The sequence below is a fragment of the Somniosus microcephalus genome, chromosome 8, assembly GCF_052327205.1.
Source record: "Somniosus microcephalus isolate GS21.2 chromosome 8, FLI_Smic_1.0, whole genome shotgun sequence".
Taxonomy (NCBI): domain Eukaryota; kingdom Metazoa; phylum Chordata; class Chondrichthyes; order Squaliformes; family Somniosidae; genus Somniosus; species Somniosus microcephalus.
The window spans coordinates 168,292,459-168,364,547 of record NC_140994.1 but is presented as its reverse complement, the minus strand read 5'-3'; positions in this window follow the sequence as shown (position 1 = coordinate 168,364,547).

Below are 72,089 nucleotides of genomic sequence, written 5' to 3'. Positions count from 1 at the left end.
CCGTCGGCAAGCTTAGCTTTTATCGCACCTGGAGGTGATTGGAGCGCTAAATCAGACGCTTCACACCTGTCTTAAGGCACAAAGGCCGAGGAGCGAGGCGCTACCTCAGAGCGCTGGCGAAGCTCATGTGATGTCAGTCAGCAATGGAACACCAACACACTGGCTCCGGACAGTTCTTAAAAGGGAGTTCTGACGAAATGTCATCGACCTGAAACATTAACTCTGTTTCTCTCTTCACAGATGCTGCTTGACCTGCTGAGTTTCTCCAGCATTTTTCTGTTTTTATCTTAAAGGGGAGGGTTGATTTTGCACTCCATCCGCATCCTGCTCATTGCAGCCTTGAATCTCGGCCTGGAGAGACCTGTACATCAAATCAGCTGGAAAGAACAATGGAGAGACCCAGGGAAAGAGCTCAGAGTGCAGCCCCCACAGTCTCTTCTAAATAGATACAAGGAAGGGCAAATCAAAATGAACCTGCAAAGTGCTGCTCAGTATGCAAAACTCCTTCACACAGCGTTGAATCTCTCCAGAAGTCTCTCTCTCTCTCTCTCTCTCTCTCTCAGAATGTGTGGTTCAAAAATGTCACCAACAAAAAAAGGCAGGAAGCGGTCGCCTTTAAATAGCGCTCCCCCAGTCCCTTCCTGACTGCAAAACGCTCCCCTCAACCTGTTGTTGCTAGCGGCAGGCATTAAGGCAGGGGGCGCCACTCAATATCCGGTCCGGGGCGCTACCGGGGCGTTGCGCACTCGACTGATGTCACGATCTGCCGGCGCAGGAGATCCTGGCGGTAGTGTTTAGCGCCGCCGCAACATGTCTAGTTAATTTCGCGAGCGGCGCAAACATCGCCGCGCCCGGGCACTAGTTGTTTTGCGCCCCATTAGCGCCCTCTTAAGGCGCTAACGGGAGGCGCAAACAACTGAATTTTTCCCCCAATGGATCCAGGTCACTGGGAAGATGATGCTAACAATGGAGGGAATGTATGGAACAGGAGCCATTGGGTATGTGTTCAGCACTGGGTTGTAATCCTGTTAAGTAGCTATGTTTCAAGTGTAATCAATAAACCTTACCAACAGAATCTATGGCTCTCTGGAGACAGACACTATTACCACTGTTGCTATGCATTAAATGGACATGGCTGACAGATTTAGGAGGTGATTCATTCATGCTGGGTGTAGTGTATGTACCTTGAAGAAGGAACTATATTCTGCAGCCCCTGTATACTGCAGTACCAGTAGTGACCACCCCTGTATATAAGCCTGTGTAGTAACTTTGTATAGCAGTTCCAGTTTTGTCTCCATTCAGTAAACACCTGTTACAACCAACTTCTGCAGTCCGTGTCTCAATTACACATGGGCGTTACACTGGCAACGAACAGATCCGAACTTACCTACAGTTCTGCACCACCTCACGGGGATCCATCCCTGAAGCGAAGTTGTTAGAGGTCGAGGGCAGAAGGAAGAAATCCAAAAAGAAAAAAATACAAACAGAAGAAATGGGCGTCGACCGTGGGCAACCGCCCTCTGATTCATCGAATTCGAAGATTGCAGGAGAGGCTGTCGAGAGCTGGGCTTGGTTATCCAGTCTATGGTGTTCCAGCTAATCGGGCTGGTGGCAAGTAGTACACTGATCCTTCCTGGGCTGCGGCGGGCTAGAGCTCGATCGGGTGGCTTTTCAACGGGGCCGAGCAGCGTTGTTGGGAAGAGGAGAGAGAGAGAGAGGGTGGAGCACACAGGGCGCGGCCGGTGCTACGAAGCCGGGCAGCGTACAAACCCGAGAAGAGGGAGGAAAGTGTCCCATAGGGTCTGCTCTGACGACGGGAACAGTACTTAAAATAAAAGAAATTAGAAGCGCAGAAAGCCGCGAGGAGCTGCAGTTTGCTACGGGGACCACGGAGAGCGGCATTGGTAGCAGCGCAAGGGGGAAGTGTGCGGAGACCATAGGGCGTCGCCATCAAGGCATAAAAACGCCAGCAACAGCGCTAGCAGCAGCGGAAAAGACAGAAAGCGCGGGAGGCGCCATCTTAATCCAGCGGGGAAGAAAGCAAAGCGCGGGAGGCGCCATTTTGTTCAATCGGGGAAGAAGGCAAAGCTCGGGAGGTGCCATCTTAGATCTCCAAGATGCCGAAGACTGGCAATATCACTGCCTTCGATAATGCAATAGAAGACTGGACCACGTATGTGGAAAGAGTCGAAGTATATTGCAAGGCAAATGAAGTAGCCGATGAGAAAAAGGCATCGGTACTACTAAACTTAATGGGCGCAAGAACGCACGGCCTATTGCGGAACCTGATCACTCCAGTCAAACCGATGGCGAAGAGTTTTAACGAAATTGTTGATATCCTACAGGAACACCTAAATCCTACACCGCTGCTGATAGCAGAAACATTTAAATTCCACAAGAGAAATCAGCATAAAGATGAGAGCAATGCTGATTACCTTACGGAACTACGCAAGCTATCAAAGCACTGCCAGTTTGGAGCAGGACTGGCAGATACCTTACGGGACAAATTTGTCTGTGGACTCCTGAGTGAAGGAACCCAGAAGATGTTACTCTCAGAGAAAGAGCTGACACTAGATAAGGCTTTCAGTGTGGCAGTATCGTACGAAGCAGCAGCAAGGGGAGCTGCAGAAATACAGCAAAAGCCACAGGAATACGGCACCCATGAAATGACACGGGGATTTGAAAAATGTTATCGCTGCAGCAGAACAACCCATGACCAGAAGGACTGCTGGTCCAAGGACAAAACATGCAGGCAATGCGGAAAGATGGGACACATTGCACGAGTTTGCAGGTTCGGGAAGAAGACTAACGACAACAAAAAGACTACTAAGGAAAAGTACAGGAAAGTACAAAAGATGACGGACAGTAGTTCCGAAGACAAGAAGAGCGAAAGTGAATCCGGGAACAAGAGACTAAGCTGTCTCAAACTACACAACGTAATCACAAAAGAGGATCACCGAACCATTTGGGTCACCCTCACGATAGCAGGGTCCCAAATCAAAATGGAATTGGATACAGGATCAGCCCTGACCGTCATGAATCGACGAGACTACGAGCGGCTATTCTCACACATACCCTTGAAAGATACATCCATTGTCTTGAAGACATATATGGGCAGAAAGTATACCCCAGAGGGAAAATAAGGGTGCCTGTCGAATACAACGGCAAGGAAATACAGAAATTGTATCTGTACATACTGCAAGATGGTGGACCACCGTTCTTGGAACGTGAATGGATCAGAAAGATAAGTTTAGACTGGCACTCCATTCAGGCACTGACGGTGGCTGGTAAAAAGGATGACAACGTCACACCTGGACGATTGTCAAAAATCTTGGCTAACGCTAAAGAGGTATTTCAACAAGAACTGGGAACTCTTAAAGGCGTAACCGCCTTGATAAAAATAGAAGAGAATGCAATTCCCAAGTTTTTCAAAGCAAGACCGGTACCGTATGCAATTCGCCCAGCCGTCGAGGCAGAGCTGGAGAATCTGGAGAATGCAGGCATGTTATCTAAGGTAGACTGGAGTGAGTGGGCGACACCCATCGTTCCTGTCATGAAGAAAACGTTAAACAGTAAGTCTGAGGAGCCAAGGAAGGTTCGCATCTGTGGGGACTTCAAGGTGACGGTGAACCCAGTCCTTCACACAGTACAGTATCCTCTTCCGAGGATAGAAGATATTTTCGCCTCACTATCTGGAGGAAAACGTTTTACAAAAATTGACCTAGCGCAAGCATATTTGCAGATGGAGGTTGAAGAATCCTCTAGGAAATATCTCACGATAAACACTCACAAAGGTCTTTACCAGTATAATCGACTGGTATTCGGAGTTGCATCAGCTCCGGCTATATGGCAAAGAGCGATGGAACAAGTCCTGCAAGGGATTCCGGGGACTCAGTGTTACTTGGACAACATCCTAGTGACGGGTGAAAATGACAGTGAACACCTTGCCAACCTAGAGCAGGTGCTCACTAGACTAAGAGAACATGGGCTACGAGCCAATCGCCCCAAGTGTGAGTTTTTTAAGAAACAAATATCGTATTGTGGCCACGTGATTGATGAAGAGGGGTTACATAAGTCCCCTGACAAAATTGAAGCGGTAGTTAAGGCTCCAGCACCTGAAAATGTGTCGCAACTGAGGTCATTCCTCAGATTGGTGAAATACTACCATAAGCTTTGCCGAATTTGTCCACAATTCTGCACCCACTGAACGCCCTGCTACAAACTGGAGTAGCATGGAAATGGAACGATGAATGTAAGCGGGCCTTTCAGAAGTGTAAAGGCCTGATCACTTCAAGAGAAGTATTGGCTCACTACAACCCATCACTACCGATAAGACTGGCGTGTGATACATCTCCCTACGGCGTTGGAGCGGTACTTTCACATAAATCCCATGATGGTTCAGTGAGGCTGATAGCTTTTGCGTCACGCTCGTTAACTGCAGCCGAGCGTAACTATGCCCAGATTGACAGAGAGGCCCTCAGCCTGGTGTGGGGGGCAAAGAAGTTCAATCACTACCTGCACGGACAGAAATTTACTCTACTAACTGATCATCAACCTCTTGTCTCCATTTTCAACCCTAAGAAGGGCGTCCCGATAATGACAGCACAACGGCTACAGAGGTGGTCCCTTTTCCTAGGGGCACACCAATATGACATCGAGTACAAAGGAACTAAACAGCATGGGAATGCTGATGGATTGTCGCGCCTACCGTTGCCGATGGTGGAAGAAGCACCTGCAGCGGATCCAGTGGAGATATTCCACTCGACCATAGTCGAATGTCTACCTGTGACGAATGCAAACATAGAAAAGGAAACATGAAATGACCCGACACTCTCTAGGGTCTATGATTTAACGGTGAAAGGATGGCCAGCACATGGCGAACCACTGTTGCCAGCATTCTCGCCGAGAAGAGAACAGCTGTCAGTGTGCCGAGGAACATTGATGTGTGGATCCAGAGTAGTAATTCCACCCAAATTGAAGGATAGAGTGCTCAATGAGCTTCATGAGGGTCATCTGGGAGGGGTAAAAATGAAGAACTTAGCCAGAGCGTTTGTGTGGTGGCCGGGAATCGATAGAGAAATCGAAGAGATGACCAAGAGCTGTACAGGATGCCAGAAGGTCCAAAACGCCCCACCACAAGCCCCTTTACATCCATGGGAGTGGCCCTCATCTCCATGGCAAAGGGTACACATTGATTTTGCTGGTCCATTTACGGACTCGATGTTTTTAATTGTGGTGGATGCACATTCAAAGTGGCCAGAGGTAATAAAAATGTCCTCAACCACCACAGAAAAAACTATCACAGTCTTACGAACCATATTCGCCAGAAATGGGCTGCCTGAACAGATTTGCTCCGACAATGGACCACAGATTGTGTCTGAAGAGTTCCGGAGGTTCTTAAAGAACAATGGTGTTAAGCATTACACCTCCGCCCCATATCATCCAGCCACCAATGGATTGGCTGAGAGGTTTGTTCAAACATTCAAGAAGGCTATCAAGGCAATGTGTAATGAAGACATACCCCTACAACACAAGGTGGATAACTTCTTGTTTGCCTACCGGAATGCGACACATGCGGTTACCAACCAAACTCCAGCCATGGTGTTCTTCAATCGAAGACTAAGATGCCGCTTGGATTTGGTTAAGCCAAACATCAGAAGAGATGTGGAGAACAGGCAGTTTCAGAATATGAATGAAAGGCCAACCAGGAGTTTTAAGATAGGTCAACCAGTTTTGGCCCGGGACTACCGCACAGAGAAATGGCAGCCAGGAACGATCTGCACACGGCAAGGACCTCTAATGTATACCGTGGACGTTGGAGAGAGCATTGTAAGACGCCATGCTGACCAGATTCTAGAGTCACTGGAAAACGTCAAATCTACACCACGATCCTCTACACCTGGTGATGAAACCGAAGTACCAATTGCATCTACCTCAGAATCGGTGATATTGGAAGCAGACGAACCAAACAACGACGTTGATCCCGAATCAACTTTGCCAGAAGAACCTGATACCCCAAAGAGGCGTTATCTGGACAGAATCAGGAAGCCTCCTCAAAGACTGAATTTATAATTGATTAACTTCAGCTAATGTATATAGCAACTGTAATTGTAAATATGTTATTTAATTATTAATCGAATGTTATGTACTGTTTAGCTAAAAGGGGAGGAATTGTAGTGTATGTACCTTGAAGAAGGAATTATATTCTGCAGCCCCTGTATACTGCAGTACCAGTAGTGACCACCCCTGTATATAACCCTGTGCAGTAACTTTGTATAGTAGTTCCAGTTTTGTCTCCATTCAGTAAACACCTGTTATAACAAACTTCTGCAGTCCGTGTCTCAATTACACACGGACGTTACACTGGGGACCACGAGAAAGAAATCCATGAGAACTGTAAATTACTATAGTAAGTAACTGATCTAACCTTAAATCCTACAAAACTAATGTGAAAACACTAAACTTTTAAACATACCAAAAATAATATCGAGCCATGTCAACATTTGAGAAATTGTCCTAATTTCAATAAATGTATTTTTTAAATGATTTCAGAGCCTAAACATATCACAGACATTCTCCTCATTTCTATATATATGAAGATAATTACAATCAAGGGTTACTTATTTAAAGTAAATTGACAGTCTGCTAGATTTGCCGAGACAATTTGTAAAGAGTGAGTGAATTTGAAAACCAAATGGTTCCAATCAGCACAATGCTATGATTACCATTGCAGGATATTGTTAAAGCTGAAAATGCCACTCTACAGGACCAGATGGTACTAAATGATTCAAATGCCTGTTTTTGCAACACTGCTGCAAACAAATTCTGATATCCTTGTGAATTTTTTTTTTGAATTACACTGTGCTTCAGTTTGAATAAATATCATCTAGCACAGGATGGTGAGAAATTGATCAAATTGCTGCTTGAGAACTGTAGGGGGTTTCTCTTGCTCGTTCTGGTCTCCTGCCAGGCTTTGTGCAATAATTACCCTTGAGTGGTTCGACCCACTCTCCCCTACGGTTCTAGACCTTGGACTTAGATGCAGAGAACTGTAGTGCAGAGAAAGGACTCAATAGACCAGGTTGAATAGCACGAAATGGATGCTTTTATTTTTAAACAGTTTGAAGCATTACAAAATACATGTCATAGGCACAGATTAAAATAACTACAATCATGCACAAATTTATGAACTTGACTCTATGGAAATGGGGAACACACGGCACGTCGTAAAAGGGGAAACACATTACGATTTAACCTTACTCCCTCCCCTAATACCTAAACTAAGTTTTGACTTGAGGAACTCGGGATCATGCTCACCACTATCAGAATTGCAAAAGGAGGGGTTCGCAGCCTTTCTGGCACAGCTTTCCGTCGTCACGTGGATTTGGAAACTTCTGGCGCAGCTTGTTTTTCTCTCTCTCTCAGGCGATGAGGCAGTGGACACAGCCTCGGTGAGCGCTCGTCATGGCTGAAATCCACCAAGTCTGTTGTGGATTTGGGTTCATGGAACAGAACAACACCTCGATGGGATGTTGAGGCACGGAAGTGCTAGGCCCGGAGTGTCCTTTTCTCCGGCCTGGATCATCGTTTTCCCGAGGGTGTCTTCTCCTTCGGCCTGGGTCGTCGATGATCTCCCGACAACAGCACCCGGGCCACCCTCATCGTCTTCCCGTCGTGGCCGAGCCTTGTCTGGCTGAACACCGACCACGTTGTCTTTTCACCGCAATTGTCCGTCTGAAGCGTCTTTAATGATTCCGAAGCTACCGAGGTGGAAGAGAGGGCAGGGCAGGGGCTGATGGGCTTTTCAAAATCCATATTTATACCCTTTTGGGCCAGCCTTATCTCCCACCAGATCATAGTCCAGTCTTTGTAATATTTTGGCGGGCAGAAATCTCTGCAGGGGCGCTTTGTCTTGTAACGGGAGCCGGTGATAACTTAACTGGCCTTCCTGGCCGATAATGTCTTTCAATGTCTTTTACATTGTCACCGTGACTCGGTTCGCATATTGATCGGTCTGGAGATTTTCCTTGATGGCTGTTAAACGGTTTCTCCTTTGTACATTAAATGGGTTTAAGTGTTCATGCATTGTCCGCCCATATCTTGATGGGCCCCATCCTGTTTGCCTGAAACTGTCCTGTACTTAGAATCCATTGAATATGTATGCTGTTTCCCTGAGTTTCGGTTTCCCGATACTGGCTTTCGCGGGCTTACTGTCTTCAATCCACAAGCCTGTCTGGCTTGCAGTAACAGAAATCAAATGGTCCAGAAACTGATCACGAGGCCCGGCGGCCATTTTGAATGCCCTTTTATCAAAGGTTTTTCTGTGCAAGCTTACTTTGGTCAATAAACTGTCTTATTTTATCCTGTTTTCTTGCGTGATTATTGCTGAAAATTTTGAATCTTACAGGCCCCCCTGTGATACTGATAGCTTGCTAGAGGTATCAATGATCCTTGGTGAGCAAATTTTCCCTGATTCCCCACATCCAAACATTCCTGGCACTTAACTATCTATGACCCTCACGACACATGCAGTTCCCATTTCCGAAAAAAACGAAAATTACCTTGTGCACATTTGGACAATCATAGGCAGCACTTCTTAAACTATAACACATTCATCTGTCAGATGTGCAGGGGTTGATACCCTCTTGCACCACCTGCATACACCTTTTATTAATCCCAAAACTTAACAACGACAAATAACATGACAATATTCATATAAAAAAACGCGCAAATGGCCAACATCTAAAAATGGAGGGACACCTAACTTTCAATACTAGCAGCTTAAAGTGGGGTGTCTTCTTCCCCCATTCGCACATAGCGTTCTCTCCATTCTCCTGTGCTCTCGTGCATCTGGAGGCGTTTGCCTCTTTTGCAATGCACGAATAGCAAAAATATCACAATTAAAACCTGACACATTACTAGGATGTGGGATGCTATTCTAATCCAGGCCGGGACCTCTATGTTAGTGAACAAGTCCCACCATGGTGGGATGACTATGTCCAATATGTCTTTTCCTATCTCTAAAGTCTTCTGCTCCAGTGTGTAAAAATGTTTCTGTGAAACGATAACGGCTTTTAAAATCTTGGTGAGGTGTTCGGGAGGAGGGGGAATGACATAACCAAAATGCACGACGAATCGTTGAAAGTCCGTGAAATTCTCTTTGACAGTGAGGTGAACGGTGGAGGGTGCAGGAATGGGGACAATTCGTTGTTGTGCCACTTGAACCTCAGCCCTGGGTTTGAAACAGAAACTGCTATCACTGATCGAACACCACTCGTGTTGTCCGTAGCGGTAGTGAGGCGCTGCAGTGGTGACGCAGTATGTCCCACCCCCGATATATTCTACCTGCGGGGGCACATAGTCCTCTGCCATTGCCTCCATGGTGCAATTTATCGGCTTCGCGCTAGCGGTTCTGAACCCGCACTGTGGTTTCAAAAAGGCATTCAAGTGCTGGGGACACAGGATGATGTGTGCTCCCCGGCTCCGACACCCCGAGAGGTCGGTGCCTGTCATCGTACGCTCCCATCTGATGACGTAAGGCGGGAGCACTGCGTAACGAATGTGTGCGCCCCCCTGAATGACTCCAATGTTCTCCACCCTGTATACCGGGGTGGGCTTTGCTGCGGGACCCAACACCGGCATTCTTACTGTGATGAAATATTCCATTCACCACTGCCTGTGACTGAGATCGGTTTCAGTGTCATTTCCCTTCCCCCAGACCTCATTGTATTGTGTACTGGAATGTGCTGTATTGTATACTGGAATGTGCTGGAATGTGCTGTGTGTAGGGCTCCGCCCATACCTGGCCCCATTTGTAAGCTAGCTTCAGTCTGGCCTCAGTCTCCAGAAGGAAGACATCTCTCTCTCTTACGTGTTACTTTCTAAGTTAATAAAAGCCTTGTTTTTGTTCTGCTAACTTCGAGTCTCGGAATTATTGAGGCACATCAATTTTATTAACTTATTTTTCAACACTATGGATCAACTCCTGAAACCCGAACGTTTGGATTTGGATCAACATGCTCCGGACGCATCAGCACGCTTCGGACACTGGTTTGAGTGTATGGAATTCTTCCTGGACAATTCCGCAGCTGTCAAAGACGCTACGGACGCTGCGAGGATGAGACTCGGAATTCTGCGGAATTAGGTAAGCCATCGGGTTTACCCCTCATCCAAGACGCTGAGACGTACCTGGCCGCCTGCGACATCTTAAAGGCGCATTACCAGCAGCCTACGAATGAGGTGTATGCTAGGCACCTGCTCGCTACCCGCGCACAGCGACCTGGGGAATCGGTGGAGGAGTTCCTAAGCACCCTGAAAATGCTTGGCAAAGACTGCAAGTGCCGAGATGTAAAAACCGCAGTTTACACTGACGAGCTTGTTCGCGATGCCTTCATCACAGGCCTCAGCTCCACTTACATCCGGCAAAGACTGCTGGAAAAAACGGGGTTGGACCTGAAACAGGCTGCGGACACCGCGCAATCCCTGGATGTGGCCCAGAGAAACTTGGACGCCTACTCTTCAACCCGCGCCGTCCACGCCGCCACGTGTGCACCGAGGGCGCCGCCATCTTGGAAGGCATCTTCCCCGCCCGACAGCCCAACACCGGCTGGGCCCCGCTCTCCCCCCAGAAGCCCTACGACAGCCGCGACACGTCAGGGACCCAACTGCTACTTCTGCGGGCAGCCAAAGCACACCAGAAACCTGTGCCCGGCGAAAGGCACCACCTGCTTTAAGTGCGGTAAGAAGGGGCACTTCGGGAAGGTGTGCAGAGGGAACCCCGCCGGAAAACCAACCGCCGGAAAACCCGCCACCGCCGCGTGTGCGCTGTGGGAGCGGCCATCTTGGACGCCATCTTGCCCGACCTCGTGGGGTCCGCCATCTCGTGAGCAGACAGCGTGGACGCCATCTTGTATCGATCAGGGCCCTACAGTGGCATCGGTCACAGTGGACCAGACCAGGCCGCACCCGCTATCCAGATCAATGGTGGACATCGAGGTAAACGGGTGTCGGGTTAAATGCTTAATTGACAGTGGAAGCACGGAGAGCTTTATCCACCCAGAACTGGCACAACAACTCTCCCTAAAGGTGGCCCCTACTCAGGGTACCATCTCTATGGCTGATAAAACCCAGACATCGACCATTCTGGGTTACTGCATGGTACAATTGTGCGTTAATGGAACTGTATATGATAATTTTAAAGTATTAATCATGAAGAACCTATGTGCGAGCGTGATCTTATGCCTGGATTTCCAGTGCAACCACCAAAGCATCACGCTCAAGTACGGTGGGTCCCAGCCGCCCCTCACAGTGTGCGGTCTGGCTACCCTGAAGGTAAAGCCGCCTTCGCTATTCGCGAACCTTACCCCTAACTGCCGGCCAATAGCGACCAAAAGCAGGAGGTACAGCTGGGAGGACAGGCGGTTTATCGCGACCGAGGTAGACAGGCTCCTGAAAGAGCGCATTATTGAATGCAGCAACAGCCCGTGGCGCGCCCAAGTGGTAGTGGTAAGGGGTAGCGAGAAGAAACGGATGGTGATCGACTATAGTCAAACGATCAACAGGTACACCCTACTAGACTCCTACCCGCTACCCCGCATATCAGAAATGGTGAACCAAATCGCCCAATACCGGGTGTTCTCCACCATTGACCTTAAGTCAGCGTACCACCAGCTCCCTATCAGACGAGAGGACCGCCCGTACACTGCCTTCGAGGTGAACGGACGCCTCTACCAATTCCTCAGAGTCCCCTTTGGGGTGACGAATGGGGTCTCGGTCTTCCAGAGGGAGATGGACCGCATGGTCGATGACCACCACTTGCAGGCAACCTTCCCCTACCTCGACAACGTCACCATCTGCGGTCACAACCAGCAGGATCACGACTCGAACCTCGAGAGGTTCCTGAAAACCGCACAAAAACTCAACCTCACCTACAACGAGGACAAGTGCGTTTACAACACCACGCGCCTCTGCATACTAGGCAGCGTGGTGGAGAATGGGGAAATCGGGCCAGACCCCGACCGATTGCGCCCCCTACGGGAGCTGCCCCTGCCCAACACTCCCAAAGCCCTGAAAAGGTGCCTGGGGTTATTTTCTTATTATTCCCAATGGGTCCCCACTACTCCGACAAAGCCTGCCCCCTCTTGAAAGCATCCTCTTTCCCGCTCTCTGCTGAGGCCCACGCCGCCTTCAAAAGCATTAAGCAGGATATTGAGCGGGCCACGCTACAGGCAGTGGACGAGAACACTCCATTTCAAGTGGAAAGTGATGCGTCTGACTTCGCCTTGGCGGCCACCTTCAACCAGGCGGGGCGGCCCGTAGCTTTCTTCTCGAGGACCCTCCAAGGGCCCGAGATCAGACACTCCTCCGTGGAAAAGGAGGCCCAAGCCATCGTGGAGGCAGTGCGCCACTGGCGCCACTACCTAGCCGGCAAACGCTTCACCCTACTTACCGACCAGCGGTCGGTAGCGTTTATGTTCAATAATAAACAGAGGGGGAAGATTAAAAATGATAAGATTCTTAGGTGGCGGATCGAGCTCTCCACCTTCGAGTACGACATCATTTACCGGCCAGGGGCCCTTAACGAATCCCCTGATGCCCTCTCATGAGGGATGTGTGCCAGCGCCACCGGGGATCGGCTACAGACCCTCCACAACGACCTCTGCCACCCAGGGGTCACGCGGCTGTTCCACTTCATAAAGTCCCGTAACTTACCCTACTCGATTGAGGAAGTTCGGTCCCTGACCAGGAACTGCTGCACTTGCGCTGAATGCAAGCCTCGGTTCTACCGCCCAGATAGAGCCCACTTAATCAAAGCTACACGGCCCTTTGAGCGGCTCAGCTTAGATTTCAAGGGCCCCCTCCCGTCCGTCGACCGCAATGTTTACTTCCTGAACATTGTGGACGAATACTCCCGGTTCCCATTCGCGTTCCGCTGCCCAGACATGACCAGCGCCACGGTCATTAAATGCCTCAACAGCCTGTTCTGCCTGTTCGGTATGCCGAGCTACATCCATACGGATAGGGGGGCGTCCTTCATGAGTGAAGAGCTACGCCAGTACATGCTGTCCAAGGAGATCGCCACGAGCCGTACCACCAGCTACAACCCCCGGGGTAACGGCCAAGTGGAGCGAGAGAACGGGACAGTATGGAAAGCAGTCACTCTAGCTCTAAGGACCAAGGGCCTCCCTATCTCCCGCTGGCAGGAAGTCCTCTTGGATGTGCTCCATTCGATACGGTTGCTATTGTGTACGGCCACTAATGCCACGCCTCATGAACGAATGTTTGTCTTTCCCCGGAAATCCACCTCAGGCGTATCCATGCTGTCATGGCTCTCCACCCCAGGTCCGGTACTCGTGCGAAGGCATGTGAGGGGCCACAAGACGGACCCTCTCGTGGAGCCAGTACACCTACTCCACGCCAACCCCCAATACGCATATGTCCGGCACGCCGACGGAAGGGAGGACACCGTGTCCATAAAAGACGTCGCCCCAGCCGGCATCGACAACAACCACGGCAATAGCGGCAACGACGATCACAGCAACTCTTACCCACCCACTACTCTTTCATCACCCCTGGAAGAACACCGACCAACGGCACCCCCACCAACTACCCCTCCAACAACCCTGGCGGCACCCCCGGCAGAGACCCAGGAGGCTACCAGTGACACCCAGCCGACACCCGCGGCACCGCAACAGCCACGTCGGTCGCAGAGGACTATCAAACCCCCGAACAGACTAAATCTATAGAAGGGGTGAATGTGATGAAATATTCCATTCACCACTGCCTGTGACTGAGATCGGTTTCAGTGTCATTTCCCTTCCCCCAGACCTCATTGTATTGTGTACTGGAATGTGCTGTATTGTATATTGGAATGTGCTGGAATGTGCTGTGTGTAGGGCTCCGCCCATACCTGGCCCCGTTTGTAAGCTAGTTTCAGTCTGGCCTCAGTCTCCAGAAGGAAGACATCTCTCTCTCTTACGTGTTACTTTCTAAGTTAATAAAAGCCTTGTTTTTGTTCTGCTAACTTCGAGTCTCGGAATTATTGAGGCACATCACTTACCACTATTCCCATGATAGTATGCTTTGAACGTCCGCAGTCCACTGGGACTGGGTACGCTTCTGCAGCTATTCTGAGCTGGCACGGGCTTAATGCATTCTCAAAAGGGTGGAGCGCTTGCAAGTGCTTGTTGCTGATCCAGGACGGGACCAAATCCTGTTTTAAATCCTCAAGATTACTGCGGCCCTCGCCCAGTAACCACGCCCCGTATAGCACACAGGCCTCGTTTTGCGCAGCTTGATCGGACGCATTCCGATCCTCCTTAATGAGCGCATTTACCGTTCTCGCGTGTTTCTCCAGCTCAGCTATTATTTCCTTAAAGTGTAGTGTCATGGCCTGGTCTTCATGTAACTCAGAACCCACTACCTTATTTTCGTCTGTCAGTATGTTCCTTAACTGGGCTTTTAAACCGTTGATCTGTGTCTGCAGCTCCACGTTATCTAGAGTGTTGACGACAGATGTCCCGGTATTAAAAGCAGTGAATATGTCATTTACTGTACCCCTTCTTTGCCTCCCGACTCGATCCAAAACTTCCGGTGGTGTGGTGTATAATTTGTCTTTGTCGATGTCGGCAAAGTCAAACTCGTAAAACTGTCTAAACATTCGGGTTAACAGGACCTGGTATAATTGTTCCGTTTCTTTGGGACACCACTCCGGCAATCGTACCTCAGTGAGGTTTAAAATCACTGAGGCCACCGCGTAGTGTACCCCTTGGTACAGCACCTGACCGGTGGGTACCAATACTAAACCGTTCCCGGGTCCCTTGGTGGTGGTTGGGCACCCTTCTTTCTGGGCTAGTGCTACCGGAAGCGTGGGCAGGGGCTTGCGTGGGCGGGTGATGAGTTCAGTGGCGTTTACCGGAATAGGGGAGTATGGGGCTCCGCACGCTCGAGTGCTGACATTCCATCTCATCCCCTTTCCTTCATCCTGCCACTGCCTCTGGAAGAAGATGGATACGCCCTTGGTGCAAACGCATTTTGAACCCCAAATACAGACATATATTCCTTCATCTGGTTCCCACCATTTGTCCCAACACACACGTAATTGTCCGTGAGTCCCCGTAATAGTCCAATGGGTATTATCACCCAGTCGCTCCCACTCGACCGTAGAGTTCTTCATGTCCTTTCCCAGCTTTCGCAGCCACCACCATCGCCTTAGTGGTACGTTCCCATTACACACCAGACAGATCCTCTTTCCCACGGTAACGCTGACTCTGGGTGCAAGGATCCTCACCCGAGGGCACGTTAACGAAGTCTCTTGGTAGGCAAAACCGAAATTGCTGGAGTATTCCGTAGAATTCGTCCCCAGCCAACCTGGCCATCTCCCCTGGTGGAAGTAGGTGGCGGTTTCCTCAACCTCTCGCTCCCCTGTCCCATCCGTCGCGATGGGGGCCGTGTCCCCGGAACACCCGAAGATGATGACGTCCTTGGTGCGGCCTCGGTAGGCCCACCCGCACCCGATTGCCACGAACACGATGAGAATCTTTTTCATCATATCCCAGGTTTCTGTAACCAATAAAATGATGTAGCCAGGCTCCCAATAGGTGCTGGCCTAATTAAATGGACGCGCGGGTTCCTAGACCCCGCTTCCAAACAAGCACACATACCGGGCAGACTTCAAAATTGTACTCTTAACATTTCTTAACACTGTAAACTTTATATTCCTTAAACTATCATCATAATTACCTAACTTAACTTATGTACAGCGCCGCCCTCCGCCGGGCGGCCTACTGAATTCCTGTGAGGGCTGCAGCGTGCCGCACCCTGTGGTGGGGCTGCACTGACCTTCGGCTTTGATCCCCCGCAGCCTGTCGCTGTTGAACGGGAACCATGCCTTTCTGGGGCTGCTCTAAACCGAGGTTGGGAAGGGTGGGGAGAATCTGGCCAAAACTTTCTGGGCTGGGGCGCTCGAGTCGACCTACGAGGGGCTGCTTTGGGTGAGGCTCCCGGGGCTGATGGACCGGGGGTTGGGACTGTCACCGTCACAGCCTGTGGTTCCACCACAGCTGCCGGCTCCAGCTCCCCTCCCTCAGGCTCCGCCCCCCCGGGGCCGGGATTTGTGGCTTCCGACTCCACCTCACCTGTCCCTACAGGTAGTGAGTCTCCGCCCCCATTCCCTACCTCCCCCAAGCTTGAGTCGAGGGCGGGATCGTCGTCCTCTGACTCTTCCTCCTCCGCGATTGGGTCTAAGGCGAGGTCGAGCTGTTCGGGCTCTTCCTCGTCCGAATCCCAAATTAGAGGGGAGACCTCCCACTCCGATGGGGTGGCCCCTCCCTTCACGCAGGCTACTGTTCCAGCCTGTGTGGTCTGTGACTCTGTTACAGGCTGAGGATTTTTGTTCTCAGACCTGGTCCCTTTTGTTGGCCCTTGTGCACGCGATTTAAAAGGTTTACACTGGTTAATATGAAACCATTTGGTACGTCGGGGCACCTTCACTGCATAAACCATGGGGCTGGCCTTGTCTACAATGCTGTAAGGCCCCATGTACAATGGTTCAAAACTCCCTACCCTGGCGCAGTTTCGGACCATGACCTGGTCTCCGACTACCCACTCTTGTTGCTTAAGAGGTTCCAGTAACAGTCGATTTCCCTGGTGCTGTCTTCCCATGTTCCCAGCCGCCTGCCCATAAATCTGTTTCAGGCGCTTCAAAAGGGTTTGGACGAATTTGTCTCGCTTCACCTCTCGGAGCTGGCCCTCAGTGAGCACCGGGGCTAGTACATGGGTGGGTGTTCGCATGATCCTTCCAGTCATTAATTCGTGCGGGGAATACCCCGTACTTTTGGACTGGCTGGCTCGGATCCCCATGAGGACTAAAGGCAGGACCTCCGCCCATTTCTGGGGCGAGCCCATTGTCTCTTTCCTCAGCTTTTCCTTGAGGGTCCGATTCATGCGTTCAACAATCCCGGATGACTGGGGATTGTATGCTACGTGCCACTTCCCCTCAATGCCCAAGAGCATGAGGGCGTTCTGCATTACTTGACCAGTGAACTGACTCCCCTGGTCAGAGTCTACAAAACGGGGGAGTCCCCACCGTGAGAACACTTCCCGAATCAAGATCTTAGCAGTGCCCAGTGCCGTAGCTGTTCTGCACGGGAAAGCTTCTACCCATTTGGTGAACACATCTACCAGGACAAGGCAGTACTTATATCCTCCCTGGGCGGCGGGCAGGGGCCCTATGTAGTCAACCTGAATCGACTGCCATGGTCCCTCTACCCTCCTGATGTGCCCCATGGGCACCTTCCTTTTGTGGGGGTCTGGGTTGTTTGCAGCGCACACAAGACAGCTTGTGCAGAATTCGCGGACATCGTCCCGAAGTCCCGGCCACCATCCCGCCTGCTCTACCCGCTGCCAGGTAACCTCAGGCCCGGGGTGTCCCGCCCCTGGACCCTCGTGGGCCAGTTGCAGCAATTCCCTCCGGTGCTGCTGCGGCACAACCCACTGCTCCTCTCGGAACAGCATGCCTTCTTTGACTGAGAGGGCTGCCGTACTGTACGGACCCTCTACCTGCTTGCCTTCTGTGATGGCTTTTAGGACTGTTTATAGGGCGGGATCCAGGGTTTGGATGGTCTTTAGGTCTGGGGGCGGTGTCACCACTGTGTTCCCTGGAATTCCCTCCCTGCCTTGGATCACCGCCACGGGTCCGGGTCCATAGGGGTCCCAGAGAATGCCGTTGCGGGCACCCTCCCTGGCTAGCGCATCCGCCTGCTGGTTGCCCTGACTGCGGGGTTCTGTGGTGGAATGAGCCTTCACCTTATGGATGAACACCTCCCCTTCCTCTCCCACAGCTGCCAGGATCTTTTCCAGCAAGGGCTTAACTGTTAAAGGCCGCCCGTCCGCGGAGGTATATCCGCGGCGGGAGCAGATGGCGAGGTACTCCGTACATGAATTGCATGTGAACATGCTGTCTGAGCAAATCGTGTATGGGGTTGGGAAAATCTCGGGGTGGGTAACCACGTACGCCACCGCGGACAGTTCAGCCTGCTGTGCGCTCATAGTGCTGGGGAGCTTAATTGCCAGGGCAATGTTCGCCGCAGGGTCATAAACTCCACACCCTGTGAGTCGTTCGCCAGCAGATACAGTGCTAGAACCGTCTATGTAGATTTCGCGGCCTGTGGGGTGTATCCCGGCCCGTAAACCTATGTTGACCTCCCATACCCCTTCTATGGAACACCGATGGGCTGTTCCGGGATATACCATGTTGGCTGCGAGCTTTGGCTCGCAGAGGCCTTTAACTTTGAGATCCATCTGGGAAAGGAGGAGGGTCCAGCGCGCAATCTGAGCGCTGCTTACGGTCCCATCCTTAATCCTTCCATCCAGAAGCATCTTTGTGGGGGTGTGATGGGTGAGGAGCGTGATGGGAGAGGTTCCTGTGAAGATCACTGATCTGTTCACAGCCCAATGCGTGGCCGGGAGATGCCGTTCGCAATTGGAGAAACTCCTCTCTACATCCGTGAGCACCCTGGAGGAATAAACTACCGGTCTCAGCTTGCCATGCCGCTCCTGGAGCAACACGGCGCTCAGGCTGTCCCCACTAGCGGCTACCTCCAGGAAGAACTCCTCTCCCCCATCTATGGCCCCTAGGGCTGGCGCGGTCTGCAGATCTCTTTTCAACTTCTCAAATGCTGCCTGGCACCCCTCATCCCAAGACCACTCGATTCCCTTGTGTAAGAGTCGGAGTAGCGGGGCTGCTGTGGCAGCACAGTCCTCGATGAAATCTCTGCAGTACCCGGTCAATCCCAAAAAGGACCTTACACCCGTTACTGTGTTGGGGATCGGCAGATCTTGTACTGATTCCCTTCTGGCCTTATCTATGGCTCTTTCTCCAGCGCGGATGGCCAGGCCCAGGAATTTGACTTCCTGCTGGCCGATCTGTGCTTTCTTTGGGTTTACTTTGAAACCCTTCCTTTCTAACAGCTCCAATAATTCGGCTAATAGTGGGCCGTGCTCCTCCCTTGTGTCCGTGAACAGGAGTAAGTCGTCCACATACTGTACTATCTGGTTAGGCTGGCTAAATTCATTTAAACTCCCCGCCATGCATTGATGGAAAATGCTGGGGCTGTTGTGAAAACCCTGTGGCAAGCAGTTCCAAGTGTACTGTTGCCCTTTGAAAGTAAAGGCAAACTTGTACTGATCCTCCCGCCGCAGCGGAATGGACCAAAAACCGTTCGAGATATCCAGCACCGTGAACGTGGTCGCCGATGCTGGAATACTCCCTATTAGGTCTGCAACTGCTGCTACCGTGGGCGCGCAGGCTGGGATGTTACTATTGAGGACTCTGTAGTCCACCGTGGCTCTCCACGAATTGTCCGGCTTCTTTACCGGCCATAAGGGGGAGTTCACGTGAGTGGCTATTGGTCTCAATACGCCCTGCTGCACCAATGAAGATATTGCGGTCTCCATGTCGGGTTCTGCCTCCTTGGGGAAATTATACTGCTTTTGGGGTCGGATCATGGGGTCCCCGTCTATGCTGACTTCAAACCCAGTGACTCTCCCACAGTCGTGCTTGTGGGTGGCAAACGCGGTCAGATTTTCTGACACACACGCCTGCAAGTCTGTTGGGACGTTCGCTACCATGAGCTCGAGATCGTAACCTCCTGACGGCTTCATGGTGCACAGGGCCCCCTTTTCTTCCCTCCCTGGGATTACGACTACCTTACCTAAACCGCTCTCGGCTCCCCAGAGACAGTGATTTCTCAAGTCCACGAGGATCCCGTGTTCCACCAAGAAATCAGCCCCGAGGATGCCTTTTCCACCCCCCTCACTCCACTTCAATAGGATACACGTCCATGTGGTGTGGAGTGCTCCCAAATGAATGGAGAGCGGGATGGAGTACGCGCCAGCCTGTTCTCTGCCTGTGAAACCCGCTACTGAGAATGGAGCCTGGGTGGACAGAGGTGAGGCAAAAGGTCTAGCTGTGTGGATCACGGTACACGAAGCTCCCGTATCCAACAGGTAACTACCCTTTTCCCTTTCCACCTCCATTTCCACCACAGGTCTTCTCCAGGCGTCATAGCGGAGCGGACACAAGTAGACGGGCTGCGCAGGCGTCAGTCATTTAGGTGCTTCGGTTGGGGTCTCGGGAGCGATAGGGCTGTTGGCGACTGCTACCTTCCCCTGCGAGGTCATTAGAGACCGCATAGTCTCTAAAATTGACTCAATCGTAGCGGGATCCACAACCGCACCACCTCCTGTTGCTGGGGCAGGGGCTACGGTTGGGTTTTGGGCTGGTGCTGGGGCAACGGTCTGGGCTTGGGCTTGGGCTTGGGCTGCGGGGAATCTCCCTCTATTATCCTTCCATGGATTTCTACAGTCCTTGCGCCAATGACCCTCCTTCCCACACCCGTAACAACTGCTTTTGGCTTGGGGAGGGTGATTCCCCTCCTGATGCCATTCCTTTTTAGCAGGAGCTGCGGGCCTTGCCTCATGTACCTTTCCTTTTAAAACAGGCGTTTTCCTACCCATGTTGTTCCTGTAACTGATCGTGAGCTGATCAAGTACTAGTTCCTCCGTGGAGCGGGCGTTAGTGGGGTCAAACCATGCTTTGGCCTGCTCCCTCACTATTGGCAAGCAACCTGCTACCAGGCACCGGAGCCAATGAGCCCCTTGTTCATCATTTAGCGCGTTCCGTTCCGGTCCTCCCGGGCAGCTGCGCCGATACACGGGCCACAACCTTCCGGCGAAAACCCGTGGGGGTTCTCCCTCTAGCTTCACTGTCTTTTCTAAACGGAGGAACGGAGTTCCGTCACCCTCTCCTATAATCTCCAGGATCTAGTCCCGTAACAACTCATATTCCCTGTGCCCTCTCTTGCTCTCGTCAGGGAGACACTGGAGGAGCGAGCTGTCCAGGGAGAACAGCAGCATCTTAGACTGTTCAGCCCCGTCGCAGTCATTAACTGCTGCGGTCTGCTCCACGTCCCTAAAATGGACGGAGGGATCTCCTGACTCGGAGAGTTTTGGGATGTGACTTATCATTGCCCTCAGCTGTTGTGCGCTGTGGGGCATTATGATCTGATTCACAAGGGGTCCGTCCTCACCATTGTCTTCGTTCGGACCGAGCCTCCGGTGTCGAGTTGGACACATCGGCGCCGGCCCCGACTCTACTATCTGGTGTTGCTCTACCTCAAGAATCTCTTCATCTACCATCTCCGTTTCCTTTCCCGGAGTCCAAGACTCATCATAAGCAGGAGGCGCAGAGGGTTCGGGGGTTGGTTCCTGAACTATCTCTTGTGGAATCGGTCTTTTGGATTCCTTGGCTAGCAATAGCTGGCTCGCTGGTGGGTTTATGAGACACACCAACCCGTTTGCCTTGGCTAGGGCCATTCTCAGGTCCTCTTGCTCCCGGTGGCAAGCGCTGTGGTCGGTGCTCTCAGATCTATCCTCCATGGCCATCTTATATGCTGCCCTGGCTCCCAGAAGTTTTTCCTCTTGGGTCTCTATTTGCTTAGCTAGACGGAAACACCTTTCTTTCATTCTACCTTCACAGGCCTTGGCTTCAATGACCTGACATTTTAAATACTCTACCCGGGTTTCGTGGCAGCGAGTTGTGGAGTGGCGTTCCTGATTCAGCGCGTTAAGCGATTCAATCAGTTTTTGACCTCCCGCAACCTTTCCCTCTACGTCAGTAAGCAACCCTTTGATCTGGGCTGTCTGTGCTGCAACGACTTGGTCCAAAAGCTGGACTTGCTTCTTGTAGCACATCAGCCAGACCGCCTTTTCTACAGATTTCTTATGCTCTTTACCCTCTGTCCACTTGATGGCTGCGTCTAGCAGGCGCCTATCCCTTAATAGGTCGGATATCCATTGTTTTGTGAGGTTGACTTTTCCAAAAACATAATCCGCTATTCTTTCATCCATCACATTTCGTTTATTCAGACCTTGATCTAACACACTACTTTCCTGCTGCCAAGGTCCTGCCGCGGTCGCCATTTCTGTAGGGGGTTTCTCTTGCTCGTTCTGGTCTCCTGCCAGGCTTTGTGCAATAATTACCCTTGAGTGGTTCGACCCACTCTCCCCTACGGTTCTAGACCTTGGACTTAGATGCAGAGAACTGTAGTGCAGAGAAAGGACTCAATAGACCAGGTTGAATAGCACGAAATGGATGCTTTTATTTTTAAACAGTTTGAAGCATTACAAAATACATGTCATAGGCACAGATTAAAGTAACTACAATCATGCACAAATTTATGAACTTGACTCTATGGAAATGGGGAACACACGGCACGTCGTAAAAGGGGAAACACATTCCGATTTAACCTTACTCCCTCCCCTAATACCTAAACTAAGTTTTGACTTGAGGAACTCAGGATCATGCTCACCACTATCAGAATTGCAAAAGGAGGGGTTCGCAGCCTTTCTGGCACAGCTTTCCGTCGTCACGTGGATTTGGAAACTTCTGGCGCAGCTTGTTTTTCTCTCTCTCTCAGGCGATGAGGCAGTGGACACAGCCTCGGTGAGCGCTCATCATGGCTGAAATCCACCAAGCCTGTTGTGGATTTGGGTTCATGGAACAGAACAACACCTCGATGGGATGTTGAGGCACGGAAGTGCTAGGCCCGGAGTGTCCTTTTCTCCGGCCTGGATCGTCGTTTTCCCGAGGGTGTCTTCTCAGTCGGCCTGGGTCGTCGATGATCTCCCGACAACAGCACCTGGCCCACCCTCGTCGTCTTCCCGTCATGGCCGAGCCTTGTCTGGCTGAACACCGACCTCGTTGTCTTTTCACCGAAATTGTCCGTCTGAAGCGTCTTTAACGATTCCGAAGCTACCGAGGTGGAAGAGAGGGCAGGGCAGGGGCTGATGGACTTTTCAAAATCCATATTTATACCCTTTTGGGCCAGCCTTATCTCCCACCAGATCATAGTCCAGTCTTTGTAATATTTTGGCGGGCAGAAATCTCTGCAGGGGCGCTTTGTCTTGTAACGGGAGCCGGTGATAACTTAACTGGCCTTCCTGGCCGATAATGTCTTTCAATGGCCTGGAAATTCACTGGCCTTAGCGCCGCTTTTGAGGCGCTAGAGGGCCTAGCGCCGAAGTTATGGCCAGTTTAGAAATTGACAGGGGCCCTAAATCGGCGTTAGGCCGGTAGCGCTGCGCCGGCACCGATGACGTCATCGGTGTGCGCAGCGTCCCGGTTGCCATGGTAACCCGCCCGAACTCGGAAATTGAGTTGCGGCCGCCTCGCCCGTGGCAGCCGCAAGCAACGTTCTGGCAGAGGTGGCTTACAGAACTTTGCGCCGGCGCATTAAAGGCCCCGCGACGGCCGGCCGCTTTCCCGCCGGCCGCCTGGCCGCAGCTCCCTCCCCGGACTTCCCCCCCCCCCCCCCGGAACAGAAGCAAGCCCGGCACTTGTCCGAGGTGCCGGGCTCATTTTTAAAAAGATTATCGCGGGCCGCGGCCGGGTGCAGGCAGCTCCTCCTTAACGGAAGGAGGAGGCCTGCACTTCCCGAGCCTGCCGCACCGCAGCGGGCGCCGCAGCGCCGGAATAGCGCCGCAATGTGGCGCGTGGCGCCAGTTTTGAGGCGCTGAGACCCCTCAGTAGCGCCGGCAGCCGTTTGGGCGCGGTGCTACTGAATTTTTGGTGCGCGCCGGGGGACTTAGCGCCGGCACTAACTTCCGGCGCTAAAGCCCTCGCTGCGCCAAAACCGAATTTCTAGGCCAATGTCTTTTACATTGTCACCGTGACTCGGTTCGCATATTGATCGGTCTGGAGATTTCCCTTGATGGCTGTTAAACAGTTTCTCCTTTGTACATTAAATGGGTTTAAGTGTTCATGCATTGTCCGCCCATATCTTGATGGGCCCCATCCTGTTTGCCTGAAACTGTCCTGTACTTAGAATCCATTGAATATGTATGCTGTTTCCCTGAGTTTCGGTTTCCCGATACTGGCTTTCGCGGGCTTACTGTCTTCAATCCACAAACCTGTCTGGCTTGCAGTAACAGAAATCAAATGGTCCAGAAACTGATCACGAGGCCCGGCGGCCATTTTGTATGCCCTTTTATCAAAGGTTTTTCTGTGCAAGCTTACTTTGGTCAATAAACTGTCTTATTTTATCTTGTTTTCTTGCGTGATTATTGCTGAAAATTTCGAATCTTACAGAATCATTTTTTTATAAACTGCCTGACATTGAAAGATCAATAGTTCTCAATGAATGCAGAGACCCTAAGGTTTGACTTTCCTCAGTTTTCTGTCTGATTGTCATTACACTGTTACAAATTTCTAGTCTGCACTAGATATTTTCTTGAGTTCAGCATCTCCTACGATCAGGAGTTTGCCTTTACTGCCCCAAAACGAGTCATATGTTAACGTGACCTGAGGGTTGTAACATTGAGACCCCTCATTGTAAGAGATACTGTAATCTCGCAGGTGTCCCCATGTGTGTTTCTCATATCTTCCAGAAGGCACATTGATCAGCACTCTAGCAAACAAAAGCCTATTGTAAAGCAAGGGATTGGTTTACTTTACATGTAATATATGAAGAGAATACTGAAATTCAAATTTGTGTTGCTTTTTGTAACATCAAAAATAATAAATTAAGCAAAATTAGCCCCTGATATTGGCCTAGCTTCAATGTACAAGTCAGTATTCGCTGAACTGACTGGCAATAATTTAGCAAGATAAAGTTCCCTGCCTCTCTGACCGTTTACAATTGAAACTTATTTTAGATTGACTTACTCTCCAGCTAGCTGGCAGTAAAAGATGTTAGCTCCGAGCTCTCCATGTCAGGGATAAAAACAGAAAATACTGGAAATACTCAGCAGGTCAGGCAGCATCTGTGGAGAGAGAAACAGACAAAGGGTCATCGACCTGTTTCTCTCTCCACAGATGCTGCCTGACCAGCTGAGTATTTCCAGCATTTTCTGTTTTTATTTCAGATTTCCAACATCATCAGTATTTTGCTTTTGTCTCCATGTCAGGGATTGGATAGTTGAACTGCCTATCAAAACTGCCACTGCCCTCACGGGTATTGTTTCCCTCGCAGTCACACTGTTATAAATCTCATCATCATCAAGAAACTACTCATGAAATAATGCTGGACGGCCAGCTGGTGGTGCCGTCCAAGGAGTATAAATACTCGGGCGTGGGCCCAGCTTTCCAGGGACATTTTGTAAGACAAGAAACTAGTGAAGTACAACTAGACCTCCATGTTCTGAAACAAGTTGATTAAAGCCTTGCTTTATGCTCAAACAAAGTGCGTAGTGAGTTTTATTACATCACACACTGTCTGTTCAGCTAATCTACATCTGCTGGGGTCAAATCAATGAAGCCATGCCAAGATTACAGATGTGAACGTAACTAGCATGTACTAATAGAACCCTACTTTTTTTCAAACTGATGTGTTATGCAAGAAACTTGAATCTGTCAACCATATTGTCTAAACTCGGCTATTAAGTTGACTACGCATTCCCAGATAGTTTTTTTGTTTGGATTTAACCCCTTGTGTGCAGAAATTAACTCAATAGTAAATTTTCACTTTTGCCAGGGGCAGAAGGTGGTGGATCGGCTGCCCGTTATACAGCCCGTCTGATTTTCCTTTCCATGAAGTCAATGGAATTGGGTGGGGTGTATAATAGGCAGCCAATCCATTACTGTCCATTTTCTGCAACCACCAACAGTGAAAATCTACCCCCATAATATAAATTAAAGGAAAAGAAAAGAACTTGCATTAATGTTTCACCTTTCACAACCACAGGGCATTCCAAGTGCTTTACAGCCAATGAATTACTTTTAAAGTGTCCTCACTGTTGTAATGTAGCAGTCAATTTGTGCACAGCGAGGTCCCACAAACACCAGATTATTTTTGTTCCTGCTCTTCTTTGAATGGGATCTTTTATGTCCACCTAAGAGGGTGGACTACTTGATTTTTAACGTCTCATCTGAAAAACTGCACCACTGACAGTGCAACACTCCCTCAGTACTGCTCTGAAGTGAGAACCTAGATTATTTGCTCAGGTCACTGGAGTGGGGTTTGAACCCATTCTCAGTGTGATTTTTTTTCATTCTTGGGATTTTAGCTTTGCCGACGAGGCCAGGATTTACTGACTGGTTTGCCAGGCCAGTTCAGAATACAGTTAAGTGTTAATCACGGTGGTATGATACTGTAATCACATATAGGCCAGATCGGGTATGGGTAAGGGCAGCAGGTTTCCTTCCCTAAAGAACATTAATGAACCAGTTGGGTTAACGGGATGCTGGCCTTTATATCTAAAGGACTAAAATACAAGGGGGTAGAAGTTATGCGGCAGCTGTACAAATCCCTGGTTAGACCACACCTGGAGTACTGTGAGCAGTTCTGGGCACCACACCTTAGGAAGGATATATTGGCCTTGGAGGGAGTGCAGCGTAGATTTACCAGAATGATACCTGGACTTCAAGGGTTAAGTTACGAGGAGAGATTACACAAATTAGGGTTGTATTCCCTAGACTTTAGATGGTTAAAGGGTGATCTGATCAAAGTTTTCATGATATTAAGGGGAACAGATAGGGTGGATAGAGAGAACCTATTTCCACTGGTTACAATAGAGATGGCAGGGCAGGTGATGTGTTGCAGCTGATGCATGTGGGAGCTGGTGGACTGTAGTGTGATCCAGGGCGACCACATCTGCAGTAAGTGTCTGCAGCTCGAAGAACTTTGGCTCAGAGTTGATGAGCTGGAGTCCGAGCTTCGGACACTGCGATGCAGGGAGGGGGAGAGTTACCTGGACACTTTGATCCAGGAGGCAGTCACACCCCTTAGGTTAAATACTTCAAATTTGGTCTGTGGTCAGGGACAGGAGGATGTGACTACGAGTGAGGCAAGTATTGGGATCCAGAAGGTAGCATTGGAGGAGCCTTAGCCCTTGCACCTGTCCAACAGGTATGAGGTTCTTGTAGCCTATGTGGATGAGAGCAGGGACTGCAGGGAGGATGAGCAAACTGACCATAGCACTGTGGTACAGGGGGCAATTTGAGTTGGGGGAGTAAAAAGGAATGTAGTAGTGGTAAGGAACAGTATAGTTAGAGGGATAGATGCTGTTCTCTGCAGCTGAGAGCGTGAGTCCCGAAGGCTGTGTTGCCTGCCTGGTGCCAGGGTTAAGGACATCTCCTCCGGGCTGGAGAGGAACTTGGAGAGGGAAGGGGAAGATCCAGTTGTCGTGGTCCACATAGGTACCAATGACATAGGTAAGACTAAGAAAGAGGTTCTGCTGAGGGAGTATGAGCAGCTAGGGGCTAAATTAAAAAGCAGAACCACAAAGGTAATAACCTCTGGATTACTATCTGAGCCACGAGCAAATTGGCATAGGGTCAATAAGATCAGAGAGTTGAATGCGTGGCTCAAAGGTTGGTGTGGGAGAAATGGGTTTTGATTCATGGGGCACTGGCACCAGTACTGGGGAAAGAGGGAGCTGTTCTGTTGGGATGGGCTTCACTTGAATCATGCTGGGACCAGTGTCCTGGCGAATCGAATAACTAGGGCTGTAGATAGGGTTTTAAACTAAATAGTGTGGGGGAGGGTTCAGGTGAAGGGGAATTTAGAAAGTTAAAGAGAAAGGACAAGGCATTAATGCAGGGTAGCGATAGGGGTAATGATAACCAGAGTCTGACAGGAAGGGACAGAGCATACAAACATAAGTGTGTACCAGCAAACAGGGCCAGAGTAGGGAAAAATGTTAAAAAGACAAAATTGAAGGCTCTTTATCTGAATGCATGCAGCATTCGTAACAAGATAGATGAATTGACGGCACAAATAGAAATAAATGGGTATGGTCTGATAGCCATTACAGAGACGTGGTTGCAAGGTTGCCAAGCCAGGGAACTGAATATTATGGGGTATTTGACATTTTGGATGGATAGGCAGAAAGGAAAAAGAGGTGGGGTAGCTCTGTTAATAAAGGATGAGATCAGTACAGTAAGAAATGATTTTGGCTCGGATGATCAAAATGTAGAATCAGTTTGGGTGGAGATAAGAAAAACAAAGGGAAAGAAATCACTAGTGGGAGGAGTCTATAGGCCCCCTAACAGTAGCTGCACTGTAGGGCAATGTATAAATCAAGAAATAATGGGGGCTTGTAAGAAAGGTACTGCAATAATCATGGATGATTTTAATCTTAATATCAATTGGACAAATCAAATTGGCAATGGTAGCCTTGAGGACGAGTTCATAGAGTGTATTCAGGATGGTTTCTTAGAACAATATGTTATGGAACCGACCAGTGAACAGGCTATTTTAGATCTGGTAATGTGTAATGAGATAGGGTTAATTAATGATCTCATAGTAGGGAAGAGTGATCATAACATGTAGAATTTCACATTCAGTTTGAGGGTGAGAAACTTGGGTCTGAAACTAGTGTCTTAAACTTAAATAAAAGCAATTACAAAGGTATGAAGACAGCATTGGCTAAAGTGTACTGGGAAAAGAGATTAAATAGTAAGATGGTAGATAAGCAATGGCAGACATTTAAGGAGATATTTCATAACACTCAACAAATATATATTCCAGTAAGAAAGAAAGACTCTATGAGAAGGATGAACCATCCGTGGCTAACTAAGGAAGTTAAGGATGGTATCAAATTGAAAGAAAAGGCATAAAATGTTGTGAAGGTTAGTGGTAGGCCAGAAGATTGGGAATTTTTTAGAAACCAGCAAAGGATGACCAAAAAATTAAAAAAGAGGGAAAAAATAGATTATGAGAGTAAACTAGCAAGAAATGAAAAAACAGACAGTAAGAGCTTCTACAAGTATATAAAAAGGAAGAGAGTAGCTAAAGTAAACTTTGGTCCTTTAGAGGATGAGACTAGGGAATTAATAATAGGAAACAAGGAAATGGCAGAGACTTTGAACAAATATTTTGTATCTGTCTTCACGGTAGAAGACACTAAAAGCATCCCAATCATAGTAGATAATCAAGGGGCAAAAGGGAGGGAGGAGCTTAAAACAATCACTATCACTAGAGAAAATGTGCCAGGCAAACTAATGGGACTAAAGGCTGACAAGTCCCCTGGACCTAATGGCCTGCATCCTAGGGTCTTAAAAGAGGTGGCTGCAGAGATAGTGGATGCATTGGCTGTGATCTTCCAAAATTCCCTATATTCTGGAAAGGTCCCAGCGGATTAAAAAACCGCAAATGTAATGCCCCTATTCAAGAAAGTAGGGAGACAAAATGCAGGAAACTATAGGTCGGTTAGCCTAACATCTGTCATTGGGAAAATGCTGGAATCCATTATTAAGGGAGTAGTAGCAGGACATTTAGAAAATTATAATACAATCAAGCAGAGTCAACATGGTTTTATGAAAGGGAAATCGTGTTTGGCAAATTTATTAGAGTTCTTTGAGGGTGTAACGAGCAGGGTGGATAAAGGGGATTCAGTAGATGTAGTGCCATGAGCCCTCAATGTGCTCTTGCCATTTCCCATAAAACATAGGCCACACAATCAACTGTTTGACATAATTTATCTTTAACACTTGGCAAAAGGATAATATACCAGCAAGAGTCAGAAAAAAAAGAAACATCACCCAAGTGAGTCCCCTTGTGACTATAGGTACTTAATCTTTCTCTTACACATGCTTCTACGTGGTGCTTCCCCTGTGGCTTCAGCAGATGTAGAGGCACCTTGCTGACTAGGATGCTGAGCCTGCTTAAACGCCTTTGGCAGGGGTCCTCTGGGTTTGGGAGCCTGGGAGGGCTCTTCAACAGTCTGCTCTTCCTGCAGCTGTGCAGGGGCTGAAACGGCCATCTCAGCTGTCTCTGCAAAGTGGGTCTCTGACCAAGGGCTCTGCAGTGGCATGGTCGTGTGAGTACTTTGAGAGGAGCCCACACTTCCTTTTGTCCTGCAAACAACATCCCTCTCATGGGTCAGCTGCACCTCAGTGCTGGCAAGTGGCAGGAGAGCACTTTGCTGCTCTTCAGGGGGACCATGAGGACCTGTATCTGCACTGGCAGTCCTCCTCAAAAGGATATCCATGAAGCTCTGGTCTCTCTGCTCAATAGCTGCCCATCGCTCCTCCAGAGATGACATTCTATTCTGAACAGTCACCATGTTTTCCTGACTCTGGTGACTTCTTTCCTCCCTGATCATAGCCATCCTTTCCACTGAGGTAGCCATCCTTTCCATGGAGGTTGCCATCCTATCCATGGAGGTTGCCATCCTATCCATGGTGGTGCATTCATGCGCCATTGCCTCCACCACGGCAGTGCTGATGTTAGAGATGGACTCCTCCATTCTCTCCACACTTGCACTAACCCTGGAGGCAAACCCCTCCAGAGAGACCTGCACTTGTTCCTGTATTTCACAAACCGGTCTTTTTCTGGATGGCCCCAGAGGCACAGCATCTGCATGCAGCTCAGCAGAACTAGGAGAGTCCTGCAACCTCCGCAGAGGACTCTCCACTGCTGTCGCTGTCTCCACCATCTGCTGATACACACTTGTGCGCTGTGATAGACCAGGTGGCAACACTATTCTAACTTGCGAGTGCCCCACCAAGGTGTGCGTTGCTGCACTGGTGCTGGGTGCACTGAGTTCTGGTGACAGTGCTCCCTCAGAGACTTCAGGGCCTAGAAATTGAGTTGGCGCCGCGCCAGGGCTTTAGCGCCGGAAATTTAGCGCCGGCGCTAAGTCCCCCTGCGCGCGCCAAAAATTCAGTAGCGCCGCGCCCAGACGGCTGCCGGCGCTACTGGCGGGCGTGAGCGCCTCCCAATGGGCACTGACTGCCGCATTGCGGCGCTAATCCGGCGCTGCAGGACCCGATGCGGTGCGGCAGGCTGGGGAAGTGCAGGCCTTCTCCTTCAGTTAAGGAGGAGCTGCCTGCACCCGCCCGCTGTCCGTTCAAATATTGAAAAAAATGAGCCCGGCACCTCGGACAAGTGCCGGGCTTGCAGGCCAGACGCATCTGTTCCGCGGTGGGGGGGTGGAGGAGTCCGGGGAGGGAGGTGCGGGCAGGCGGCCGGCGGGAAAGCGGCCGGCCGCCGCACGACCTTAATGCGCCGGCGCTAACTCGGGGAAGACTCGGTTGAAAAAATCTTAGTTGCGGCTGCCATGGGCGAGGCGGCCGCAACTCAATTTCGGCGCTGGGGCCCGTCACCACGGCAACCGGGACGCTGCGCACACCGATGACGTCATCGGTGCCGGCGCAGCGCAACCGGTGTAACACCGACGGAAGGGCCCCACTGAATTTTCAAACTGGCCATAATTGCGGCGCTAGGCCCTCCAGCGCCCCAAATGGGGCGCTAAGCCTACTGAATTTTCAGCCCCAGGTTCCTCTGAGGAGATGTCTGGGTCTTCATCCTGGATTGTGGGGAGGGGGTGCTCGATGGTCCTGTGTGAGTGTAAAGGCTTGAATTAGACATCTGATATTGATGTAGCAGACACATCCTTTTGAGCAGATGATACAAAGCGATTCTCTATGAACATCATATTCCATTGCTTTCTGAGAGGGATGAAACTCTATTATGTCACCAGTTTCCTCTAGTATGCCCGTCTCTCCATCGCCCACTTCCAGGTCCTCACCACCTCCAACAATCTCGTTTGCTGCCTCCTCAGCACTGGTCAATGTTGCAAGGGTAGGTGTTCCTCCTCCAGCCATTGCTCTCTCCCTCTTATTGTGGGCTATCTTTTCCTGCAAGGGGGGACACAAGTGATGTTTCAGCCACAGTGATTGAGTGAGTGTGATTAATCCCTACCATAGAAGCTTTGAGTGAGACGAAGATGGGGTAAGGTCCCAAGAAGAAGGTAGCTCCCTGTGTGTTGTTAGTTGTTGTCACTGCATGACAGTGAGAGCGCGTCTAAGGGGTGCATAGGCAGGATACTGAAGTGATTCAGTGCAGAGAGAGAGATGGATAGAAAAGGGTGCAAGGGAAGTAAGAATAAGGTGGGATGTGAAGGAGGAGGCTTACAACGCAGAGTGCTGGTGATGGGAATAGAAGGGAAGCAGAGTGAAGGCAAGTGAGATAGAATACTCACTTTTGATGTTCTCACAAGATCATTAAACCTTTCCTGGCACTGGATCCATGAGCGTGCATAAATGGACTTTGCGCTCACCTCCTGAGCAATGCGCAGCCAGGCTGCCTTGGTCTGCTGAGGAGGCTTCCTCGGCCATCAGGAGGGAAGAGAATTGCCCTGCGCCCTCTGACAGGATCCACAAAAACTTGGAGGGACTCATCATTAAAACGAGGAGCTGCCTTGCCTCTGGAAGAAGTCATAGCTTTTAAACCAAGTGCAGGAAACCACAATAGAAAGGCTCAGGCTGGATGGCAGCTTTAAAACCAGCTGCTATTATGACGTCATCAGAGGCGGCCAGCCGACCCGATCCCACTCATTGGACCGGCCTGTGCGCCTCCATTGAAATTAACAAGCTAGTTTAATAAAAATTGCAACTCTGCAGCTGTTCCTGCCGGAAGCGGCTCCCGAACCCGCCCACCACGTAACCCGACTCCAAACTACCTCGGGAATTAAAATCGAGCCCAAAGAGTCTGCAAAGGGCTATAGATAGGTTAAGTGAATGGGCAAAAATTTGGCAGATGGAGTATAATGTGGGAAAATGTGAGGTTATCCACTTTGGTAGGAAGAATAGAAAAGCAAAATATTATTTAAATGGAAAGAGACTACAGAATGCTGCAGTACTGAAGGATCTGCATGCCCTCGTACATGAAACACAAAAAGTTATCATGCAGGTACAGCAAGTAATTAGGAAGGCAAATGGAATGTTGGCCTTTATTGCAAGGGGAATGGAGTATAAAAGTAGGGAAGTCTTGCTATAACTGTACAGGGCGTTGGCGAGACCACACCTGGAGTACTGCGTACAGTTTTGGTCACCTTATTTAAGGAGGAATATACTTGCATTGGAGGGCGTTCAGCAAAGATTCACTAGGTTGACTCCTGAGATTAAAGGGTTGTCTTATAAGGAAAGGTTGAGCAGCTTGGGCCTATATTCATTGGAGTTTAAAAGAATGAGAGGTGATCTTATTGAAATATATAAGATTCTGAGCGGACTTGACAGGGTAGATGCTGAGAGGATGTTTCCCCTTGTGGGGGAATCTAGAACTAGGGGGCATAGTTTCAGGATAAGGGGTCGCCCATTTAAGACAGAGATGAGGAGGAATTTCTTCTCTCACAGGATCGTGAATCTTTGGAATTCTCTACCCCAGAGAGCTGTGGAGGCTGAGTCAGTGAATATATTCAAAACGGAGATAGACAGATATTTGAACTACAGGGGAATCAAGGGATATGGGGAACAGGCAGGAAAGTGGAGTTGAGGCCAAGATCAGATCAGCCATGATCTTATTGAATGGCGGAGCAGGCTCGAGGGGCCGAATGGCCGACTCCTGCTCCTATTTCTTATGTTCTTATGTTCTTATTCTAGGACTAGGGGGCATAGTCTAAAAATTCGAGCCAGACCTTTCAGGAGTGAAATTAGGAAATATGTCTACACACAAAGGGTGGTAGAAGTTTGGAACTCTCTTCCACAAATGGCAATTGATGCTAGATTAATTGTTAATTTTAAATTGGAGATTGATAGCTTTTTGTTAACCAAAGGTATTAAGGGACATGAGCTAAAGGCGGGTATATGGAGTTAGGTCGCAGATCAGTCATGATCTCATTGAATGGCAGAGCAGGCTCAAGGGGTTGAATGGCTTACTCCTTTATTCCTATATTCCTACTAGACTATTAGTTCTGCAACATAACCACCATGCTAAGTATCTGCCTCAGATATTTGCAGCAGCTCTAACTGCCATTAATATAGTGGCAGTAATTATTTGGGGTAGAAATTAAGGGAAATGGGTCAGATAAGTTAACCTTGCTCCCTTGACACCATTTAAATGAGACAGCCTAAAGGAATGCATTTTGCGACATTTATCACACCAAACCTGCCCCAATATGGGCAGTAATTCAGAAAATCCAGGCTGTGTTATTGAAGGAATTTGGCAGAATGTATAGAAAGTTGGCTAAAGGATTGAAAACAGAAAGTAGCAAGTAATGGATGTTTTTCAGACTGAAACAATTGCCTGGATTTTCCAGGGCCTATGATCGTGTATGCACAGCGCTGCTCATGCGCGAAAACCCGAAACTTGCGATCTTTCAAGTTTCAGCTTGACAGATCGTACGAATCCGAAGGAAATGGATATTCGCTGGCACAGGGTTAGGCTATATGCCCAACTACTGCCCAGCAAATGCCCACAAAACTCTTGTGCCTGGTAAAAGGAGACGTAAGGCCTTTTACCAGCGTAAGGGTTTAAATAAATATTAAAATAATTTTTTTAAAGTCATTTAAACATTCAAAAACCTTTAAAATTAGTTTAGGTTATTTTTGGCCCCTTTAAAAATGTTTACATTTATTTTTCAAAAAATTTAATTTTTGTTTTAATTGTTTAATGAAATTGTATTTTAATGAATTTTGAACATGAGGTGATTTATTTTTATTTAGGTTCTGTGAATATGTATTTTTTATGTGATTCCTAATATGCTTATGGGGATTCCATACATAAATGGAATCCCAATAAGCATAATGGGAATCCCCCTTTTTGATTGGTTGGGCCAGCCCACGTGATCCCAGGGATGCTTGCGAACCACGTGTGCCCCTGGGATATGTGGGCCTTTACGCAGGCGTACGGCTGCAGGCCCAGGAGCGCGAGTCTTCGTAGGTCCGGGGCCATCAGGTAAGTCCGGATTTTACTTGCGGTTCGGAGAAAGCCTCCGACCGCAATTTCAGGTCCTTTGTAAATATTGGTGATCCCAAGGGGTTCTGTGCTCTTAATACATATACAGGAAACTTTCTGATATCCGGCACTGACGGGACCGAGCTGGTGCCGCACCATCAAAAGTGCCGGACATACCAGCGTTAATGTTGAGAGATACGGAACTGAAAAGCTCCGTGTGAATCAACAAACCCTGTTGCTTAGCAACAGCTTCAAAACAGTCAGCTGCAGCTGCAAGCGTCTCTAGCTGAAGCTGTTGCTAAAGCTACAGGCCTTGCAGTGTCTGACTGGGAAAGAAAAAGCAACAAGAACTAAAAAAACTTATAGAAAATGGCTCCTGATTTTTGCCGTTAGATCGAGTATTCCGGACATATAACCTCTGGATAAACCAAAGTCTCCTGTAAGTAATATGAACTAAGGCATAGGAGGTATATCAAAATATTTGCGTATGGTATCAAAATAGGGAGCATGGTTACTGTGAAGAGGACTGTAAGTGATTAAGTAGGACATAGAATGAATAATAGATTGGAAAGATAGATAACCATTTTGGGACACCCTGAGGGCATGAAAGAAGTTATATAAATGTAAGTTCCTTCTTTCTTTAGTGGGTATAATTTAGTTGCTACAATTAACTTATGGATTTTTGCCTTTATTGCTTATTATTATTTTATGCAGTTAAATTTCAGCTTGATTGCAGGGATATGATCTTAGGCTCTGATGTAGATGAATGCATTTGAGGAATTGCCTTATTACAAACTTGTATAAGAAAAAAAGTATGCAACTATTCACATCTTTAGGGACACACTTTTTTTTAAATGCTTTCATCCATTCAGATAAATTTACGGTCAAGAAACTGAATGACAGGACACATTTAGGGACTCAAGTGGGGTGAAATTCGACTTGCGCCCAAAATGGGCACGAAGCCAGAGCAACCGCTCTGGGTGCTGGTCTATGTCAGCCTGAGGCCAGAACCCAATTCAACTTCAGGCCCCATTAAATGCCACCGGCAAGTAGTGGTGCCAAACAGATATCCTGCTCAAGAGCTGGTACAATTAGGCGGAGCAGGCGTGCGCAAGCTCCACCCATTTTTACCTGAATTTTTCATTTGGGTCATTCAATGGGCGTAGGACACTTATTTGCATATTTAAGGAGCCTAACGCCTGTTTCTGGCTGGCACCCTGGACGCCTAAAATTCACTCAAGCTAATATGGCGTCTGGTGCACCTCCAGTCCTGACCAAGCGCGACAGATCACGGTGCGAAACTCGAAGGCCTATCGCCCATTTTATGAGTGCAAAACTGACAGCCGTAAGTGCCATGAAATCATCAACATGGAGCATGATAGAAACCATTATGAACGAACCCATTGTCCCTGCTGAAGGGGCTGAAGGCATTGCAATTTTCCAATCACATGGCCTATTTTAAAATTTGACAGATATGGTAGCCTAATGATTATGGTACTGAACTAGCAACCCCAGGATTGAGAGTTGATAATCTCAGCATGGCAAGTTGTGAAATTGAGTTCAATAAATCTAGTAATTTGTGAGCTAGCACCAGAAAGTTGCTGGGTCGTCATATAAGCCCAACTGGTTCACTGATTTCCTTCAGGGAAGAGAACCCGCCACCCCTACCCAGCCTGGCCAAGTATATAGTGTGTATGACTTCTTTGGACAACTAGGGATGGGCAATAAATACTGTCTTGTCCGTGTCGTTCGCATCCCAGGAACAAATAAAAATATTTTGTGATTATCACCTGGATGGTGATTTCTGGCATTCAGTGAAAGTGATACCACAAGATCTCAGTGGGCAAAGAAATTTGTGGGGATCTAATGGTATGGGTCCCCACTCAATTATCTGTTCTCGCTTGCATCACTGCCACCAGACAATCAGTGAAGGCAAGGAGGAAAATCTTCCCTCATGTGAATGCAATCTAGAAGAGCACATACGAACATACATATGAACATACGAATAACATTGCCCTGAATTTGTTGGGGAAATAACAGCAAGTTTAATATGCTTACCATTATTAATGTGTAAACAACCCAGCAATCTTTTACAAGCAGTTTAGGTGAAGATGCATACATTATTAGTGGTGCAGAAAATTGGAAATATACCATAGAGTGATGGGCTCCATGTTTGTGTCCACAATTCCAAATGCACTGGGTTTCCAATCTCAATTGAGTTACTGAGTGAAGGTCTAGCATCTACTAATAGAAGTCAGGGAAAAATCAGAGAGAAGCCTGGAGCATTGTAATATAGTTCTTAGATGCCACTTTCAAGGCTACATTGGTAGAAGCCTAGAAAGAGATTGTCCATCCTTGTTGACTCTGGAGATGTATGGCATTAAGGACAACAAAGAAAGAAGAAGGGAAGAAAATAATTTAAAAAGATAGTTTCACCCTCGGGAAAAGAATATTGCAGTGAGATGTCATTTATAAAAAATGAAAATAAATACCTTGTTCAAATACAAATATTGCAGTTGTATTGTACAGTAACATTTCCAGGAATTTCAATTAACTTCTCATAGCAAGTGCTATGACTGGTAAATGTATTGCTCAGAACAAGTAAATTAACTAGATTTTTACTTTACGTATTTATATAATGTTAGGTTTTTTTGCTTCTACATTACATAATAAAACAACACATAAATGTAATAATTCAATACTTATCTAATGTCTGTTAATATTTATCTTTTTTTAAGATATTAAAATATGTCTTGCCAGCATTGAACAAATAAGAACAGACGTAATTGCAGGAGCTGAAAACAACGCTTCAAGAACAATTGCCACTGATTAATAGTTTATCCTTCAAAAGTAGGCCACTGGTTAAGTACACACTGTACAATATGGCTAAATCCTAAGGACTTATTTATGATCCGTGCTCTTTGATGTTAATGCGCATGGATGCCCAATTGGCGTTATGGTGTGCTATTAGGGCACCAAGTATGCATCTATCAAAGAAAAAATAATCTGAGCTGAAATAAAGCAAAGACTAAAAATATGTCCATCCAGGCTGTGCTATACCTGGTATGAGACTGCTTGAGTGCTAAAATGAACAAATGTTGGCCGGAATTTTAACATTTTGATCAGCCGGGAGTGGGGGGCTGAGATGCCCGGTAGCATGCGGGAAACCCGGAAATCAGTGCAGCGTGTCTCGCAGTGGCTTTTTAACCCAGCCATTGCATTTGCATCTGACTTCTGGGTTTCCTGACCAATTAGCATGAGTGGGCATGATAATGACTCGCATGAGTCGATTTCAACTCCACTATTTAAAGGGACACTGAAAAGATGAGAGTTGAAAGACTGTGGAGATGTGGGAAACGGGGCAACGATCTGGAGTAATGGAGTCACAACATTCCTAGGCTGCACCATGCTTTTCAGATGCCTGCCTGGAGCTGATGCTGCGGTGTGTAAGGGCACGCAGGGACATACTGTTCCCTGCTGACGGGAGAAAGAAGTCCAGTGAGACCAATAAGGCATGACTGGAGATAGCTCAGGAGGTGAGCAGCAGGAATATGGTGGCACGCTCCTGGATACAGTGCTGGAAGTGCTTTAATGACCTCATGAGGGCAGGAAAGGTGAGTACACTGGCACATTCAACTACATCCTGCTGTGTGCATCACGCCAACCCCTCACTCTACCTTCCCAAGCCTACTCCTGCACATCACTCCTCACACCAACTTACCTTGCAGGTGCACCCATCCCTCTCTGTCTATGCACTTCCTCACAACCCCATCTGTCCATCCAACACTGACACTCGCCCTCATCTTAATGCAATGTTACGCCTCTCCCTCATAGTTACCCTCAACAATTGTTGTCCAGCCATCCGTTCAACACATTCCATTACTCTCAGTTATAGATGTCTTCTTTCCCTCCTTGCAGGAGAAGAGAGCACAGAACACCAGGGAGAGGCAGACAACCGGAGGTGACCCTCCAGCCATCTCAATATGAGGATGTGCTGGAGTTAAGCAGAGTAACAGCATGCCTGGCCATTGGAGATGGAGAGATGGGAGCCTCCCAGCTACCTGGTGACAGAACTAAATATCACACAAACCACATGGCATACAACACTCACTCAGGTTGACTTGATGTCAGCAGCCAGTGAAAGATGATCAAGTACATAATGTTCACTTAAAACATTCTTACCGTGACAGTTCTAATTCATGTCTTTAATCTCCTACAGGCCCATCAAGCATCCTAGAGGAGGTGGTCCAGGAGGACAATGACAGTTCCTCAGAGGAGGTCACATATTCTGAGGGTGCACCATCACAGGACTTGTGCAGAGCAAGCACTAGCTCAGATACTCACACTTCAATGGGTCTGGTAAGACAGATAGTTGGGTTGTCACATGGTATGTTACAAATCACAAGTGAGCAACAGAACATGGTGGAGACAAAGACAGCTGTGGAGAGTCCACCTCTGAGGGCACAGGATGCTCCAACCTCTGCTCAGCTGGATGCAGATGTTGAACCTCGGGGGTCGTCGATGAAGAGGATATATCTGGAGCAGCAGCAAAAAATGTGTGAGGTACTGACAGGCTTTTCAGCTGCATTCTGCACACTTTCAGGGAGATTAGAGGACTTGTCTCAGGCATGAGTGGCATGATGTCACAGACCTTGGCGATGATGTCTTTGTCCATGGAAAGAGTGGCCGCCTGCATGGAGCATCAAAAGCGGTAGACAAACGAGTGCATGCTGGCCCTCACCAATGGCTTGCACACTTTGAATGCCACCTTAAATAGGATTGATGAAACCCAAGCCTTGGCCGTTCAGGGCCCCACTGATATGCAGCAAAGTGCTCTCCAGTTCATTGCTAGCAGGGAAGTGCGGATGGGCCATGCGAGGGAAATTGGAGAAAGGGGACATAGAAGTGGGGATTCTGCTCAAAGTGCTTCCACTTCTCATCCATTGCTCCACAACCCCCCCACCCTCCCCGCCCCCATCCCCAGTCAGTGCCCTACATGCTGCCTTGTGTCTCAATGGCCGAGTCTGCCCCTGCATAGGTGCAGGTGGAGCAGTCTTTGGTGGGGCCATCGCAGGCTCCAAAACCCAGAGGATGTTGGCCAAGAGCATCTCAGCAGTCAGCAGGGATTTGAGCCTCTACCTCTGCTGAAGCCACGGGTTGCACGACATAAGAGTAGCAGAAAAAGGAAGATGAAAGAGTTGTAGTTGCATAAGGGTATGCACATGGGTGTGTTACGTAATGTTACATTGATAAGTTTCTGTTTAGATTTTGAGCCACATAAATATTGCTTTTTTGCACTACTTAGTGTTATGTTCATAAATAAATAGATGTTTTCATTATGAACAGCTAGCTTGAGCTAGTCATTTATTCAGCTATGTGGACTAGTGTACAGGCATCCATCTTAACTACTGCCTTGTGGGTAGCCCCCTACTAACATACAGCTCCACCTAGTGTACCATTCTAAAATGACATGTTACTGATCATTACATCCCCCTTCCTTAGAGGTTAAACAAAATCAATATCAATCAATCATAATGACATAAACATCTTCACAACAGTCAACACATTTTCAAAGCTTTACTTTATGAACTCTAAGCTTTTCATTCTTTTATTATAGTTTTTTTGTACTCAAAGATTAAGTCTATCAGGCTTTTATACTTCACGTGTGGATCTTCTCAGCACAGGTAAGTCTGATGTGTTTTCATGAGAGCCTGTGTGTGTGTTTGTGTTAGATTGTTCTGGTGGTGAGTGATAAGATTCAGTTGCGGCATTGTCATCGATTTGCTCTTGGATAGTTTCTTGTGTTTTCAGGAGGGAACTGCGGTTCCTCCTGCGAATCTGTCCTTCCTCAGTTCTAACAGTGTATGACCTTGGTCCTACTTCCTCAAGAACTGTAGCTTTCCTGTTCCATGCATCTGGATCCTCAATCCTGACAACATCATCCCTTGTCAATGGTTTCAGAGTTTTGGATGACTTGTCATAGTGTGATTTCTGTTTCAGCTTTAACAGTTGAAGTCTCTGTCTTAGTTCCTTACTCTGCTTTTCTTTTGCACAGCAGGGTAGCGTGGTGCGCAACTTGCGACCCATTAGGAGTTCAGCAGGTGAAGAACCACAGTCTAAAGGGGAGGCTCGGTAGCTCAGCAGGGCAAGATAAGGATCAGGCTTGCTTTCTGTTGTTTTCTTCAGTAGCTGTTTGAGAACTTGAACACCTTTCTCTGCCTTACCATTCGACTGAGCATACAGAGGACTGGATGTGATGTGTTGAATGTCATAATGTGCTACAAACTGTTGCCACTCCTTACAGTTGAAGCACTGACCATTGTCGCTAACGGCAATCCTGGGAATTCCATGTCTGGCGAAGATGGATTTAACATGCATTATGACACTGCTTGCTGATGTGCTTGAGAGCAGCGCCATCTCAGGATAGTTAGAATAGTAGTCAATCACTATTAGATAGTCTTTACCATTCAAATGAAAAAGGTCCATGCCAACCTTTTGCCATGGTGCTGTTGGTAAGTCAGCTACTATCAGTGGTTCCTTTGCTTGTTTGTTTTGGTGTTTCTGACATGTCTCACATATGCCTATCATGTTCTCAATGTCCTTATTTATGCCAGGCCAATAAACAGTGTCTCTTGCTCTTGTTTTGCATTTTTCAATTCCGAGGTGTCCCTCATGAATCTTTTTGAGCATGTCTTGACGTAGAGCCTGTGGAATGACTATTCTGTTCTGTTTTAGTAATAGTCCACCTGTGACACTCAACTCTGACCTGATGTGATAGTACTTTGGACAGGAACCTTTTGGCCAACCATGACGAATGTTCTCTATTACTGTTTGTAACACTGTGGCCTAGAAATTGGGTTGGGGCGCCAAAGCGGCGCAAAAGTCGCCTGACCGCAGGATTTAGCGCAGCATTCGAGGCTTCAGCGATCATCAGATATTCAGTTTCACTGCCCCTCGAGGGACACGGGGCGAGGCTCGAGGCGCTCCGCGTCCCTCTTAGGGCGCTGAAACTGAATATCGCTGCGCAACGTGCCGCTGCGGCACGGCACGCTGCGGTACTGCAGGCCTTCCTCCCATTGTTAAGGGGGAGGTGCCTGCAACAGCGCGATCCCCGCTCACGAGTGCCGGCAAATGAGCCCGGCACCAAGGAGAAGTGTCGGGCTCTCGGGAAACAGCTGGCAATTCCGCGGGGGGGGGTGTTAGGAGGCCGGGGACGGAGGTGCTGGCAGGCGGCCACCGAAAAAGGCGGCCGCCCTGCACCTCCACCTTAACTTGCGCTGCTGCCTGCACAGTAAGGCCCCGTGAACCGGGCGCGGGTAGCAAACGGCGCAACTGCGGCGTTCTCTACCAAATATCGCGAACGGGGCGCGAATGGGGTGCTGCGCACACCGATGACGTCATCGGTGGCGGCGCAGCGCAAAAGGCTAACGCCACCATTATCGCCCCAACTCAATATCGCGGGAGGCACAGCCAGTGGTGCTACAGCCACTGCCTGCCTCTTTAGGCGCTAACAAATGGTGCTACTCACCCAATTTCTCCCCCTGTATCTTTTACTGTTTCTTCTGCTATTTGCTTTGATTTTGTGTCTGACACAGGCAGCGCAGCAGTGACCATACTCACATGAACATCCACGTCTTCCTCAGTGGAGCTCACATGACTCATTGTGGGTGCTCAGGATAGTGCATCTGCTAACAGTATGTGTTTGCCTGGTGTGTAGATCAGTTCAAATTCATATCTTTGCAGCTTCATCATGAGTCATTGAATTCTTGGAGACATCTCATTCAGATTTTTTTTATGATGGCAACCAGTGGGCAGTGGTCTGTCTCAACTGTGAAGGTGGGAAGTCCATATATGTAGTCATGGAACTTTTCTAGTCCAACTACCAAGCCTAGACATTCCTTTTCAATCTGGGTGTATCGACACTCAGAGTCAGTCATAGACCTGGAGGCATAGGCAACAGGCTTCCAATCTTCACCCTCTGCTTGTAGCAAGACCACGCCTAGGCCATCTTTTGATGCATCCGTTGACACTTTGATTCTCTTTGTTGGGTCAAAGAAGGTGAGTACAGGTATGGTTGTCAGCACTGTTTTCAGGTTCATCCACTCTTGTTTATGTCTTTCTGTCCATGCGAACTCATTTGTTTTATGTAGCAGGTCTCGCAGACAGGCTGTCTTGGCTGACAAGTTAGGAATGAACTTTCCAATGAAGTTTATCATCCCCATGATGCGTAGCACTCCTTTTTTGTCAGTGGGTTGGGGCATTTTGAGTATGGCTCTATTCCTTTACCAAATAGATTATCTCCTAGGAAAGTGACTTCCTGGACGTCAAACTGACACTTCGCTTAGTTGAGCTTCAGTCCATTCTGGCGTATGCTCTGTGGCACTTTAGTCAGTCTCTCATTGTGTTCTTTCAGTGTGGAGCCCCAGATGATTATGTCATCAACATAGACCCGAACTCCTTCCAGACCTTCAATTATGTGTTCCATCGCTCTATGAAAGATTTCAGATGCAGATATTACCCCGAAAAGCATTCTGAGGAAACAATACCTGCCAAATGCTGTGTTGAAGGTACAGTATTTGGTGCTCTCTTCATCCAGTTTTAGTTGCCAAAATCCTTGTGAGGCATCGAGCTTTGTGAAGTATCTGGCACCTGACATTTCACTGGTGATTTCTTCTCGCTTGGGAATCTGGTAGTGTTCACGTTTTATGTTTGCATTTAAGTCCTTTGGATCCATGCATACTCTTAGATCTTTATTCTTTTTCTTTACACATACTATGGAGTTAACCCAGTCTGTTGGCTCTTCGACTTTCCTGATGACTCCTAGTGTGGTCATTCTGTCCAGTTCTTTCTTGAGCCGGTCACGCAGGGGTGCTGGAACTCTCCATGGAGCATGTACCACTGGCTGAGCATTCTCCTTTAGCTGGATCTTGTAAGTGAATCGTAGAACTCCAAATCCTTTGAACACATCCTGGAAATTACTCACTACAGAATCCACCGAGTCATCTGGTCTGCTTATGGCACAGTTTATACGGTAGACTCTCTTGACCAGTTCTAAGTCCTCACAAGCTTTGTCACCTAGTAGTGAATCAAGTCCTTCAGCCACAACAGAAAACATGAGATGATGCACTTTGTCTTTGACTGTCACTTTAAGTCTGCATACACCTAAGCTATCTATTTTCTGTCCATTATAATCCTTCAGTAGTACTGACTTTTTCTGTATTTTGGGCTTTTCTTTCATATTTTTAATGTCACTCATACTGATTAAGTTTGCTTTTGCCCCAGTATCTAGTTCCAATGTAACTAATGCTCCATTTACCTGCAGTGGCATTGTACATTTGTCCTCTTTTACTGCATTAACTTTATGTTCAGCATTGTCCATTCCTGAGGGCTGCACATTTTCTGTATCCTTTTCTGTATTGTCACATGACACCATTCCTACAAAAAATGTCTCACTTAAATCAGTGTCCTCAATCACATTGACTTGTTGCCCTTTCTTTGTTTTTACTTTTGAAAACCATTGTTTGGCAAAGTGATTCTTTCCATTACATTTTGTGCACCTTTTGCCAAACGCTGGGCATTGTCTTGACTGGTGCTGGTAACCACAGCATTTACAATTAAAAATTCCATCCTCCAATTGCTTTGTATTTCTGTTCTGCCCATGTTTCTTCCCCTCGTTGGACACAGCACCGACAGCAGCACAGTCACTCATTACAGTCGCATCATTATTAATTTCACTGAAAGTCTTTGCGTGCTGCCGAGCTACCTCACTGGCATGGCATATTTTCACAGCATCCTCCAATGTTAGTTCAGTTTCTCTCAACAAACGTTCCCTGACTTTTTTATCATGAATACCAAACACAATCTGGTCATGAATCATGGATGATTTCAGCTCAGAGAAATTACATGTCTGTGCTTTCAGTTTCAGATCGGTCACAAAGCTATCAAAAGTCTCATTTTGCTGCTGTCTCCGTGAACGGAACACGTACCTCTCATAGGTCTCGTTCTTTTTGGGAGAACAATATGTATCAAACTTCTTTAGCACATCATCCATTTTTTCTCTGTCTTCCTCTTGATCAAATACAAACGTATTAAATACCTCTATTGCCTGCAGGCCTGCAACCGTGAGCAGTAACGCTATTTTCCTTGCATCTGGCTTCGTACCGAACCCGATGGCAGCAATGTAGAGTTCGAATTGTTGTTTGAAAGTCCGCCAATTGCAGTCGACATTCCCCATGAGTTTCAAACCCTCCGGTGGCTTCAAATTCTCCATGCCGCGTTTCACAATATTCAGCAGATATTACCAATCCTGGTACCATGATATGTTCATAAATACATAGACATTTTCATTATGAACAGCTAGCTTGAGCTAGTCATTTATTCAGCCATGTGGGCTAGTGTACAGGCATCCATCTTGACTACTGCCTTGTGGGTAGCCCCCTACTAACATACAGCTCCACCTAATGTACCATTCTAGAATGACATGTAACTGATCATTACACTTAAGTCTTGCCCATTTTTGCCTGTTGCCTGGCAAGTGGCCTTCTCACACGTGCTGAATGGTAAGTCAAGACTTAAATCCGAGCAATGGGTGTCTGTGAAAGGGATGCTTTGTTGATTGCAGGGCAGTTTAGTGCTGGGGAGTGGTGGGGGGGGGGTGCAAGTAGGTTCAGCATGTGGCTGGCAGATGGGTGCACTGGTGCAACCTATCTAAATCTTGCCATTATGAGGCCATCCCGGGCAGCAATGTGTGCCACTGCTGGTGCCATGGGCACATGGCGTTTCTCCTCCTCCTCCTCCTCCTCTGAAGAGGTACTGTGCTCTGTGCCTTGCTCCCCCTGCAGCACCAATCCTTGCTGCTGCACTGTGTTGTGCAGAGTGCAGTAGACCACCATCATTCTGGAGATCCTCGCTGCTGCGTATTGATGGGTGCCTCAAGATCTGTCGAGTGACCTGAAGCGCATTGTCAGCATCCCGATTGCTTGCTCAGTGACACATCTCATCGTCATCTGGCTTTGATTGTAGCGCTCTTGGGCCTCATTGCTTGGGCTCCTCACAGGTCTCACCAGCCACCTTTTAAGTGGGTACCCCTTGTCTCCAAGCAGCCAGCCGGTAAGTCTAGTCAGAGGTGCAAAGAGCTCAGGGAGGGTGGACTGGCAGGACGAAATCATCATGGCAGCTCCCTGGGAATCTTGAACACACCTGCATAATGATCTTTTTGAGGTTGCAGACGAGCTGCACATTGAGGGAGTAGAAGCCCTTCCAGTTCACAAACACTCGTGGGTGATGTGGGGGTGCCTTGATTGCCACATGTGTGCAGTCGATGAAGCCCTGCACCTGTGGGTAGCCAGCCAGAGCCACAAACCCGAGCGACCACTCATTCTGTCTGGCTTCATCAGTGGCAAAATGTACCTAATTACCTGCCCTGACAAACATGACATCAGTCACCTGTGTGATGCATTTGTGGGTGGTCGACTATGAAATCCTGCAAATGCCTCCTGCAGATCCCTGGAAGGAGTGTGAGGTGAAGAAGTTGAGGATGATGGTCACTTTGACAGCCATTAGTAAAGCATGGCTACCAGGTCCACTTGGCAGCAGGTCTTCTTCCAGCAGGCTGCAAATGTCTGCCATGATCTGACACAATACCCTGAGCCTCCTGAGGCACTGGTGTTCCGACATGTCCATGAAGCTGATCCTCTGCCTATATACCCTGTGTTGGGGGTATCGCTTCCTACGAGCTGCACCTCTGCGCTCATCCCCTCTCTCCTGTGGAGCTGCACGTCTGTGAGGAAAAGGCGGCTGCTGCGGCTGCTGCTCATCTTGGTCCTCAACTGAGGTCCAAGGTAAAACAGCATAAGCGGCACCCATGCTGATCTGATATATGACAGATGGAAAGTGGAGATCAGATGCACAATCCTCCAAAGTATTGAAAGTGACCTTCAATGTAATAGAAATCACTTCTAAAGCAGTAGAAATTACTTACAAAGTACTGAAAGCAAAATCTCAGAACAAGTGCTTGGAGCAAAGGTCTTTCGGCAAGGAAACAGGTGTGATGTCTCAATACTTATGGGATTTTTATTGCCTGCCACTTATTCAGACCCCTCAATTGCCGCTGTGCTCATTTCATGCTTTCACTGGCGAGGCCCAGGAAGCCCAGAAAACCCATGCATCCACAGTTAAAGTTGAAAGCCCCGTGTTAAAAAAAGCTGTGAATTACCTCTTAACTATTTATATTTGCAACCCACCTCTCCCGAGAGATTTCTCACCATAGCCAAACATGCTCCAGTTAAATGGGGAAGTCGGCGGGTTGGAGCCAGCTTCCTGACGTGCTGTCAATTTCAGTGCTTTTAACCACCCACCCGCTCCCAGCCCCACTTGCTATTTCCAGTAAAAATTCCCATAATTGTGTTCCCTAGTACTGATAGCCTCCATCTCAATGGAGGTAAAATTCGCCTTAAATTGGAAAAAGGTTACCATTTTTAGAAACTGAGTATGTATAAAGCATGATATAAAAAAAATCACAGACTAGAAATTACTTTTGGTGATGTTGCTGTAATTTGATTTTTATCAAGTTCTCCGCTCCAACAGACTCAAACAGGGTAACACGTATATTAAGTATTTGTACAATAACATTGCAAAAACTAATTTCTAGCCTCAAACATTGAATCTTTGTTGTAAATGGGCTACCTTGTGTTTGCTTCGGGAGATATACAACATGCTAACCAATGCTCTTAAACATTCAAAGAATATATAGGTTACGAGGCCTCACATTGCTATGTGCTTGTAGTTTCGAACAACAGATGAGGGATGATAGCCTAACAAACCATCTGTGATAAGTTTCAACTATTTTCCACTGAACTGATAGCTGCAACAACAACTTTAATTTATATATAGTGCTTATAAAGTAGTAAAACATCCCAAGGTGCTTCACAGGAGCGATTATCAAACAAAATTTGACACTGAGCTACAAAGGAGATATTAGGACAGGGGACCAAAAGCTTCGTCAGAGGTAGGTTTTAAGGAGCTTCTTAAAGAAAGAAAGACTTGCATTTATATAGCACCGTTCATGACCACTGGATGTCTCAAAGCGCTTTACAGCCAATGAAATACTTTTTGAAGTGCAGTCACTGTTATGATGTCGGAATTGTGGCAGCCATTTTACTCACAGCAAGATCCCACAAAAAGCAATGTGATAATGACCAGATAATCTGTTTCAGTGAATGGTGATTGAGGGATAAATATTGGCCAGGACACCAGGGATAACTCTCCTGCTCTTCTTCGAAATAGTGCTGTGGGGTCTTTCATGTCCACCTGAAAGAACAGACGGGGCCGAGATTTAACGTCTCATCTGAAAGACGGCACCTCCGACAGTGCAGCACTCCCTCAGTACTGCACTGGAGAGTCAACCTAGATTTTCGTGCTCAAGTCTCTGGAGTGGAGGAGAGAGAGACAGAGAGGCGGAGATACAATGATATGGAAAGAAACAGTACTTCTATTTTGTCCCATGGAAAGGAGCCTCACAATTGCCAAATAACAAGCAGTATAGGAACTGAAAAGAATGGGGGAGTCTTTAGTATATTTTGATATCCTCTAGCCTACAGAAAGATATTTGGTAAACATGACAAAAGGACAGATTTTCAACTTGTCACCCAGATATAAAACTGGCATTATAGATTAGTGGCCTGTTCTAGAAACCACATGATTTTCATTTCTGGGTACTGGAAGTTCAGTGTGTGATTAAAGTTCTGCTTATTAAGTCAAAGGAGGAAGCTTATAAAGTTGCCAGAAAAAGCGGTCAGCCTGAGGATTGGGATCTTTTTAGAAATCAGCAAAGGGGGACCAAGAAATTGATAAAGAAAGGGTAAATGGAATATGAGCACAAACTAGGGAAAAATATAAAAACGGATTGTAAAAGCTTCTATAGGTATGTGAAAAGGAAAAGACTGGTGAAGGTAAGTGTAGGCCCTTTACAGTCAGAGACGGGAGAATGTAGGATTCGCAAAATTGGACTTTGTATTAATAAGGGCCAAATGGCAGAAGAGGCCATGATTTTAAAGACTGTTTTAAAAGAAGCCCAGATAAAGGGGCATACAAAATGGCCACCATACCATGTGACCGGCTTATTGGGACATTTTTAAATGGTTCCTGCGAATCCTCAGACAGCTTTGTGGATTCAACCCACAGTAAGTTCTGGAAGCCGTTTCTGAGAGAACGAAACCAGACCCCCACATATACATATGTACATATGGATTAGATGCAGATCCAGTCAAGATCGGCCTGGAGACAGAGGTCATCTAAATGTTGACCCAGGCAAAAGGGGACAATTTCATATTCATGAGAACAGCACCCAGGACTAGATAACGAGATCAGCAGGACATTAAAAACAATGAAGGTCATTCCAGACCAGAGATGGGCCTTTACCGGCCATTTAAAATATTTTAAAACATAATAACTACCCCGCTGTACTCCCAGCCCGCCAAAAGTTAAACAAAGACTAACCTGATTTTGGGCGGGAAGTGGAGACTCCTGAAGAAAGGTATAACTGGAGGGGTTGGAGTGGTACGGACACTCAGAAGAAGACACTCAGAGGACACTCGGAAGACACAGCGGAGACACACACTCGGAGAGAGACACACGACCGAGTGGCAGTGGGTGAAGAGGAGTCGCTTCAGGAGAAGATCAGCAAACTCCTCTCCACCATCAGAGGAGGAAGAAGAATCAAGCCAACATCAAGAAGGCCATTTCGAAGCCGGCGTCCTGCCCCGGGGAAAACATTGGGAGATCATCGACCATCCCCGGGCCGTTGCCGAAACGAGAGGCCATCGACCCAACTTGGGAGAAGAGATAGAAACAAACTGAAGAAACGATGGGAGCCAGCCCAAGGCTCCTCTGACCAGGGTCGAACCGACGATCCCCGACCCCGCCGACATCCAGAACCAGCCGGTGTCCAGCCGCCCCCGACCCCCACCTCAGGAGAGAGGTGTGGCGCAGCTCGCTGGGGCTCCACGATCCACGTGGAGACGGAACGCCTGAAAGGATCAAACGCAGACTGGTTCAAAACCTTGCACTTCCTAGTGGGATTGGTGAGCATGTTTCTGGCCCTTCACAATCAGACCTAGATAGTTTTAATAAGGGGGTGGGTTTAAGGGTACAATTAACATGAGTTGTTGTCCCTCGATGTTCCGTGTGTTTCCTTATTTCATGATGATCTTTGTAGAGTATAAGATGCCTGTATTTGCCTTAGTTAGTATGGTGTCGTTATGATTTGTTTGTGTTTTTCCCTCCCATGTACTCTCTTATCTGCTTGCATTTGATTTGATATTTTTCCTTATGCAATAAAATTTCATTTGTTTCATCAAACTTGGTCTACTAGGGTTTTCTCTACATTGTAGTTCCTGCCCCAAAGTCCAGAGTATAGAATCTAAGGGGCGAGTGGGTCGAACCACTCAAGGTTTTACTGTGCAAGAGAGAGAGGCCTCTAGAGAGAGAAACCTCAGAGACATCTCTCAAGGAAAACCCCTTACAGAAAATGGCGACCGTGGCAGGACTCTGGCAGCAGGATTGCAATGTAGTAGATCCAAGTTTGAATGGTCGAAATGCAATGGATGAGAGGATAGCGGATTATGTCTTTGGCAAGGTAAATCTCACTAAGCAGTGGATTTCCGATCTATTACTGGATGGGCGTCCGGTGGACGCAGCCATCAGGTGGACAGAGAGCAAAGAGCATAAGAAGTCAGTGGAGAAGGCAGTGTGGCTGATGTGTTACAAGAAGCAGGTCCAGATCTTGGACCGGGTCGTTGCAGCACAGGCAGCCAAAATCACAACCCAGGCAGCAGAGATAGAGGAAAAGGCCATGGGTGGGGAAAAACTCATCACAGCACTTCACGCGCTGAATCAGGAATGCCAGGTGGTAGCTAGTCAACATCAGGCCAGGATAGAGTACCTGGAGTGCCAGGTTACTGAGGCAAAGATTAATGAAACGAGGATACGGGAGAAAAGCTCCCGCCTCGCAAAACAGCTAAGAGCGCAGGAGGAGAGAGTAGTGGAGGTTAAGGCGGCTTACAAGCTAGCCCTCGAGCACGGGTTTGAGAGCACAGACCACGGCCCCTGCCAAAAGACCATAGAGGACCTAAGAACGGCCCTGGTTAAGGCAAAAGGCATGGTGTGTCTCGTCAGCCCGAAAGCCAGTCACATGGACTTTTTAAAGGAATCAAAACAGCCGATTCCAGCTGAGGTAATTGTGGTACCAGCCACCGAGCCCTCAGCACCGCCGAGCTATAGTGAGACTTGGCCGGAAAAGGAGGGGGTAGTGAGAGAGGAGGTAGCCGAGGTGGAGTGTGAGGAAGAACCACTGGTAGCAAAGCCGGGACCGGAACCAATGTGTCTCGCTCAGCACCAGAGGTTCGGTCCCAACGCTGCCGATGGCAGTATCGGACCAGCTCGTGGTGCCCTACGCTGGCCCGCAATTAAGGTCCATGGTGAGCCACCTCGCACGACTCACAGTAAAGGCAGATCCCTCGCTTCATTTCAGGGAGATAGAGGAAATAGCAGCCATTAATGACTGTGATGATCAGGAACAGGTGAAACTGTTGCTTTTCTCCCTGGATTGCACAATCCTTCAGTGCCTCCCAGAGGATACTAAGAGGGGACGGAAAGGGTATGCGGATCTCAGGGAGGAAGTTTTAGAAGTAATGGGAGTGGATGACGGTAGTCCGTTCGACCGTGTAGAAGGGACCGTGCAGCTATCTGGAGAACCCCCGCGGTTTTTCGCAGAAAGGCTGTGGCCAGTGTATCGACGCAGCTGTCCGGGCATGCCTGAACGGGTTGCAATAAACGATGAGCAGCGGGTTCATTGGCTCCGTTGCTTGGTCACCAACAGCTTGCCAGAGATATGGGCCCTAGCCAGATCTTGGTTTGATCCCCAAGGTCCCGGTGTCACGGAGGAGACGGTGCCCCGTCAGCTCAATGTGGCGTACAAGATTTGTAGAGGTCAGGAATCCCCTCCCCAGAAGGGAAAGGTGCATGAGGCAAAACCCGCAGTGCCAAGCAAGAAGGAGTGGCGTCAGGAGGGGAATCGCCCTGTCCAAGCCAAGCTCAATTGCTACGGGTGCGAGAAGGATGGACATTGGCGCAAGGACTGTAGAAATCCATGGAAGGATAATAAAGGGAGATTTCCCGCAGCCCAAGCCCAAGCCCAGACCGCCGCCCTGGCACCAGCCCAAGCCCAAGCCGTAGCTCCTGCCCCAGTGCAAGGAGCTGGTGCAGTTATGGATCCCACTGCGATTGAATCAATTTTAGAGACGATGCGGTCTCTGATGATTCCGCAAGGGAAAATAGCTGTCACCACTGGTCTTGTCGCTCCTGAAACTCCGACCGCTGTGCCCAAGTGACTAGAGCCAGCGCAACCTGTCAACCTGTGTCCCCCAGAAAGACACACACAGGAAGAGACCTCCTGTAAAATGTAGGAATACCTGCGGTGCCAGGTTGGGGTGGCTAAGTTAGTTGAGCAGGCTTTAAGGGAGGAGAACGCTAGGTTAACAGCGAGGGCTGGCAGTTTAGAGGGTCAGCTAAGGGCTTGTAAATGGTTTCACATCATTCAGTGCAAACTGTTTAAATCGAGTGCAAGAGCATCAGCAACCGAAGCGAGGTCTGAGGGTAAAGATCCTCAGCCTGAGGCACGCGATGAGTCACAGACCACACAAGCTGGCGTTGTAGCCTGCTTGGAAGGAGAAGCTGTCCCACCCACCTGGGGGGATGTTTCCCCGATGGCCTGGGACTCGGACGAGGAGGGGCCCGAACAACAAGGTCCCGCCCTTGACACGATTCTGGAGGAGGTGGATTCGGAGGACGAAGATCCCGCCCTCGACTCGAGCGTGGGGGAGGTAGAAATTGGGGGCAGAGATCCTCCACCTGTAGGGACAGGTGAGGAGGAGCCGTCTGCCACAGGCCCAATTCCCGCAGGGGCGGAGCCTGAGGGGAGGGAGCCGAAGCCCACAGTCGTGGAAGAGCCACGGGTTGTGAGAGCTAAAGTCCCACCCGAAGGTCCACTCGCCAAGGGAGCCTGCCCGAATCCCAAAGGGGTGGAGCCTGAGGGAAGGGAGCCGAAGCCCACAGTCTTAGAAGAGCCACGGGCTGTGAGAGCTAAGGTCCCACCCGAAGGTCCACTCGCTAAGGGAACCACGCCCAATGTACCTTTTCGCAGGTCGACTCGTACGCCTCAGCCAGTAAAATCTTGGCCCGAGTCCCCCGCTCCCAGTAAACGCCAACTTGAGAAATCCTTGATGTAATGTATGTACCTTTAAGGGGGGAACTACTTTCTACAGCTCATGTATACTGTAGTGCCGGCAGTGACCACACCTGTATATAACGCTGAGTAGTAATCTGTTGTTTCAGTTGCAGTTTGAACCACGTTGAATAGCACCTGTTGTACCGTTCTCTGCAGTCCTTTTCTTATCATTACACGGACGTAACAGTGGCGATGAGCAAGTTCGAACCTACCTGCAACTCTACATCACGTCCAAGGGATTCGCTCCTGGAGAACAGTGGAAGAAGGTCAAGTCCAGAAGCACGGGCGTCGACCACAGGCAACCGCCCAGTCATCCAGCGGAGATTTGAGCATCGCAGGGGAGGCTGTCGAGAGCCAGGCTTGGCTGTCCAGTCACGGTGGTCCAGCGAAACGGGCTGGCAACAGGTAAATGGTTTCACATCAATCAGTGCAAACTGTTTAAACCGGGTGCAAGAGCATCAGCAAGCGAAGCGACGTCTGAGGGTAAAGATCCTCAGCCTGAGGCGCGCGATGAGCCACAGACCACACAAGCTGGCGTCGTAGCCTGCTTGGAAGGAGAAGCTGTCCCACCCACCTAGGGGGAGGTTTCCCCGATGGCCTGGGACTCGGACGAGGAGGCGCCCGAACAACAAGGTCCCGCCCTCGACACGATTCTGGAGGAGGTGGAGTCGGAGGACGGAGATCCCGCCCTCGACTCGAGCGTGGGGGAGGTAGAAATTGGGGGCAGAGATCCTCCACCTGTAGGGACAGGTGAGGAGGAGCCGTTTGCCGCAGGCTCTTCCCGGACAGCGACGGGCTAGAGCCCGACCAAGCGGCATAGAAAAAGGCCAAGCAGCGTTGACGGGGGAGAGAGAGAGGGCAGAGTGCACAGGGCGCAGCCGGTGTTCAGGACTGAGTGGCGTCAACGGGGGAGAGAGGTGAGAGAGAGCAGAGCACAGCCGGTGGTCAAGGGCCGAGCAGCGTCAACAGGGGAGAGAGGCGCGCATGAAAATGCGAGGCGCTGCCATTGCCACGAGGACCGCAGAGAGCGGCATTGGCAGCAGTGCAGGAGCAGCGCACGAAACCCACAGGGCGTCGCCATTTGCCATGAGGACCGCCGAGAGTGGCGTTGGCAGGAGCGCAGGAGACGCCATTTTAAGCTGCAGCGGGGAAGAAAGGAAAGCGCGAGAGATGCCATTTTAAGCCAGTCTAACCACACCCAAAAATGCCGAAGAGTGGCAGTATCACAGCGTTCGACAATGAAGTCGAAGATTGGACGACATATGTCGAACGCATAGAAGTATACTGCAAGGCGAATTAAATGCCAGATGACAAGAAAGCGCTGGTATTGTTGAATTCAATGGGTGCAAAAATGTATGGCTTACTACGAAACCTAGTAACCCCAGAGAAGCCAGTAGAAAAGGATTTTGAAAACATAGTGTCAATCCTACAGGACCACTTAAACCCCACGCCGCTGCTGATAGCAGAAAGATTTAAGTTTCACAAAAGGAACCAGCATAAAGATGAAAGTAATGCTGAGTATTTAACGGAACTGCGCAAGCTATCAAAACACTGCCAGTTTGGAACGGGACTAGCAGATACTTTAAGGGACAAGTTTGTGTGTGGGTGCCAAAGTGAAGGAACCCAGAAACGGCTTCTATCAGAAAAGGATCTTACGCTGGACAAGGCTTTCAGCATTGCAGTATCACACGAAGCAGCAGCACGGGGCGCTGCAGAGATACAACGGAGACCGCAAGAATATGGCACAAATGAAATGTCATACGGAACAGTGAAGTGCTATCGCTGCGGCAGAACAACACATGACCATAATGATTGCTGATTTAAGGACAAAGTGTGCAGACAGTGTGGAAAAGTAGGACACATAGCAAGAGTCTGCAGGTCGTGAAAGAAAACCAGCAGCAAGAAATCTCCACAGGAGAAGTGCAAGAAGGTACATAAGGTGACGGAGAGTAGTTCAGATGAACAGAAGAGTGATACAGACTCCAGAAGCAAGGAGCTGGGTTGTCTGAAACTACATAATGTGATCAAAATGGAGGATCACCAAACTATCTGGGTCACGCTCAAGATAGCAGGAGTCCAAGTGAAAATGGAATTGGACACAGGATCTGCCCTAACTGTCATAAACCGAAGGGACTATAAGCAGCTATTCTCACATATACCCTTGAGAGATACAAAGATTGTCTTGAAGACGTACACGGGGCAAAAAGTCTACCCCAAAGGAAAAATAAGGGTGAACGTTATATATAACGGCAAGGAAACACCAAAAATGGACCTATATGTATTGCCAGATGGAGACCACCACTACTAGGATGTGAATGGATCCGGAAGATACAGCTAGATTGGCATTCCATACAAGCACTGACTGTAGATGCCAAAAAGGATGACGACGTCACACCTGGACGACTGTCAAAAATGCTAACTGACGCACAAGAAGTGTTCCAGCAGGGACTCGGAACACTAAAAGGCATAACAGCGACGATCAAAATAGAGGAAAATGCAAGCCCAAAGTTTTTTAAGGCCAGACCGGTACCTTATGCGATCCGCCCAGCTGTCGAAGCAGAGCTGGAAGGTTTGGAACGTTCAGGAGTACTGTCCAAAGTGGACTGGAGCGAGTGGGCTACACCCATCGTTCCTGTAATGAAGAGGTCGTTGAGTAATATGCCTGGGGAACCAAAGATGGTTCGCATCTGTGGGGACTTTAAGGTGACAGTGAACCCAGTCCTTCACATTATACAATATCCGCTTCCGCGGATTGAAGATATTTTCGCCTCGCTATCCGGAGGGAAACGATTCACTAAGATTCATCTGGCCCAGGTGTACCTGCAAATGGAGGTAGAAGAAGCCTCGAAACAGTACCTCACGATCAACACTCATAAAGGTCTCTACCAATACAACCGGCTGGTGTTCGGGGTAGCATCAGCTCCGGCTATTTGGCAAAGGGCAATGGAACAAGTCCTGCTAGGGATTCCAGGGACCCAGTGTTATTTGGATGACATCCTGGTCACGGGCGAAAATGAAAGTGATCACCTCGCCAACCTGGAGCAGGTGCTCACTAGATTGAAGGAATATGGGCTCCGAGCTAATCGCCACAAATGCGAGTTTTTCCAGAAGCAGATCTCGTATTGTGGCCACGTTATTGATAGAGAGGGGTTACATAAGTGCCCTGAAAAGATTGAGGCAGTAGTCAAGGCTCCAGCACCGGAAAATGTGTCACAACTGAGGTCGTTCCTCGGGCTGGTGAACTACTACCATAAGTTCTTGCTGAATTTGTCTACCGTACTACACCCACTGAACACCCTACTGCAAACGGGGGTGCCATGGAAGTGGAGTGACGAATGTAAACGAGCTTTCCAGAAGAGCATAGCATTGATCACATCAAAAGAGGTGTTGGCTCATTTCAACCCAGCACTACCAATTCGGTTGCCGTGTGATGCATCACCCTAGGGCATTGGAGCGGTGCTGTCGTACAAATTCCTGGACGGCTCAGAGAGGCCAGTAGCCTTTGCGTCTCGGTCACTAACCTCAGCCGAGCGTAACTACGCCCAGATTGACAGGGAGGCCCTCAGCCTAGTGGGGGAGTGAAAAAGTTCAATCACTATCTGCACGGGCAGAAGTTCACCTTGCTGACTGACCACCAACCACTTGTCTCCATCTTTAATCCAAAGAAGGGCGTTCCGGTGATGACTGCGCAACGGCTACAAAGATGGTCCCTTTTTCTAGGGGCGCACCAATATGAAATCGAGTATAAGGGCACGAAACAGCATGGAACGCTGATGGGCTATCACGCCTGCCACCGCCTACTGCGGAGGAAGCACCAGCAGTGGATCCTGTTGAAATATTTCATTCGACTATAATTGAATGCTTGCCAGTAACTAACGCTGGTATAGGGAAGGAGACCCGAAATGACCCGACACTGTCTCGGGCATATGATTTGACGGTGAAGGGATGGCCAGCACATGGCAACTCACTGTTGCCAGCATTCTCATCCAGAAGAGAACAGCTGTCAGTATGCCAGGGGACCTTGATGTGTGGACCCCGAGTGGTAATTCCACCCAAGTTAAGGGAGAAAGTGCTCAATGAGATTCACGAAGGTCATCTGGGAGGGGTGAAAATGAAATGCCTTGCTAGGGCTTATGTGTGGTGGCCGGGGATCGATCAGCAAATCGAGGACCTGACAAAGAGCTGCTCAGGATGCCAGAAGGTCCAAAATGCACCACCACATGCCCCTCTACACCCATGGGAGTGGCCCTCATCTCCATGGCAACGGGTGCATATTGATTTTGCTGGTCCATTCATGGACTCAATGTTTTTAATAGCCATGGGTGCGCACTCGAAATGGCCTGAGGTGATCAAAATGTCCTCCACCACCACGGAGAAAACTATTGCAGTCCTACGGACCACTTTTGCCAGGAACGGCTTGCCAGAGCAGATTTGCTCTGATAACGGACCACAGTTTGTGTCCGAAGAGTTTCGAAGATTTATGAAAAGGAATGGGGTAAGGCATTACACATCGACCCCGTATCATCCAGCCACAAATGGATTGGCTGAGAGGTTCGTACAGACCTTTAAAAAAGCAGTAAAGGCCATGTGCGATGACGACATTCCACTGCAGCATAAGGTGGACAATTTACTGTTAGCCTACAGAAATGTGACACATGCAGTCACCAACCAGGCCCCAGTCATAATGTTCTTTAACCGAAGGTTGAGATCTCGTCTGGATTTGCTCAGACCAAATGTACGAAGAGATATTGAGAGTAAGCAATTCCAGCACATCAATGAGAAGCCGACAAGGAGCTTCAATGTAGGGCAACCAGTCTTGGCCCGCGACTACCGAACAGAGAAATGGCAACCAGGAACGATATGCACGCGGCAGGGGCTATTAATGTACACAGTGGACGTTGGGGAGAGCATCGTGAGATGCCATGCTGACCAGATCCTAGAGTCACAGGAACGAGTCAACCCCCTGCCTCGCCCATATGTACCTGGTGATGAACCCGACGTACAGGTAGCATCTACCCCAGAAACAGTAGCATCGGAAGCTGATGAACCAACCGACGACAGGGGGCCAGAATCGCCTCCGCACCAAGAGCAAGACACTCGGGAAAGGCGCTATCCAGAAAGGATCAGGAAGCCTCCCCAAAGACTGAATTTATAAATAGACTATTTTCAGCTAATGTTGCATGTTAAAAGTGTTAATTGTAATTAGTTTGATATTTAATTGTTAAATGAGTGTTATGGTACTGTTAATCTAAAAGGGGAGGAATTGTAATGTATGTACATTTAAGGGGGGAACTACTTTCTACAGCTCATGTATACTGTAGTACCGGCAGTGACCACACCTGTATATAACGCTGAGTAGTAATCTGTTGTTTCAGTTGCAGTTTGAACCACGTTGAGTAAACACCTGTTGTACCGTTCTCTGCAGTCCCTTTCTTATTATTACACGGACGTAACACTTGACAAAACGCAGTCCCCGATTAACAGCAAAAGGCTGCGGGGAACCCAAGCCACAGGTCACTGCAGCCCCGCCACAGGGAGCGGCGAGCTGCAGTCCAATCAGGGATTAGGCAAGCCGCCCAGGGACAGGCGGTGCTGTACATAGTTTAAGTTTAAGTTTAAGGTGTGTAAATATATTAAAATGATTAGAGTTTAAGTAGTTTTAAATCTGCCCAGTATGCGTGTAGTATTGGATTGAAGTCGAAAGACCCGATCATGCCGTCACCTAAGCCAGAATCTCTCGGGAGCCTGGCTATATTGTGTGATTTTATGCAGGAACCAGGAGAAAGATGAGAGGGATCCTCGTCGCGTTCATGACGATCGGGTGGAGCTGGGCCTATCGTGGCCTCACCAAGGACTCTACCATATATGGGTGCTCTGGCAACAGAGGCCCCATCGCTACTGACGGAACCGGCCCACGGGACGCTGAAGAGACTGCTGCCTACTTCCATGAAGGAAGATGGCCAGGCTGGCTGGGGTCGAACTCTACTGAATACTCCAGCCAGACGGGGTTTGCGTACAGAGAAACGTCTCTGATGTGCCCCAGGGTGCGGATCATTGCACCCAGGATCAGCGTCACCGTGGGAAAGAAGATTTGCTTGAACTGTCTGGGACATGTACCTTTGGACCGTTGGTGGTGGCTGCGCAAGTTGAGCAGCACCATGAAGAACTCCACTGTGGAATGGGAGAGAGTGGGGAACAACACCCATCGGACTATTACGGGAACTCACGGGGGGTTGAGTGTCTGTTGGGACAAATGGTGGGAACCAGATGAGGGGATCTACATCTGTATGTGGGGTTCAGAACGCGCTTGCCCCACAGGCATCTCCCTCTTTTTTCAAAGACAGTGGCAGGATGCTGGATAAGGAATGAGGTGGGACGTCAGCACATGGGCGTGCGGAGTCCCATATTCGCAGATCCCAGTAAACGCCACGGAGATCATCACCCGACCCCGCAAGCCCATGCCCACATTTCCAGTAGCTAAAGCCCTCAAGGAAGGGTGCCCCACCATGACAAAGGGACCCGGGAACGGATTGGTATTGGTACCCACAGGTCAGGTACTGTACCAAGGGGTCCACTACGCGGTGGCTTCGGTGATTTTAAACCTCACCGAGGTACGATTGCCAGAGTGGTGCCCCAGGGAAATGGAGCAATTATACCAGGTCCTGTTAATAAACATGTTTAAACAGTTTTACAAATTCGACTTTGCCGATGTCGACAGAGCCGAATTGTACACCACACCACATGAGGTCTTGGACAGAGTAGGGAGACAAAGAAGGGGTGCAGTAAATGATATTTTCACAGCTTTTAACACAGGAACTTCCGTCATCAACACACTGGATGATGTGGAGCTGCAAACCCAAATTAATGGTTTAAAAACACAGTTGAGAAAGATACTGACTGACGAGAATAAGGTAGTGGGTTCTGAGTTACACGAGGACCAGGCCATGACAGTACACTTAAAAGAGATAACAGCTGAGCTGGAGAAACACGCCAGAACGGTAAATGCCCTCATTAGGGAGGATCGGAATGCGTCCGATCTGGCTGCGCAGAACGAAGCTTGTGTGCTATACGGGGCATGGTTACTGGGCGAGGGCCACAGTAATCTGGAGGATTTAAAGCAAGGTTTAGTCCCCTCCTGGATCAGCAACAAGCACCTCGCAGCCCTCCACCCTTTTGAGAATACATTGAGTCCGTGCCAGCTCAGACTAGCTTCAGAGGCCTACCCAGTCCCAGTGGACTGTGGACGGTCTAATCACACCATTATGGGTATAGTGGTAAGAATGCCGTTGATGGGAAAGACAGCTAAACCCGCCCCGGTATACAGGGTGGAGAACATTGGAGTCATTCAGGGGGGTGCGCACATTCGCTGCACAGGGGTCCCACCTTACGTCATTCGATGGGAGCATGCAATGATGGGTACCGACCTCTCGGGGTGCCGGAGCCGGGGAGCACACATCATCCTGTGTCCCCAGCACTTGAATGCCCATTCAAAACCACAGTGCGCGTTCAGAAATGCTGGAGCAAAGCCTATAAATTGCACCATGGAGGCAATGGCACAGGGCCATGTGCCCCTGCAGGTGGCCTACATAGGAGGTGGGACATACTGTGTCACCACTGCAGCACCCCACTACCAGCATGGACAGCACGGTTGGTGTCCGGTTAGTGACAGCAGCTTCTGTTTCAAGCCCAGGGCAGAAGTTCAAGTGGCCCAAGAGCGAATTGTCCCCATTCCTGAACCTTCCACTGTTCACATCACTGTGAAAGAGAATTTCACCGATCTGCAGCAATTCGTTGCACATTTTGGATATATCATTCCCCCTCTCCCTGAACACCTCACCAAGGTATTAAAAGCTGTTGTTGTTTCACAGAAACACTTCTACACACTGGAGCAGAAGACTTTAGAGATAGGGGCAGACATATTGGACATAGTGACCCCACCGTGGTGGGACCTGTTCACTAATATGGAAGTCCCTTCCTGGATTAGGATAGCCTCCCACATTCTTGTAGTGTGTCAGGTTGTCATTGTAGTTAATTTACTGTTTGTACACTGTAAAAAGGTCAAACATTCGCAAAAGTATGAGAATAGAGGGGAATGGAGGGAGCATTATGTGCGGGTAGAAGAAGAGACACCCGTTTAGATTTTGCTGCTTTGTATGAAGTTAAAGTTTTCCCTCCCTCCTCTGTATTATTTTGATATGTATTCATGTGCATTTTTTGGATTTTTCGTGTGTGTGTACTTTATTTTATTATTGAAGTCTTATTAGATGTGTTGTTATTAGAAGGTAATGTGTATGCACTAGGTGGTGTAGGGGTATAAGGCCCCCCTCCACGCCTGGAAGTAAGTTGTTAGATTTTAACCCCAAGGTATTGCCATCTATAGATGCTTAATGTACACTAGATTTTTCTGAAATGGGAAATGCATGCGTCGTGGGGTTATAGATAGATAAATACTGGGGATGGTTAGATTGTGGAAAGTCAGAAAATTTTGCTCACCCAGAATTATGATACTGGGATTGGTGAGCATGTTTCTGGTGCTTCACAATCAGATCTAGATAGGTTTAATAAGGGGGTGGATTTAAGGGTACAATTAACATGAGTTGTTGTCCCTCGATGTTCCGTGTGTTTCCTTATTTCATGATGATCTTTGTAGAGTATAAGATGCCTGTATTTGCCTTAGTTAGTATGTTGTCATTATGATTTGTTTGTGTTTTTCACTCCCATGTACTCTCTTATCTGCTTGCATTTGATTTGATATTTTTCCTTATGCAATAAAATTTCATTTGTTTCATCAAACTTGGTCTACAAGAGTTTTCTCTACATTGTAGTTCCTGCCCCAAAGTCCAGAGTAAAGAATCTAAGGGGCGAGTGGGTCGAACCACTCAGGGTTTTACTGTGCAAGAGAGAGAGGCCTCTAGAGAGAGAAACCTCAGAGACATCTCTCAAGGAAAACCCCTTACAAGAATTTATAATTGGGAATGAGGAAATGACAGAGAAATTAAATAAATACTTTGTTTCTGTCTTCACGAAGGAAGACACAAAAAACCTCCCAGAAATACGAGAAAACCAAGGGTGTGGCGAAAATGAGGAACTTAAAGAAATTATTATTAGTAAAAAACAGTACTAGCAAAATTAATGGGACTAAAAGTCGATAAATCCCAAGGACCGGATGACCTACATCCTAGGGTTTTGAAAGAGGTGGCCATTGGAATAGTGGACGCAATGGTCGTCATCTTCCAAAATTCTATAGATTCTGGAACGGTTCCTGCAGATTGGAGGATAGCAAATGTAACCCCGCTATTTAAGAAAGAAGGGAGAGAGAAAATGGGGAACTACAGACCTGTTAGCCTCACATCAGTAGTTGGGAAAATGCTGGAATCTGTTATAAAGGATGCAATAACTGGGCACTTAGAAACTAATAGTAAGATTGGGCAGAGTCATCATGGATTTATGAAAGGGAAGTCCTGTTTAACAAACTTATTGGAGTTCTTTGAGAATGTAACTAGTGGAGTAGACAAAGGGGAATCGGTAGATGTGGTGTATTTGGATTTTCAGAAGGCCTTCGATAAGGTCCCACACAAGTGGTTGGTGAACAAAATTAGGGAACATGGAATTGGGGGTAATATACTAGCATGGATTGAGAATTGGTTAACAGACAGAAAACAAAGAGTAGGGATAAACATGTCTTTTTCAGGATGGCAGGCTGTGACTAGTGGGGCACCGCAAGGATCGGTGCTTGGAACCCAACTATTCACAATCTATATCAATGATTTGTATGAGAGGACTAAATGTAACATTTTCAAATTTGCTGATGATACAAAGCCAGGTGGCAGTGTCAGTTGCGAAGAGGCTTCAAGGGGATCTCGACAGGCTCAGTAGTGGGCGAGAACATGGCAGATGGAATATAATGTGGATAAATGTGAAGTTATCCACTTTGGTGGAAAAAACAGAAAGGCAGAGTATTTCCTAAATGGTGAAAGATTGGGGAATGCAGATGCTCAAAGGGACCTGGGTGTCCTTGTACATGAGTCACTGAAAGTGAATGTGCAGGTGCAACAAGCCATTAGGAAGGCAAATGGTATGCTGGCCTTCATTACAAGAGGATTTCAGTACAGGAGTAAAGAAGTCTTACTCCAATTATATAGGGCCTTGGTGAGACCACACCTGGAGTACTATGTACAATTTTGGTCTCCTTACCTAAGGCAGGTTATACTTGCCATAGAGGGAGTGCAACAAAGGTTCACGAGATTGATTCCTGGGGTGGCGGGACTGTCGTATGAGAAGAGATTGAGTAAACTAGGCCTGTATTCTCTTGAATTCAGAAGAATGAGAGGAGATCTCATTGAAGCATACAAAATTATTATAGGACTTGATAGGGTGGATGTTGGGAGAATGTTTCCCTTGGCTGGGAAGTCTAGAACCAGGGGCCACAGCCTCAGGACTGAGATGAGAAGAAATTTCTTCACACAGAGGGTGGTGAATCTTTGGATTTCTCTACCCCAGAGTGCTGTGGAGGCTCAGTCATTGAGTATATTCAAAACAGAAGTCGATAAATTTCTCACTAGTAAGGGCATCAAGGGATATGGCGATGGGGCCGGTGAATGGAGTTGAGGCAGAAGATCAGCCATGATCTCATTGAATGGCGGAGCAGGCTCGAAGGGCCAAATGGCCTACTCCTGCTCCTATTTCTTATATTCTTATCTATACAGGTGAACTCTGAGGGGAAACATAAATAAGCCAAAATTGAGAGCAATGGAACAAACAATTGAAAGGCGGGTGAAAGTGAAAATGGTCAGAGCAGAAGATAAATGGATGAATTCAGTCAAATCAGGAAGAAGACCGAGAGCTTGAAGGAAAGCAGGTACTCTAATTGCAATCTTAGCAAGAGGTTGTGAGGTTGGGTTGCAAAATGAATCTAACTGTGCCAAGTTACCATAAACAAGCTTAGTAAACCATGGCATGAATAATGAATGCTCTCAGGGCCTCTGTTTTATGAAAAGTAAACCAGCAGGGATCTTAATTTCTTCTGATAGTGCTCTGGTTAATAGATTGGGTGAATTTCTTTATTTACTATTTTAATGCAGAGCTTAATCCACTTAACATGAACCTTAATAACTGTGTTAAACAAGTGCACAAAGACTTTTGGTCTAAAGGGTTCAAAGGCTTTAATCGGTGCACAACCAGGGTAATTTAAGACGCAAATGGTGCTAGTGCATAACCCATTAGTGATATAACTTACCTACTTCTGAGTGGCTTGAAGCAATCCCTTACAGGATTGCTGGTTAGGCTGCTCAATTCTGGTATCAATGGGCATGCCCTGCCCATTGCTACCTCAAAATTAATGGGTGTCCTATGTCCATTATGGGACCCTGATTGACATAGAAGCGGGTGGGTGCATGCATTGCCCTGGAAAAGGCCCCAACAAAAATACCAGTGAGTGGAAATAGGTTATAAGTGTATCATTGTGATTTTTGGGGGCTGCCACCCCATTTCTACTGGGCGGAGACGCTCAAAATCAGGGCCATAGATAATATGGTGCATTTTTCAAAACATTTCTAAAGATCACATAATATATAGAAAGAAAGAAACCGAGAAATTCGGTTCCATAGCGCCGTTGTTTGGCGTCGAATTGGAACCAAAATGGCTTCCGAGCAACGAGCACACACTTCTGGTGCGGGCCGTGCCAGACGGCATCTAGGTGAGGTTGGTAGGGTGGCTGTTAGGAGCATGCACTAGAAGTATGGTAAGTAGGCAGATTGTGACGTCAATCAGCGTGCAATGCTGATTTGATGCCAGCACTGCCATTTTCGTCATCACTGCTGGAGCTAATGCCCTTGCTTAACCTCGCACAGTTGACCATGCGTTCAGCAGCTGGAAGGATCCCCCACCAGCGATATTTAAAGGGATCATCAACAACTTTCAGGTAACTTGCATTTTGATTTCTACTGGCTCTGTGTTAAGTTTTTGGAAATGTTTGGAGCTTTTTAGACTTTTTTAAAGTTAGTGAGGTGACAGGGAGTGGTGCTACAAGTGGAGAAGGCCTTGCTTCTGACTTCATGGGTTCTGATCAGACCACTTACTCCCAGTCATGGATGCTCTAGTTGTCATCCCCCTTGGCTTGCAGCATGACAGGGAGATGGAGCAGAGGCAGCAAAGAAGAGGACAAGCTGCTCGCAAAGGGAGGGGGAGGAGGGCTCTCAGCAGGAGGCCTTATCCACCTAGAGTTTTCCGAGAGCAATTCTCTTACCTCAGCCTGAGCCAGGAGCAGTGTGTGAGACATCTGCACTTTACAAAGGAGGTGCTCACAGAACTCTGCCACCTCTTGCAACCAGACCTGCAGCCTCACTCCAGGACAAGGACAGCGCTGCCAGTGGCTGTGAAGGTGATCATGGCCCTGAAATTCCTCGCGTCGGTATCCTTCCAGGCTGGAGTAGGTGACATCTGTAACATCTCTCAGTTTGCCATTCACTGCTGCATAAGAGAGGTGACAGATGCTCTTTATGCTCTTCATTGTCTTCTCTCTGAACAGAGAGAAGCTGACAGAGCCTGTGTGGCTTTGCCAGGATAGCAGACTTCTCTATGGTGCAGGGCGCCATCGACTGGATGCTCATGGCTTTGTGGGCACCATATATAAATGTTGAGTTGAATCACCACCGCAAAAGGTGCCACTCACTGCATGTGCAGTTGGTGTGCGAACATGCTCAGCACATCATGATGATGAATACCCAGTATCCTGGCAGCAGTCATGATGCTTTTATTCTGCAACAGTCCGCTGTTCCCTCAGTTTTTGAGCCACCAAGGCAAACCATAGGATGGCTACTGGGTGACAAGGGCTATCCCTTGACCACCTGGTTCATGACTCCTCTCTGCAAACCAAACACACGTGGGTAGCATGCTTGCAATGAGAGCCATGCTGCCACATGAAACATCATAGAGCAGACCATTGGTGTCCTTAAACAACGCTTCCACTGCCTGAACCGCTCTGGAAGAGCCCTACAGTACACACCGGAGAATGTTTCCTGATTCATCATGGTCTGCTGTATCCTCCACAACCTGGCCATCATGAGGACACAGCTCTTGCCACCAGGGATACGGCCACAAACTCAGGAGGAGGAGGAGGACGAAGAGGAGGAGGAGGAAGAAGAGGAGGAGGCAGAAACGGAAGGACGGAGGCAACCTAGACTGCCTCTTTCTGGCTCTAATATCCGGGATCGAATCATTCGGCTGCGGTTCAATTGAACGCAACCCCATTTCCCCATTCAACGTTTGTCCCACACCTTAGCTTCTCTCCGTTACTGACCATCACAGCGTCATCTTGGCCACAATGCTGAAATAAAAGCCACCCCAAAGTTATCTTTCCAGTCAAATTGCATCCATATATCCATCCACTATTACATCAAAAAATTACCCTTGTGCATTCCCTTAGTGACTGTCTTGCGTGTGCCTTTTCCTATCCGAATGCTCCTACCCAGTGGCTGCAGCATGGCTGGTGGAAGGCTGCTGACTTTCAGTGGGGGAGACTGCAGATAGCCTTGCAGGACGACCTTGAGGAGCTCTGGGCCTGGTAGGCCTGGCTTCGGACTGCACCACCTCAGCATGGGCAGCAGTAGTCTGGGCTGGCTGGCTAATGAGCAACAGCAAGGGCACTGGCAGAGTGGCAGTGGTGGGAGGGCAAATGCTGTCATCCAGAGAGAGGACAACAGGGTCGACCTTCACGGATCCATTGCCACTTCCCAGGGGCAGCGCCTCAGCAATCCTAATAATCTGCAGCAGTACAGACTGCTGGACTGCTGTGACACCCTGCAAGCCCCTTTTCACAATGGTAAAGCCAGCCATGATGGCAGCAGTCTGGGCTTGCATGACTTCAGTCTGAGCATCCATTGCAGCACTCAGACGTTGGGTGGCTTGTGCTTGTGCTGCAATAGAAACTGAGACTTCAGCCGTCAGACGGTGGATGATGGTTGTGTTCACAAGTGAGTTAATGGGTCTGCCCAGCCCTTCCACGCTGGAAAGGATGGGCTCCAAACGCTGCTCAAAGCCCTATGTAAGGCTGGAGCTGGACTCCTCCATGCTCCTTGACATTGCATTCAGGTTTTCTGGCAGGGCTGCCAATGCACCAAGCATTTCATTGTGCATACCCATCAGTGTTCTTTTGTAGGCCACCCCATCGAGGTCTTCATTTGAGTCCTGTGCAGCAGGACTCATGTGTGGCCTTGCCCTCTGGGGAGCTGGTACCTGAGCTACTCTTTTCCCCTGCCCTGGCTGCAGGCCACTCATGCCCGATGTCTCACCACGTGCTGATCCCGTGTCTAATCTATCCTCTAAAGTACGCAGAGTGTCAGTATCTGAGCTGGTGGCTGGGAGTGTGAAATAGAATGGCGATGTTTCCTCTTCTGCTTCTAGACTCTCCACTCCCTCTTGTTCTTGCACCACTGGCTGGGCAGGCTGCAACTCGTAGGTTTCTGAAATTGAAAGGCACAAGGGTAGGGTTGTGGTGAGGGGAGGGGTGAAAGAAATAGCTGCATGCTTACACCATGTGCAGCTTGTAAATCAGAAGAGATTGTGGGATGAGGGGGCAGTGAGATGTGAGAAGGAGGATAACGTATGAGGATGCCGGCATTTTGAATTCCTTCAGCCCTGCCACTGGCCATGGGCTGAGCCATGCTCCTGCCAAGAATGGCCAGCACCGTCTCCTCCAAGGGTGTGAGTTGATGCAGGCAAGCATGTCCCCTGCCGGTTAAGCTCTGTTGCCTGCGGTTATGTGCCACCTTTTCCTGCAAGAGAAAGGGAAGTGTGTCAGTGAGTGTGGTGTAATGTGTTTTAGGTGATGTGGTTGTCACGGTTAAGTAGCTGACAATGTGTTCAAGCTGTGAGATGTGGATGAGAGCCTTTCAGCAGTGGTAAGTGTGTGAGGTCAAGCTATGAATGTGAGGTATGAGTCGTGTTTGGTAGAGATTGTTGGCAGGTGAGTGATAGGGGTGTGGTGTATTGTGCAGTGTGTGAGGCCAGTGGTGCAGGTGGTGGGATATGGCATTTGAAGATGAATTCACTGACCTTGACCATGCGTGTGAGGTCATTAAACTTCTTCCTGCACTGAGTCCATTTCCTCACAGCTAAACTGCTGGCATTGACCACAGTGGCTATCTGCTCCCACTGCAATCTTGTCTGTGGCTTGGAGGGCCTCCTGGCCCCCTGTGGGAAGAGAACCGTTCTCCTGGAGTCGACCTCCTGGACCAACGCCACCAGTGCTGCATCCGAGAATCTGATAGCCCTTTCTCTGGCCTGTTGAGCCATTACTCAATTTTCTTTTTCTGACAGCAGCCTTCACAATCACTTCCACCACCTGCTGCAGGCAGGAGGATCCTCCCATTTAAGAAGTGCAGAAGGCCTTTAAGGAGTGCAGGCTAGCTTTAATTGGAGCTAGCCTCACACGAACTTGGGCCCCCTGCTGAGCATTCAGCCACTCAGCAGCGCGTTCAGTGCTCGGCTGAATGCTACAATCATGTTAATTAGCAGTCAGCAAAAATTTTGCATGCTGCCTGCAGTCCTCCAAATGGGCGTGGGTTGCTATCGCATTGCGATCCCCGCGGACATTTTGGGGAGCTACCGAATTTCTAGGCCAAAGAACCTGCATTTATATAACAACTTTCATGAAGTCTGAAAGCGCTTTATAGCCAATGAAGTACTTTTGAAGTGCAGTCACTGTTGTAATGTAGAAAACGCAGCAGCCAATTTGTGCACAGCAAGGTTTCACAAACAGCAATGAGTTAATAACCAGATAGTGATGTTGGTTGAGGGATAAATATTGGCCAATGCACTGGGAGAACCCCACTGCTCTTCTTCGAATGGTGCCATGGAATCTTTTATGGCACTCTGAGAGGGCAGATGGGGCCTTGATTTAATGGCCTAGAAATTCAGTTGCCTTAGCGCCGCTTTTGAGGCGCTAGAGGGACTAGCGCCAGAGTTATGGCCAGTTTAAAAATTCCCTGGGGCCCTAAATCGGCGTTGCACCGGTAGCGCTGCGCCGGCACCGATGACGTCATCGGTGTGCGCAGCGTCCCGGTTGCCATGCCGACGGGCCCTAGCGCCGAAATTCAGTTGCGGCCGCCTCGCCCGTGGCAGCCGCAACTAAGACTCTGGCAACAGAGTCTTGCATGAGTTTGCGCCAGCGCATTAAAGGCCCCGCGGCGGCCGGCCGCTTTCCCGCCGGCCGCCTGCCCGCAGCTCCCTCCCCGGACTTCTCCCCCCCACCCCCCGGAACAGATGCAAGCCCGGCACTTGTCCGAGGTGCCGGGCTCATTTTTAGACAGATTTGCGCGGGCCGCGGCCGGGTGCAGGCAGCTCCTCCTTAACGGAAGGAGGAGGCCTGCACTTCCCGAGCCTGCCGCACCGCATCGGGTGCTGCAGCGCCGGAATTGCGGCGCGAAACGGCAGTTAGCGCCGATTTACCGCCGCAAAGACCCTTCAGTAGCGCCGGCAGCCGTTTGGGCGCGGCCCTGCTGAATTTTTGGCGCGCGCAGGGGGACTTAGCGCCGGCACTAACTTCCGGCGCTAAAGCCCTGGCTAAGCCAAAACCCAATTTCTAGGCCAATGTCTCATCCAAAAGTGCAGCTCTCCCTCAATACTGCACTGAAGTGTCAGCCTAGATTATGTGCTCAAGTCTCTGGAGTGAGACTTGAACCTACAATCTGCTGATTCAGAAGCGAAGATATTACCACTGAGCCAAGGCTAAAACCTATGTGTTTATTTATTTTAAAATTCAGTACTTAGCATACATTATGTAAAATAACAGATGGTGAAGGTGACCTGGTGGCGAAGTATGTACTGTACCATGAAATGCACTGCACAACAGTGTGGCAGATATGGGATTGTCCCAAAATGGCATGGTCCTGATTTAAGGTAGGCAGGCCAGTTTTAATTAAATATAAATAATCTCATCAGAACATCAGTGCACAAAACGTCTTTTATTTAAAAAAATAATTAGTCCCATTTGGTAATAACCATATTGTCCCACCTGTTTTCACTGGACCAAGGCCATTCTCTATTGGACTGGATCCAGTAACCCTATGTTCCTTATTAATGCTTTGTAGATACCTCATTATTTTTATCAACTTCGAACAGTTTTCCAGTATTTTACATAGTGCAGCAAACATACCATTTGGGACAATTAAATTACTCACTAAAACTGATGGGGGCTTAACTGTTCTTTCTTGTAATTCTTGAAATTGTTCCATGTTTTACAGCATCAACCCAGTGTTGTATTTTACCTGCTATCCAAAGCAGCTTGTACTCAAGCAGACTAAACAGGTTCAGAGTTAAGGCCCACTCCTAGTTGCTTCAGCCAATAAATACATTAAAATCAAACCCAAATAAATCATTTTACTAATCACCCTATCTGCAGCACTACTTAAAAATGGCACCAAAATTTCAGTTTTCCTATTGTTAAATCCAAGTGCAGCACATCTTATCCTATTTTGCAAACTCTCACATCAGCACTAATTCTCAAACAAAAATACAATATTTTGCCTTAGCAAAAGCAAACAAATTACCTTCTCCTTAGAAACACAGGATCATGGAATATATTTGTCCCCATAACAGATTCTCCCCTGTTCCCCGCCCCGATGAATCCACTTGGTAAAGTTTTTCCTGGTGAAATAAATAGTCATCTTCAATGTTACAAAGTCATCCCTGAAATAAATAAACCCTAACCCTAAGTACAACTCCAACCCTCAGCTTAAGCCATCCCAAACCTTTAGCTCAACTCCAACCCTAACCTAGAAAGATTTTATTCTGGGAGAAGATTTATTTAACAACACCAATGGCAAGAAAACCACACAAGTGGAACCAAGTCTCTGAGTGAGGCCAGTGGGAATGAGAGCAAGGCCATAGGCAACAACATCAAGGCAGCAAGTCCAAGGCACAGAAAAGAAAACCCTCAGTAAACTTACCTGTAAGTAATGGGAAATAACATATCTAGGAATTCATATCAGCAAATCAGAAGAATCAGCAATGAAGCTGACATGCAAAAGTGTTTTCCTAGTCACACAAGATCACACAAGCAATGAGAAAAGGCCAACTTAAAAATTCTTGTGAGAAAATCATTGATATTAAAAGTACCCAGTGAGAGAAGAACCATTAAAGTATTCCAGACGATGCCTGGACATTTTAATTTCTGCTCCACTACAATGCAAAAGATTAATCGTTCATAGTTCACACCTCCCCCACGTCTTGAACTCACTCAAAGATCGGTTAAACCAGACGCTATTTTACTGGTATTGCTTATAAATCTTGCATGATTTTATTAATGGGACCAAAGATTGATTGCACTCTGGTCTGACCGAACTAGCTATTGTAAATTGAAGTGGATTCCAGTGCTGGGCTTGGTTTTCTGCTTACCATCGGTACTCTTCATATTAAAAAAATATTCTTGAGAGGTGGGCACCACTGGCACAGCTGGCATTTATTGCCCATCGCTAGTTGCCCTGCGAATGTGATGGAGCACCTTCTTGAGCCGCATAAGAGATTAGTGTGTAAAGTTAAGGCACATGGGATTGGGGGCAAGGTACTGACTTGGATAGAGAACTGGTTGGCAGACAGAAAGCAAAGAGTTGGAATAAACGAGTCTTTTTCCGAGTGGCAGGCAGTGACTAGTGGGGTACCGCAGGGATCGGTCCTTGGACCCCAGCTATTCACAATATATATTAATGAACTAGACAATGGAACTAGATGTAATACCTCCAAATTTGAAGACAACACAAAGCTGGGTGGGCGTGTGTGCTGTGAGGAGGATGCCGAGAAACTCCATGATGATTTGGACAGGATGGCAGATGAAATATAACGTGGATAAATGTGAGGTTATCCACTTTGGTAGCAAAAACAGGAAGGCAGATTATTATCTGAAAGGCAATAGATTGGGAGAAGGGGAAGTGCAACGAGACCTGGGTGTCCTTGTGCACCAGTCACTGATGGTAAGCATGCAGGTGCAGCAGGCGGTTAAGAAGGCAAATGCTTTGTTGGCCTTCGTAGCGAGAGGGTTTGAGTACAGGAACAAGGATGTCTTGCTGCAGTTGTACAGGGCCTTGGTGAGACCACATCTTGAGTATTGTGTGCAGTTTTGGTCGCCATATTTG